Genomic DNA, 72,089 nt, shown 5'->3' with positions numbered 1-72,089 from the left:
CCAAAAGGAGTGCTGGTAGCATCTACGCTTGTGGACCTTTCTAAGGATGTAATTCCTGTGAGAGTCGCCAACGTGAGTGAAAGGCCAAGGAATATCCGGAAAGGCGAAGTGTTAGCAACTTGTACTCCCGTAAACTGCATCATTAGAAGAATCAATTCCCCCGAGACTGTGTCTTCTGAGTCCTTGACATCGAAGTTAATTGGGAGTGCACCCTTATCGAAGGATCAAAGAACTGCTGCGGAACAATTGGTGGACGACTTCAAGCATCTGTTTTCATCTACATCGGAGGATGTTGGCCGTACGAATTTAACGCAGCATAGGATTTACACTGGAGAACACCCCCCTATTAAACAGCATCCAAGACGACTACCATTCGCTAAGAAGGAAGAGGTTGAAACACTTTTGAAAGAGATGAAGGAGAATGATGTAATCGAACCGTCATCCAGTCCTTGGGCCTCTCCCATCGTCTTGGTCCAAAAGAAAGATGACTCCACCAGATTTTGTGTCGATTACCGACGACTGAATGAAATCACCAAGAAAGACAGTTACCCTCTTCCACGGATAGACGACACCTTGGACACTCTTTCCGGACACAAGTGGTTTTCGACCCTGGACTTGAAGAGCGGCTACTGGCAGGTTGAGATACACCCTGATGACCGAGAGAAGACAGCGTTTACAACTGGACAAGGCTTATGGCAGTTCAAAGTGATGCCCTTCGGCCTCTGCAATGCACCAGCTACGTTCGAGCGTCTTATGGAGACAGTGTTAAGAGGACTCTCTTGCGAATCCTGTCTGGTCTACTTAGACGATATCATCATCGTGGGACGCAGCTTCGAAGAACATCTGGCAAATCTTAGGAAGGTGCTGCAAAAGCTTAAGGAAGCCAATCTGAAGTTAGGTCCGACCAAATGTAATTTGTTCCGCCGGGAAGTGAACTATCTTGGTCACATCATCTCTTCTGAGGGTGTGCAAACCGATCCAGAGAAGGTATCTGTGGTCAAGAGTTGGAGTCGTCCCGAAAACATCCATCAGCTGCGAAGTTTCCTGGGGCTCTGCACGTACTATAGGAAGTTTGTGAAGGGTTTTTCCAACATTGCACGACCTTTGCATAAGCTGACGGAGAGCAAGCAAAAGTTTGAATGGGCCAAAGAATGCGAAGATGCATTTCTACGACTGAAGGAGGCTTTAACATCAACGCCTATCCTCGCCTATCCTCAGCCTGAAAAACCCTTTATCCTAGACACTGATGCGAGCAATGAGGGCATCGGAGCTGTTTTATCCCAAGAAATTGACGGCAATGAACATGTCATTGCTTATTGGAGCAAATGCTTATCAAAGTCGGAGCGAAATTACTGCGTCACCAGAAAGGAGTTACTGGCCATAGTGAAAGCTGTAGAACACTTCCATCATTACCTCTACGGCCGAAAATTTCTGCTTCGGACAGATCATGCCTCATTAATTTGGCTTTTGAACTTCAAAAATCCGGAAGGCCAGATAGCCAGATGGATACAGCGGCTCCAGGAATATGACATGGAGATCAAGCATCGAAAAGGGTTATCTCACGGTAATGCTGACGCTTTATCAAGGAGACCCTGTCCTGAGAACTGCCACTATTGTTCCCGAATCGAGAAACAGTATGGAACGACTAGCCCTACCGCCTATCAGGTGACAGTGACTCCAACATCATCAGAACCTGATCCATGGAGTGATGACCAAGTTCGAAAAGATCAACTTGAAGACCCCGACATAAAACCAAATTTGGAATTCATGGAAAGGGACAGTCGGCGACCTAGCTGGCAGCACGTTTCCATCTTCAGTCCTGCAACAAAAAGATACTGGGCTTTATGGAACTCGCTCCATTTACGGAACGGCGTGCTACACCGAAAATGGGAATCTGACGACGGCAAAACATCTAGGTGGCAGTTACTACTTCCCCGATCAAGGATTTCAGATGTTCTGAAAGAAATACATAGTAGTGCGACTGGAGGACATTTTGGTGTCTTGAAAACCCTCAATAAAGTTCGGGAACGCTTCTTCTGGAGCAAGGCGAAGGATGACGTGGAGAAGTGGTGCCATTCTTGTGACGCCTGTGCTGCTCGTAAAGGACCGAAGAAAAGAAGCAGAGGGAAGCTACATCTGTACAACGTTGGAGCTCCTTTCGAACGAATTGGGATCGACATCCTGGGTCCTCTACCAAGAACTGCTGATGGGAACAAATACATTCTTGTTTCCATCGACTACTTCACCAAATGGCCGGAAGCATATCCCATTCCAAATCAAGAGGCTACCACCGTAGCAGAGACTCTAGTCCAACATTGGATCTCGAGATACGGAACACCTTTGCAGATTCACTCCGATCAAGGGAGGAATTTCATCTCTGCTGTGTTTAAGGGCCTATGTCAAATTTTCGGAATTGAGAAAACTAGGACAACACCACTACACCCACAATCGGACGGCATGGTGGAGAGATTTAACCGCACAATCCTGAATAATCTCTCGCTTATGGTATCCAGAAATCAACAGGATTGGGACAAGAAGCTACCTTTGTTCCTGCTGGCCTACCGCAGTGCTGTCCACGAGACTACCGGATACGCCCCATCTCAGATGCTCTTCGGACGAGAGCTTCGGCTACCTTGTGATCTCGTCTTCGGTCGTCCTCCGGATGCGCCTTCATCGCCTGAGGAGTACATCCAGGATCTCCAGGCCCGGTTGGAAGACGTTCATAACTTCGCACGAGAGCGAATCAACATCGCGGCGGAGAAGATGAAGACCCGATACGACACAAGGTCTACTGGACATGAATTCAACGAAGGCGACAAGGTTTGGTTATGGAATCCCATCCGACGGAAAGGTCTGTCACCCAAATTGCAGTCGCATTGGGATGGACCCTACAAAGTCCTTAACCGACTAAATGACGTCGTAGTGAGGATCCAAAAATCACCTAATGTAAAACCTAGGGTTGTACATTATGATCGGTTAGCCCCATACTATGGCCATAGTTCATGAGTATTACGTAAACAACCATGGTTGATAACATAAAAGTTGTAGATAATTTTTTTGCTCTTAATGTTTAGTAATATTTCTTGTTATTATTGTGTTTCCTATGTATCTGTTAGTTATTAATTAATGTGAATATTTGTAAACTTTTGATAGAAGTTCGACACCCTTTCTGGGGATTGTACTGCCCGGGACGTGCAGTCCTTAGGAAGGGGGCAATGTTACAAATTCTGTAAATAGTAATTATTGTAGGAACGTAACCTGTAAATAGTTTCCCGTAATGAATATACAACCCCTTTTTCATATGGCTAAAGTATACGACCCCTATTTCCTTTTTGTTCATTGATAAAATTTGATAACGGTCTACTACTTTACAGAAGCGTGTGGAATATTTGAGAAATTTCTTTTCGGTGTATTTAAGCCGTTAGCGATGGATAAACAGTTCAGTTTCGATTGATATTTCGAACTGAGAGCATTTTGCTCTGTTTATAGCGAGGCATTTCGCTGTGTTGTTTTCGTATTTGGAAGTAAATACGTGTGTAAACGTTGAGTTTACGGTGTTGTGTGATAATTGCTTAATTGCTGATGAATAATTTAGCAGTTGTTGAAGATCTTTCCTGTACATAGTGTAAATAAATTTCCTGTGTTTTTATCAAGAACTGTGTTTTCATTTCAAGAAAGTGGGAGTCGCACCGAATCCGTTACAATATTTAATAACATTTCAGCCCATACAAATACAATTCTCAAAAAAGGATGAAATTCAGCTAATTATTATATATATTTGTTCTTTCTTAACTAAGTACTATTTATTCACAATAAGCTTCAAAACATTCAACTCAAAATATACTTGACTTAGTAGAAAACAGATTATTCTTTCTGCCTGCTAGACCGAAGCCTGACTAATGCTCAAAAACTGAGGATATTTGCTAGGGAGCAGCATCAATATGTTATGACTGTTGGATCTCCAGTTATAATTCGTTTTGAAAAAAGGGCACTGCGTAAACGTGCTCTATACGTAAACGTGCCCCATGCGTAAACGCGCGCCGGTTTATGAGCCCTGGTAGGTGCTGTTATACAGCAGGATTTAGAAAGAAATTTAATGAAAGCCTACCTTGGATCTGAATTTCAAACGTGTTTTACTCAAACGTAAGTGGTACTTTAAAGTGTCCACTTACATCCCTTTGCTTCTTACTGCCTCATTTATTAATATTGGAAATGAATTCAATTTCACTACTATTCAAAAAGTTAAATTTTACTCCTCATTAGCAGAACCCCATTTCACAGTACCATCATTCACCGAGTTTTAGTTTTACATCATTAATAACTTTTTAAGTCCCAAGTAGCATCTTTTATCTATACAATATTTTTTAAATGGTAAATTACGAATATTACGTCTCTCACCAAAAAATTAAGCTCAAACCATATAAAATTAAGTTTAAATCATTTACAACATTTTAAACTTTCATGCAGACAACTAACCCATTTAATTTTTAAAAAATGTGAGAGACAACTGTTTAATAATTTTTTATACCCCAATCCATCACTCACATTTCTCTCAGATACTAATATATTGCAAAGAAATTCCTTTTTTTTTTAGTTAGACTTTTTATAAATGTCACGTTTGTTTCTAAATATATTTGTTCTTTTCAAATGGAAATTCACGAGAACATGTTCAGTTACTTTCGTTTCTTTCATTATTCATGATATTTCTTCCTGGGTAGCTATTTCAATACTTGGAAATGGAAAATAGTTGTTGCTAAGGGACACACAAATTGCATTGTTTTATCCAATATCACGTAAAGCATATTGTTCATTCAAAAGCTGCTAACAACTGTTACAGAGTTTTTTTTTTTTTTTTTGAAGAACTTTCTTTGTAAACTGAGTCTTTCTACTCCGAAATTGCTTTCTGTACTGAATTATAATCGCTCAATAATTGCATTGTTCAAAACTTGATTTGAGATATGGAACTTTAGAAAATAAATTTATCAAAACTCATAAAATGTTTCCTCGATTGCATTCAAAGATTTGTAAAAACTGCAGTAAATAGATACACAAATTCATCAATTTCACATTTTTAAATTTTTTTGTCATCAACGTTTTGAAAACCTAAAATTGAAAACAACAACGTTTTATTCAAGAACGTTCCTTGCAACGCTGAAACACATGTCTGCAGCACACTGCAGTGTTTTGGGCAAAGAAACCTTGTTTTTAATAAACTTTACTTTTCTGTGTAAATGAATTTATTTCTAATTATGAAAACCTGTTTTTTATGAATCGCTTGTCATACATCCGAAAAATATAGTAAAAAAAAGATGTGCTGGCGGTGAAAACATTGAAAATGGATGCACGTTGTTACACTTTCGCGCAGCACTGTGAACAAATTTAATGGTTATAAAATCTTAAAATAAGCTTTAAACAGAGTATGTCTCTGCTTCAAAGACTAAAACATCTTTTTAGACACAAAAAAGGAAAACTATTTTTAATTTTCTAAAATTTCAACGTTTTAAAAATTTTGTACAAAATATTTGTTTTAAATTGTTTAAAAATGTTATTACTCAGTACTGCTGTAATTGAAGTATAATTTCTGAATAACTTTCTTTTTGCACACAAAAAACTTTTGAAACACAAATTCAGTTATTTTTTAAAATATTCTGAAAAAAAAAAACAAATTAGAACTCAGAAAAACGCATCAAAGTTTCAGTATCAAAATGTAAAATAAAACATTGCGTCACATGCATATCTTTTTTGAAGAAATTGAAAATTTTGGAATGTAAGAATACCCTTTGAAGAAATAAAACCAATTTTTTAAATTTAATTTAATAAACATTTAATGTACTTCAAAGACTTTGACAGTAAACGAATAACAACGTCTTCTAAAATATCTTTAAAACTCTTTCAGGCAAATCGGCTGAAGGGATCTTGCACCGGCAAATGATTTTCCGAATTGTTGCCAACGCTAATGCTGACAAAATTGGGCAATATTTTTTTCCACAAATAGCAGTAACCTATATCAAATTTTTAAAAATGCTGACTTCTGGAAATACGCACCGTCTTTTTTTTTTTTTTTTTATCAGAAACGGGTGAAAACAAAGTAACGTTGCATAAAAAGTAGTCGAAAACTTTGTACTGCATAGTGAATAAAATATGACAACGTATATAAAGTACAAATTCAAAATGAAAAAAGGTTAAAAAACCAGCTTAGTCTTCGTTTTTAATTGCACTGATGATGGCACTTGTATTTTAGAGTGCCGAAACATCTGTTTGCTGGTTTTTTAACCTTTTATCATTTTGAATTTGTACTTTATATACGTTGTCATATTTTATTCACAAAGTAACGTTGTTCGTACATGTTTGCCCTATAGCTCCGAATCGGTAAGGATCGGCGAAAATAACTAGCGTGATTTGGCTTAATTGAAACAGAACATGTAATTATTTAAACGTAAAATATCGTGCAATTCAATGAAGTTAAAAATTCAAAACATTTGAATTGGCAAAAAAAAAATACGATAAGATTAAGGAATCTTAATACACTACAAATGAAGTAAGGAATAAAATACATCACTGGTCAACTCGGGTCATAACTTTGCTATGATTGCCTAGATGACTTTAATTCTTATTTAAAGGAAATACTTTTCTCGTTCGAGTCTGACTTCCTTACCAAATTCGAGTTTCGAGTATGGTAAGGAACTTCTAAACTAGACTTCATAATGTGACACAGACGAAAAAACTTACAGATATTTCACCCGTCTGTAGTGTAGAACGTTTTTCTTTAAAAATGCTAGAGTAAATGTCTTCCATAACATTTTTAACCTACCCTACTTGTAAAACAAGTAAAATAAAAAACAATAACGTCAAATAGCTCAAATTTCAGATTACTGCAGACACGTGTTTCGACGTTACAAGGAACGCCTTTTTCAATGCAGAAGAAATGAGCTTATGGATGAAAAGACATCTGACAAAAGTTGCTTTTGTCTTTTGTCCATCAGATAAATACAAAGGTCGGTGAATCACGGGACGCGGGAAAGTCCCGCCCCGCCAAGGAAACCAAACGTCAGCAGCCGCAGAAGCAAATCCACCGCCAAAGACGAAAGAAAGTAAAAGCGACCAAGAACAAGATTACACGACAGAACAAGTTGGAGTTTTTTTGGGTTTTTCACCCCTCTGTATCTCAGTCCCATGAAGACCCCCGGAGTTGATTTTTGGTACACTCAATCTCTAGTGGCCCCTTACGCCGTAAACCGAAATACAATCCCCTGGACCATCAGGGGGAGGAGGTATTAAAGTCATAAAATCGCTGTTCAAAAAAGTTTTCGCTTTCTTTGAAAGGACTACAGTCCAGACGAAAAAAGAAATCAAGCTGAAATTTCGCACACACATTCCTTGTGCCCTACTGATGTGCCTTTTGTGCCATTTGACCCCCCTCCCCTTCCCGCCTCGTTTTTACCCCCCCCCCCCAAATTGTACCTTCCCGGGGTTCTATCACAGCCCCCCGGAAGGCTACGGTAATGATTTTTTGTATACACATTCTTGGTGGGCCATTGAGTACATATACAAAAATTCAACCCCCAGGGACATCATGGGCCGGAGTAATTGAAGTTTGAAAATCACTAATTTTTCCTAAATTCTTATGTACTTACTCTCAGCTCATATGGTTTGTTTATCTCGAACTGCAATAACAAGGTTAGAACAGATCTAACAGTTATACCAAAGTTGTCTTAGGAAATGAAATTCAATCAAGATTAAAACATATCCAACAGTTGCAACTAGACGTTAAATCGCGGATATCACAAATTTGCCACAGCGACTGCGCATGCGCGCAGACTTCGCTCATTGGGCTTTCTGTTTTCAGATTCTGTTGCTTGTTTATACTTAAGCAGAGAAACAAATTAATGAATGAGATAAGCATTCTGTCCCCCCCCCCCAAAGTTTTGCCGATACGAAGTTTCCTTCCCCATGTTTTTCAGTTTTGATATATTTATAGAGGGAAGAAATTTTAAATGTCGGCGCGAAAATGGGGTTAAACCATTACAATATTTTACGTGAAAAATTATATGAGACTGTACGCATATGAATACGACACATATAACTTTTTAATTGAAAGCGAAAAATAGCACTTTTTTATTGGTTTGCTTATTTTCTAAATTAATGGATTTTTCACTAACAACACATAATGAATGAAAATATATGAAATACGTGTGTGGATATCCATGCTTTGTAGTAATTTGTTAACTGAAAAAAATTTTTGCAATTAATTTAAGCAAGACATTTAATGAGCTTAGTCCGCGCGTAGCATTCGCATTCGCTATGGAAAATTTGGGATATCCGCGATTTGACATCGGGTAAAGTTGTAAAGATCTTCTGACTCATTCAAATTTAAAATATTTAATGGCTTAGGTTTTTTTTTTTTTTTTTTTTTTTTTTTTGCTTGGTGATAACATGCGTTATTTGTTTTTTAAATGAACTTTTAAACAAAACTAGGTATTAAACAAGACAAAGACTTCTAGATAAGATAAATCACCAAACAATTAAAATTATCCCATAAAGCGTAAAATAATCCACGATTTAAGAAAAAATGTAATTAAACAAAAAGTGAAAAGCTAGATTAAAATAACCCTCAAGCTATAAAACATTTAAAGAAACCTTCATGAAAATGTTGAATAATCTGTCAAATAAAGAAACATTAATAAAATTTATTGCGAAGTTGTAAAATACTCGAAAACAATATAATTTAAAATATAGTATTTTATTACCCAAGAAGTTTTTTTTTGCAACAGAGAGGATACAGGGATTGCAATAAAATTTAAACCGCCCAATTCTCGCAAAATGAACATAGAATCTTAATAGTCAGAAATTAACTTGACGTAAAATTAGGCTAGCCATTATTGTTCCTTTGAAAATTTTCTGACTTGAAGTTCTCAATTCTAAAAATACAGACAAAGTAATAATATCAATGCAACAAGATGTGATATCTCATCAAAAACAACCCTGTTGTAAAAATTTCCCCTCCAAGAAAACCTTTAATTTTTCCGCACAAAAAAGAAAACCTGCATCCTAAACCCAAAAACCCTCAGTCATAAAAAGTTACGATATCTAGTTTGCCCGCCAAGTATCTGCCAAACTATCATCCTCCCTCTTCTCCTTTTTCATCACAGCTACTTCCATTAGAACCTCCTCCCACCTTCAACTCCTCAGAAATATGGATAGATCTTTTAAATTGTTTATCTTGTTTGGCGGGAAGCTTTTTGCTCACCAAGCAACCACTTCACTTTGAAAAGGTGTTCCATATCTCGAGATCCAATGTTGGACTAGAGTCTCTGCTACGGTGGTAGCTTCTTGATCTGGAATGGGATAAGCTTCGGGCCATTTGGTGAAATAGTCAATGGAAACAAGAATGTATTTGTTCCCATCAGCAGTTCTTGGTAGAGGACCCAGGATGTCGATCCCAATTCGTTCGAAAGGAGCTCCAAGGTTGTACAGATGTAGCTTCCCTCTGCTTCTTTTCTTCGGTCTTTTACGAGCAGCACAGGCGTCACAAGAATGGCACCATTTCTCCACGTCATCCTTCGCCTTGCTCCAGAAGAAGCGCTCCCGAACTTTATTGAGGGTTTTCAACACACCAAAATGTCCTCCTGTCGCACTACTATGTATTTCTATCAGAACATCTGAAATCCTTGATCGGGGAAGTAGTAACTGCCACCTAGACGTTTTGCCGTCATCAGATTCCCATTTTCGGTGTAGCACGCCGTTCCGTAAATGGAGCGAGTTCCATAAAGCCCAGTATCTTTTTGTTGCAGGACTAAAGATGGAAACGTCCTGCCAGCTAGGTCGCCGACTGTCACTCTCCATGAACTCCAAAATTGGTTTTATGTCGGGGTCTTCAAGTTGATCTTTTCGAACTTGGTCGTCACTCCATGGATCAGGTTCTGAAGATGTTGGAGTCACTGTCTCCTGATAGGCAGTAGGGCTAGTCGTTCCATACTGTTTCTCGATTCGGGAACAATAATTGCAGTTCTCAGGACAGGGTCTCCTTGATAAAGCGTCTGCATTACCGTGAGACAACCCTTTTCGGTGCTTGATCTCCATGTCATATTCCTGGAGCCGCTGTATCCACCTGGTTATCTGGCCTTCTGGATTCCTGAAGTTCAAAAGCCAAGTTAACGAGGCATGATCTGTCCGAAGCAGAAACTTTCGGCCGTAGAGGTAATGATGGAAGTGTTCTACAGCTTTCACTATGGCCAGTAACTCCTTTCTGGTGACGCAGTAATTTCGCTCCGACTTTGATAAGCATTTGCTCCAGTAAGCGATGACATGTTCATTGCCGTCAATTTCTTGGGATAAAACAGCTCCGATGCCCTCGTGGCTCGCATCAGTGTCCAGGATGAAGGATTTTTCAGGCTGAGGATAGGCGAGGATAGGCGTTGATGTTAAAGCCTCCTTCAGTCGTAGAAATGCATCTTCGCATTCTTTGGACCATTCAAACTTTTGCTTGCTCTCCGTCAGCTTATGCAAAGGTCGTGCAATGTTGGAAAAACCCTTTACAAACTTCCTGTAGTACGTGCAGAGCCCCAGGAAACTTCGCAGCTGATGGATGTTTTCGGGACGACTCCAACTCTTGACCGCGGATACCTTTTCTGGATCGGTTTGTACTCCCTCAAAAGAGATGATGTGACCAAGGTAGTTCACTTCCCGGCGGAACAAATTACATTTGGACGGGCTTAACTTCAGATTGGCTTCCTTAAGCTTTTGCAGCACCTTCCTAAGATTTGCCAGATGTTCTTCGAAATTGCGTCCCACGATGATGATATCGTCTAAGTAGACCAGACAGGATTCGTAGGAAAGTCCTTTTAAAACTGTCTCCATAAGACGCTCGAACGTAGCTGGTGCATTGCAGAGGCCGAAGGGCATCACTTTAAACTGCTATAAGCCTTGTCCAGTTGTAAACGCTGTCTTCTCTCGGTCATCAGGGTGTATCTCAACCTGCCAGTAGCCGCTCTTCAAGTCCAAAGTCGAAAACCACTTGTGTCCGGAGAGTGTCCAAGGTGTCGTCTATCCGTGGAAGAGGGTAACTGTCTTTCTTGGTGATTTCATTCAGCCGTCGGTAATCGACACAAAATCTGGTGGAGCCATCTTTCTTTCGGACCAAGACGATGGGAGAGGCCCAAGGACTGGATGAAGGTTCGATTACAACATTCTCCTTCATCTCTTTCAGGAGGGTTTCAACCTCTTCCTTCTTAGCGAACGGTAGCCGTCTTGGATGCTGTTTAATAGGGGGGGTGTTCTCCAGTGTAAATCCTATGTTGCGTTAAATTCGTACGGCCAACATCCTCCGATGTAGAGGAAAACAGATGCTTGAAGTCGTCCACCAATTGTTCCGCAGCAGTTCTTTGATCTTTCGATAATGACGCACTCCCAATTAACTTCGATGTCAAGGACTCAGAAGACACAGTCTCGGGGGAATTGATTCTTCTAATGATGCAGTTTACTGGAGTACAAGTTGCCAACACTTCACCTTTCCGGATATTCCTTGGCCTTTCACTCACGTTGGCGACTCTCACAGGAATTACATCCTTAGAAAGGTCCACAAGCGCAGATGCCACCAGCACTCCCTTTAGGCTATTGCTTAGGTTAGGGTATTCAATGAGTCCAAATCGAAAACTATTGCTTTCTTCAATGGAGCCAGGTATTAATGATTCTGACCTTGAGGGAATTCATAAATCTGTTTGGGCTATTATTTGATGAGCGGATTTTACATCATTTTCAACGTTGAAGATGGCTATGTCTTCTCTCATCGAGTGAAGTTCATTAGTCTTGAAGTCAAGGGTGAAGTCGTATTTCTTTAAAAAGTCCAATCCGAGAATGAAGGGGTCCGTGATATCCGCAACGAATGCCGTATGATGGTAGGTGGCATTCCCAAACACTATTTCCAAGTCCACTTTACCCTCAATCTCAATTTTGTCGCCTGTCACAGTCTGGAGACTTACGCGGGGCGATGTCCACAACAGTTTCAATCCAAATTCACGAGCCACGTCTGTCCTAACGATTGTCACGTTGGCTCCAGTGTCGACAATCAGTTTGCAAGGATTCCCATTTACATGGGCGTAAATGAAAAGTCCATCACTGTCACTACTAGTAGAGGAAATCTGCAGAGCTCTGGTGGAGGTGATTTCTTTCCCTCGCGTAGCTTGGCGAGCAGGACAACTCCTTCGCAAGTGCCCTTCACTACCGCATTTCCAGAGTTTCTGCTCTTGTTTCTTTTGGGCTGTTATGCTGTTCAGATGTCTTGCCAAGTCACCGAGTTGTCTCTCAAGTTCAGCGAGATGGGACGACCTGGAATCAGACTCATCAGTTTCCAGAGTTCGGATGGGATGGCGATTCACACGGGTTGCTTGCTGGGCGGCCTCCAACTTCATCGCATACACAACAGCAGAATTCAGGTCTTTGACATCCGCCATCCGTAGAGCTTTCTAGATTTCCGGATCTCGAACCCCGTCGATGTAGTAGTTGAGTGCCAGGTTGTCTCGAACATCCGCAGGACAGTCGCAAAAAGCAAGATGAGACAGTCTCTCGACGTCCGCCGCTAGCTCTTGCAGGGTTTCCCCGGTTTTCTGGAAACGGGACTTCAACTGGAGTCGGCTGAAATCTTTCTGGCACTTCTCACCGAAGCGAAGCTCCAACTCAGATGTGAGGGCGGCGAAATCCAGGCGCTGGCTGTCCGGAAGGGTCTGAAGAATGTCCGCTGCGTCACCTCTCGGGGATGCTGCAAGATGGCAGGCCTTGGTAGCAGAGTCCCATCCGTTCGCTTCCGCCACTATCACGAATTGGGTCTTGTACACCTGCCACGAACTTTTCCCATCAAATGTGGCCAGTTTAATGGACGGTCGAGCAACAGATGTGGGAGCGCAAAACTGTGCAGAGCTGCTTTCTGCGGTCGCCAATCTCCTTTCCATGTCTTTAATTATTTCTTCCTTAAATGAAGTAAATTTCTTGTCTTCTTCTTCCAACTTATTTTCCACATTGGCGATACGCTCTTCCACAGTATCAAATTTTTCTTCCAGAGCATCAACTTTATCTCCCATGGCGGTTAGTTGATTCTCCATCATGGTTTTCATCGACGTTAGGTCACTTTTTATTTCATCTTGACTTGTAGTAATTTTAGCAGTTAAATCACTATTTAACTGTTCTTGGTTAGTCGCCAATTCATTTTTCAATTGTTCTTGGTTAGTCGCCAATTCATTTTTTAATTGTTCTTGGTTAGTCGCTGATTTATTTTTCAATTGTTCTTGGTTAGTCGCTGATTTATTTTTCAATTGTTCTTGATTAGCCGCCAATTCGTTTTTCAATTGTACTTGATTTGCAGTCAATTCATTTTTTAATTGTTCTTGATTAGCCGCCATATCACCCTTCACAGAGTTGATTGCGTCAAGAAGTTGTTTTAATTGTTCATCCATTGCGCGAGTAATCACCATAAAAATAAAGTCCAAATTCAAAAAGTCTTAATGAAAAAATGTCCAAAGTCACACTTACTCCAAGAAAGTCCAGAAGTAGCCCCTCGTTGGGCGCCAATTGTAACGGATTCGGTGCGACTTCCACTTTCTTGAAATGAAGACACAGTTCTTGATAAAAACACAGGAAATTTATTTACACTATGTACAGGAAAGATCGTCAACAACTGCTAAATTATTCATCAGCAATTAAGCAATTATAACACAACACCGTTAACTCAACGTTTACACACGTATTTACCTAAAAATACGAAAACAACACAGCGAAATGCCTCGCTATAAACAGAGCAAAAACGCTCTCAGTTCAAAATCTCAATCGAAACTCCACTTTTTATCACGCAGGACGCTTTTATAAACATCGAAGAAGTTTCCACAACATTCTTACTGCTTCTCGAAATGCGTAGACCGTTATCAAATTTTATCAATGAAAAGAAAAGAAAATAGGGGTTCGTATACTTTAGCCGAATGAAAAGGGGTTGTATATTCATTACGGGAAACTATTTACAGGTTACGTTACTACAATAATTACTATTTACAGGATTTGTAACAGTATAAAACACCTATTTATGAGTACCTATGTATGAGTGAGTGAAAAAAAAATCTTCAAAAAATAATAATAATAATAACAATGAAATGAAATCCAAAACATTCCACATCACACTTTTTTCGTGAATTTTAGATCCAATTTTAAACAGGAAGCAAGCAAAATCGCGTAAAAATTCCGAGAGGTTTGGAAAAATTGAAGCTACGAAATATATGCTCAAGATTTTTTACATGTATCTGACAAGGTTACACATTGATATTTTGTGGTAAAAGTATCAAGGGCACACATATGCTTAATTTTAAGGGGGGGCTCAGATATTTTCCCCATAGAAACCGATTTCAAAACAGATTAGAGTTGTTAAAATTTGACATTTTTAATAACTTATTCATTAATTGCTGGAAAAGAAATGTTTTTATTTTTGCAAAGAAAAAAGCACTAAAAGCAAGGAAGTTCTAATTTCAAAGGGGGGGGGGGGCTTAAGCTCCCACTTGCCCCCCTCCCCATATGAGCGCCCTTGAAAAGTATTATGTATAAAGTGATTATAGAAAGTAACAACTTTCTTCACGTCAAACACCTTGTTCTTCTTCTTCTTCTCGGGTTTAATACCCATAACATATAATGATGAGCGCTGCGTACGTAGCGCTTTGCCTCCATTCCATACATTCGTAAAATTTTATGAAAAACATTAAGATTAGGAAACATTTAGTTTCATTTATGTGTATATTTTTTTTTTTCTTTGACGTTATATAAGAATCCATATAAGTTCACTTTGATTAAAGTAATGTAAAAACTTAAAAATGGAGAAAGGAAAATATGTAAAGTAGCAGACTCTCTTCTGTCGTGCATAAAAGGAACTCCCAATCAAGATAACATCAGAACAAGGCTAGGATGTCTCTCCCAAGGTTTGGGATTTTGAGGACATCTTGGCAAAAAATGTCATAAAAATTAAAGCAGTTAGTAGATAATAGATTTAGAATAACTGTTTTTTGGTCCTTGTTTTTATCGCAATTCCAAATGATATGATTTGAATTTTCGATTTTTTGGCAAGTATCACAAAGGGGGAGTTTGATTTCCTTAATTTGAAAAGCTTCTCTTTAGTTAGATATGAATCTGTTAAATTTCTATTTAATTTTGTTTCTTCTTTTCGGTTTTTAATCCATTTGCAATTTTGATTTAATGACTTTTCAACATCTTTGAATTTTCTGTAATATTTTGAGCTCTCTCAAATTCTTTACATTTCTTTGTTCCTCTCTTTTTTCTATAGTTATGTACATCTTTCCAGTATTGATAGGATTCATATGTGTTTCGGGTCATGATTCAGCTTGTCTTGCTAAATTATCGGCTTTTTCGTTGTCCGGGATCCCCTTGTGTCCGGGTACCCGGATGATTTTAACCTCTGTCTTCTTTGATATTTCCGATAACTGGTATATTGTATGTAAAATTAATAATTCTTCGTTTCTATTTTTTTTTCTTTTAATGCTGTTATTTCACTTAGAGAGTCAGATAAAATTATCACTGGGCACTCATGCTTGATAGGGAATTTAGCTGCATACCAAATTGCAGCAAGTTTCGCGGTTTATACTGAGCAATAAGACGGTATTTTTAATTTTCTTTCAATCTCTTCACTTTTGTTAAGTACAAAAAAGACTGTGTTATTTAATTTTGAGCCATCAGTGGCCGAGATTTGATAATTTGGGTACTGTCTTTTAAAATCTTCAAAGGATTGTTTTATGATGAAGTCTAGTGCAGAGGTTTGGAATTCTTCTTCGTTCAGTACGAAATCAATACTACTAGTATCGATACATGTTTTTATAGTTTCCTTGCATGCCCAATTTTCAAGGATTTTAGTTTCTTTTTGAATTTGTTCTAGGTCTGATTATTTCTGTCATGTATGGTTGATTTTTTTGGATTCTTTTGGCTGAGGAGGAGTAATTTTTGTTCTTTTTGAAGTTTTGCTTGCAGATGAATTTAATGTAGTTCCATTTAGTTCTATTTTTGATATTTTCCGTTTTAGCAATATGCCTTATTAATTTGTTTGGTGCAAAGGTGTTCACTCCTAGATCTTTGCGAATAACTTTATTTTCGATTACTTCTATCTGTTACTGATTTAATTTTGTATCTTTTACTCTTATTATGCTTCCGTAATCAGCCTTGGCTATCATGGTTTGTTTTAAAACTCTGAGTGTGTTAATATAGTTAGTGCCAGACTCTGAAAACTTCCTAGCCAATTTATTACGTTTAACATTTTCCTCATTTTACCATTTAGGTATCTTGTATGTTCGTTGCATTTTAGATTATTTTGAAACATAATGCTCAAGATTTTATGATTTGTGGACCATTTGATGTTCGATTCCTGTAAGTGAAAGTTATTAGTTTGGTTTTTTTCTTTTCCCCTAGGAGATAAGTCTATCAACACTCGGTTTTCTCGCTTGATAGTATCACTTTATTTTCTTTGCTCCACTGTTCAAGGGAAACCAGATTTTCATTCAGTTTCTCCTCAGCTTCTTCTTTATTTTTTCCTGAAATGATGATTGTTACATCGTCCGCATTACAGAAGGTTCTTCCATTTTTGATGTAATCACCAATGTCTGACATGAAGCAGTTAAATAGGAAAGGTGAAAGGATAGCTCCTTGTGCTATTCCGTGATTAATGGTCATGCTTTCGAAGGTTTTTTTGTTCCAATGTACGATAATTGTTCGGTTTAACAAAAAGTTTTGGATCCACATGGTGATTTTGTGTTCAATTTTAGCATGAATTAGTTTTTAGATTAGTTTTGGAGTCCAGACGTTGTCGTAGGCTCCTTTGATATCTGTTGCAATGGCGTCAACAAATCTTTTTTTTCATTCTGAGAAAATTAATCAAATTGTATAGGTCGAAGAGATAGTCTTCTGTACCTCTTTCTTTAACGAAACCATAGATGCAGTTGGGGAATAAATAGGCTGTAGTTCTTTTACTGATTCTGTTAAAGATGATTTTTTCTATTAGTTTGCTCAGATTCTGTATCAGAGCTATTGGTCTGTAAAAGGAAATCTGGTTTGGATTTTCCCCTGGTTTCTTGATAGGAATTATCTTTGTTGATTTCCAGTCTTCTGGAATCTTACCGCTTTGTTTGCTTTGGTTGAAAATGTCTGTTATCTGTTCTGAACCCCTATCTGGAAGGTGTTTTAGCATTTTATTGGTTATTTGATCTGAACCTGGGGCTTTATCTTTTGTCGTATTTAACGCATATTTTATTTCCTCAACCGTTATCTCAATAGAGATAATGCATTCTCCTTCTTGTGGGATGATATTAATTTTGTTAATGACATCATTATTATTTTCTCTATTTGAGAAATGCTTAACAAATAGGTTAGCTAGTTCGTCTGCTTCTGCGATTTTCTTTCGATTACTTTTCATTGTTAAATTGTTTGTTTGTTATTGATTCTTGTTCGAGATTCTTTCTAATTCTGTTGACATTTCTATAGAGTTCTTGTGGGTTGTTAATATTATAATTTTGTTTTGCCCAAAACTCTCTTTTTGTCTTTTTACTTTCTTCTATATCTAATATATAGAATAAAGTATTGGATTCGTGCAAATTTTCCAATTTCGAATTTTGACGGATTCGAACGTTTTGAGGCGTGCTGAGTTCATTTCGACTATTTTGGGAAAATGTCTGTCTGTCTGTGTGTATGTGTGTGTGTTTGTGTGTCCGTGTGTGTGTCACGTCTGTGCGTGACCAGTTTTTTGTGGCCGCACTACAGTAAAAACTACCGCATGAAATCGAACGAAATTTGGTACACATGTGTGCCCCTAAGTGAACTTGTGCCCATTGGTTTTTGGCGCGAATTCCTCCAAGGGGGGTGGAGCAATGGGACGTTTTTTGAGTTACGAGTGCTTGCTATTCCTCAGAAAGTAACCGGTGGAATCAAACAAAATTTGGTCCTTATGTTGCCATTAACAGGAACAGGTGTTGATTCAATTTTGGTGTCAATAACTCAAGCAGGGGTTGAACTATAGAACGTTTTTTGTCGTCAATTGTGACTGCTGTATCTCAAGAAATAATGAACGGAATTAAAGAAAAATTTATTGTGAGTGTCGTATCTCAAGAAGTAATGCTACGTTCTATAAGAAATTTGGAATAAATATGAATCCATATGTAAACAGGCGTTAGTTCAATTTTGGCGGCAATCGCTCCATGGGGGACTGATTTTTACTTTCTTCTATATCTAATACATAGAAGAAAGTATTGGATTCGTGCAAATTTTCGAATTTCGAATTTTGACGGATTCGAACGTTTTGAGGTGTGCTGAGTCCATTTCGACTATTTTTGGAAAATGTCTGTCTGTCTGTGTGTGTGTATGTATGTGTGTGTGTATGTGTGTGTGTATGTATGTGTGTATGTGTGTGTGTCACGTCTGTGTGTGACCAGTTTTTTGTGGCCGCTCTACAACAAAAACTACTGCATGAAATCGAACGAAATTTGGTACACATATGTGCCCCTATGTGAACTTGCGCCCATTGGTTTTTGGCGCGAATTCCTCCAAGGGGGGTGGAGCAATGGGACGTTTTTTGAGTTACGCGTGCTTGCTATTCCTCAGGAAGTAACTGGCGGAATCAGACAAAATTTGGTCCATATGTTGCCATTAACAGGAACAGGTGCTGATTCAATTTTGGTGTCAATATCTCAAACAGGGGTTGAGCTATAGAACGTTTTTTTGTCGTCAATTGTGACTGCTGTATCTCAAGAAATAATGAACAGAATGAAAGAAAAATTTATCGGCAAGTAGTCCTTAGTGGGTATAAGAGCTGATTTTATTTTGGTGTCAACAGCTAAAAAGGGGGTAGCGCAATCGCCCGTTCTTTTTTTCCATTGTGAGTGCCCTATCTCAAGAAGTAATGCTACGTTCTGGTTGAAATTTGGAATATATGTGAATCCATATGTAAACAGGCTTTGGTTCAATTTTGACGCCAATCGCTCCAAGAGGTGTTGATTTTTTTTTTTTTTTTTGGATAAAAATAGCTTTATTAATGCAACAATAAGAAAGATAAATCGTAATAGATTGTCGTCTGCGTATTTCTCGTGATTTTAATTGAATGGAAATGATCGGAAATATTATCTCAATGATTTAAAATTTTTAACTGTTGCCATCTTATGTTTGTTAACAAATAAAATATTTGTAATTAATTCAAGCAAGGCTTTTAAAATAACTTTCAATTTTCGCTCTTTGCTTTGCTTTTGCAATTCGGAACTCCAGCGCTCGAATACGCTACCTTGCGGTGATTTATAAAACTGCGTCTGCACCTAAAACATTGCCACGTTGCGCATCACGTGTGTCTGTTGACGTAAACACAGGCAGTTTGTTCTGAGTATTTATTAACGCAATCGATGTGTCTTAGTTTGCTTTCAGCTACAAAAATTAATTCGTCCCTTAGTAGTATTCTCGAGCTTCTCAAAATAATGTTAGTTTTTCTTATTTCTTTCAAAAAAGTATTAAATGGTGGAAGCGTAAACAAGAAAAGTCTGGATTAACAAAATTGGATAACGTAATACCAGGTAAAATTTTTTATTGTTTTGTATGAATTTGTAAGAATATGAGTTTTTTTAATCTTAAATTAATTTAACTAATCATATTTTACAGCAGCATTTAGTTGGAATGGACAGTATGCAAAATATTTTCTTGAATTTATTATCGTAGAACAAAATGAAAAATGTTTAACCGAGAAAGAATTTACTTTATTCCTTTTATTCTCAGCTGAAAGGTTTCGCCAAATTTGTTTAGGGTTATAGTAGTTTTAGTATTGTGCAAGCAAAGTAGCCTTGGCGAGTTTTCGCATTTTTAGTTAAACCATTTTTAATTTTTATCATGAGTGGAATAAAATGATAGTAAGATTACAGAATTCGATAAGCAAAAAGAAATAATGGTCAATCAACTGAAAAGAAAACTACCACCATATATAAACTGTGAGTACACATTTTATTTATTTTGTTCTGAGTGAATTTGAATCAGTTTTTCAATTCGATGGAAAAAAAAACGAACTTAACAACATTGACTGGACACTTTTCCTTAACCTAATTCCACATAAATGATTTAAATAACCTTTGTTACTACAGTATCCTACTGAAATAGAAAGTATGCAAATAAATTTTCTTGAAAATATTTATCGCAGAACAGATTGAAAAATCCAGAAGAACGTTAAGAATTTGAACAATAAAAAATAAAAGCTCGCCAAAAATCTGTTTATAGGCTTATGGTTTTAAAATTATGTGAAAGAATAATGTATCTTGACAAGATTTCGCATATCAGGTAAATCATTTCCATGACGAATGAATTAAATGCATGATTTCTTTGGATATCCAATCATATAGTCATAGAAATAAATTATCTAGTGTTAAACGTTACTCTTGACAGTCTGCCACGTATGTGCACTATGTGACAAAAATGTCAACAAATGCTGGAAATGTCACGAAACTGAACTTAATATGTACTAATGTATAGAAAAAACGGTACAAAATGAAAATGCCGTTCGAAGCGAACCAAAAATTTATGAATTCCGAATTCAACATCGTGAAAATGGCTGCTTCAGAACAACTTACTGTGTGTTCTGCATTAATTGTTTACTTTCGTAATACTTTTTGGTTTCTAATCTCTTTCTACATGGGTCAGAATAACCAAAAGACTTTGAAAAATCTTTTCAAATGAATAAAGCGAAAAAATCATACATACGAACAAAAATCACAACACTTTTAGCATTTTCTTCGTTACCACATGCGTTTGTTTTAGTTTTCAATTCCGCCATTAGACAGTGACTGCAGTGCCCCCTATAGTTCGTTGGAGTTGCGAATAATTCAGACATTGGGATGGTAGTCAAGTTTTTGCATGTGTAATTTTGTTTTTGTTGGGAATATTGCTTCCTCGTCAAGCATGGGGAGGGATCAGAAAAAAAAAGAAAAATATAGAAGAAAGTTTCGTGATGGCCACAACATACTAGTTTTTTTTAATTTTATTTGTGTGAATGAAAATAGCTTTATAATTGCAACAATGAGAAAGATAAATCGTAATAGACTCTCGTCTGCGTTTATCTCGTGATTTCTTCGTGTGGAAATATTATCTCAATGATTTAAAATTGTTAACTGTTGCCATCTTTTGTGTTTAATAACAAATAAATGTTTGTAATTATTTCAAGCAAGGATTTTAAAATAATTTTAAATTTCCATTCTTTGCTTTGCTTTTGAGATAAATCAGAAATTGCAATGGTCGTCAAGTTTTGGCATATATAATTTTGTGTTTGTTGGGAATATTGCTTCCTCGTTAAGCATGGGGAGGGATCAGAATTATGAGAAAGATATAGAATAAAGTTTCGTTATGGCCACAACATACTATACTAGTTTATGTTATTTTTGAGGATGGCATTTGCTTTTTTGTAATTGATCCAGTCTTCTATGAACATAGTTCTTGTTGCTTTGATTCGTTTTTTGTCTCTGTCTTTTTTTTTTCAGTTTGGCGCATCGCAGGTTCTACCATATGTTATTGTAGTTTTTCTTGAAGCGGACGTTCACTGAATGTAGCTTGCTAATTTCTCTAATGTTATTGGTGATAAATCCATAATTATAGTCTATTGAGTTGGAGGGGGTAACATAATTGAATTTGTCTTCTATTGATTTTGAGACTTTTTCCCAGTTTGAGTTTGATTTGGTAGTATAAGAATCATCTGTTCTTCCTATATTTGATTTTTACCAAGAAAGGGAAGTGATTGCTACTGCCGTGCTCGTCTAACCTTATTCAAGAGAAATTATTGACCATACTGTTTTCTATGGTTGCTAGATCTAATATCCCGTCTTCCATCCCTTTGTTTAGTCTCGTTGGCGCACCATCATTTAATACAAGTAGGTTATTATTAAGAATCCGGTCTTCTAGTTTTCTTCCACTATTGGATGTAAACCGGTCCCCTAAACTTTGAATTCTTCCATTGAAATCTCCAACAAAGAAAGATGAGTCGTTTACTAAACTGTTTAATCCCTCTATTGTGTCCTCTCTAGTGACTCCAGGGGTCTGTAACAATTAATTATACTATACTTTCTTTTTTGTGTAGAACTCAAGGGCGCCCATATAGGGGGGCAAAGGGGGCTCAAGTCCCCCCCCCCCTTTGAAATGAGAAATTCCTTGCTTTTAGTGCTTTTTTTCTCTGCGAAAATGTATAAAAAATTCTTTTTCAGCCATTAATGAATAAGTTATTAAAAATGTCAAATTTTAATATAACTAGTCTGTATTGAAATCGGTTTCCACGGGGAAAATATTTTGTTGAACCGTGGGGAAAATTTTTGAGCCCCCCCCCCCCTCCTTAAAATTTTGCATATGGGCGTTCTTGGTAGAACTATATCTACATTAAGTGCTTCTATGCCATTTATTACACTAGGGTTACAGTACTAAGGTAGGACATTTTTGACGTATGTGCATAATCCACCTCCTCTATGAGGAGAGGAAAATCTTTTTCTTTACAGTACACCACATAACCTCTAAGGCCGGGAATTTTATCATCAGGTAATCAGTTTTCTTGTAGGCAAATAAAGGATGGGTTAGTCCAAGTTATTAGGAATTTAATATAATCAAAGTTGGTGAAAAGTCCACGGATGTTCCAGCATAGGATGAAGTTAAACCAAAACATGATAAGGAACACAAAATAACTAAGGAAGAAATAAAACCTAAGAAATATCAATGTCGTTTTCGTGGGAGGCGCCCTGCTCAAAGGGACTTGATAAACGTAAATTCGGTAGTGGTGGTTCACCCTCAACGGTATGCTTAAGTTTGAATTATTCGATTTTTAGTTGTTCTATTTTAGAGTTTTTCACTGTGCAGTTTTCGCATTGGTGGTGTTTAATTTGACTGTTTAGTGAAACTAAAATTTTTAGTTTGCCAATTTCAATTCTTAATTCCTTAATCTTTTTTTGTCTAGCTTTGTGCTAAGATCCGCAAAAGTTATTGGTGAATTATTTTTCTTATTTTCAGGTTTATTGTTTTCGTTTGTTGGTTCTCTCGGTGTTACTATATTAGCCTAAGTTTTGGTTGTACTGACCGGTTTAGGGGCTGATTGGGTAATTTTTTTTTTCTTTGAAAATTGGCAATTCTTATCTGTCGATAGATGTTTTCCATCACATCTTATGCATTTTGGTTCGTTATTACATTTTTCGTGATCGCCTCCACATGTGAGGCATTTCGTTTTCCCTTTTCAGTCCTTTTTTTGATAACCTAAGTTAAGGCAGTTGTAGCACACCTTTGGCTGTTCTATGTATTTTTGTGTTTTGTATAAGATTCTGCCTATTTTGACTTCTTTTCGTTCTGTTTTTCCAAATTCTTTAATTAATATTACCGGATATGGTTTCTTTGACACTTTCTTATTAAATCTTATTATTTGGGTGACTTGCACGCTATCTTTTGTTAAATATTCAGCAATTTCTTCCAATTTGATTTCTGTATCTACATTTTTAACTATGTATTTTGAAGTAAGGGTTTCGTCTATAATTCTAGAGTTAATTTCAGTTTCACAGTTTTCTTTAGTTTTCAAGATATTTTTTACCGTTGCAATATTTTTTATTGTTATGATGACTAGATTTTGCTTGCCTGTAAGTTTAATTGTGTCTCCTGTGAACATAACTTTATCCAGTTGTTCATTGAAGATTTTTGTATTATTTGTGGGAATCTTATCCATTACTCCCCGAGATTATTCCCGAGACTCACAACCATTATTGAATGTAGTTTTTGCTTTTCTATTATGTTTATTGCAGGTTCGTATACGTTTTTATCTTTTTTTATTTCTTTTTCTCTTCCATTTGCAGCTTTCTCTACTTTTCTCTTCGAAGTATTTTTCATTTTCCCAATATCATGTCAAAAATAAAACAGGACTTACCGTCTTGATTCTAAAATAATAAAAGAAAAAGTATCCAGACCGAAATACTCCACACGTACTAAACATATGTCTCACAATTTCCGGATGCTAGTGTTTCCATGTTGCAACGTATAGCTACTCAAAAATCTTGTTCATCCTTTGTCAAACCTTCATCACAGCAAGCAGCGTTTGATTGATTGATTAATTAATTGAGTGGGTTTAGAGGTCTGTGCCTATTCCACGAGAGGAGGCTTGCACCCCTCAAGCAAGTAGCGTCGTCCATGTTGTTTTCGTTTGCAAGAAATTACAGGCTGTGAGTCGGTCGCTGCGCATTTCTTGAAAACGATAGTGCAAGGTTCCTCCAACAGTTTCAGTTAAAAAGAATGATACTGCACACTCCAGAATTTGTGTAACGTTACACCATTTATCCATGGTAACCTTACACAACTTTTTTAGTGTAGCCCTCGCCGTTGTGACACACAACTTGTAAGCCCCCATTCTATACCGCCTGTACCGGGGGTTCCCAAACTGGGTGCCAAAACATCTTGGGGTGTCGTAGAAGAAGTCGAGGAGTGGCATAAAGTATCCATAGCATCAATATATATACATATAACAGAGATAGAATATCGTGTCGGGAGACAATTTTAATTCTTCAAAGGGTACCGCGAATCGAAAAAGTTTGGGAAACTCTGGCCCATTTCATTCGGTGCCGAAAAGCACCTCGGAGATCAAATTGCTGATTTCATTTCGAAAGAACTTGCAATGACATTACGTTACAAAGAAGGTAGAAATTGAATGAAAATAATAAAACAATTAAAAAAAAGGGTTAGAAGTTACATTTCAGTTTCAGTTTAGTTCCATTCATTCAATATTTTGAATCCTTCAAATCACTGAAATTTTGAACACTTATATAATCTGAATACTTGTGTCGTTAGCAAATAACGAACAGCCAAATTATCCGCTACAGCATCCAGAGACTGCAGCTTTGCTCTTGCATGGACTCGTTAATAGCCATAACAGAACTAAAGGCAAAAACTTTCACAAAACAGCTGGCTATATCTTTACACTGGTAGCTAAAAATATTTCAGCCCACCCGTGGGTTAGAAAATATAATACGGCTCCACACAGGCCCGTAATTTCAAAATTTTCCGGGAAGGGGAGGGGGAGCAAAGAGTTGTGCTCAATGCATTTTACAATCAACAAAATACATACAAAAATGCCTAGGTTCATTTTGTTTCTATAATCCAGGAAAGGATCATATTATGCAGTCTCTGGTTGCTGTTACGAACTGTTAGGCATTTGCCTGCAATTCGGAAATGGGACCAGGAACATGATTCCTTGCAATTGAAATATCTTCAAAAACGGTGATTTTATTACAAACTTGATTTCTAGTGGACCATTGTAATTAAGCTTCGAAAGAGCTCAATAAAATTTAAAAAAAACTCAAGCGTAAAAAGAAAAAAAAACAATTTGTAAAAAAACGACAAATCCTTTTTCACATGTCTAAAATTTTTATTCGGTGGTTCTTTTTTTACAATGACTGTTTATGAACATATTTCGACCTTATTTAAAGCATCTGCCGGAAATAATGCAAAACAAAATTAATAATCACTGTTGGTATATTCAGTAAATTACCGCCCAATAGCCAAGGCTAAAGCAGAAATACATGAAATACACCGCCAGCTCAGTCATTTCCAGCCGAGGACTGCAGTTTGTCAAACAAAATAACGAAATTACACATTACGGACTTTGTCTCAAAGCTACGACTGCAAAATAGTGAGATAGGATTACACCTTGCTTCTTCAAAACTCCAAATTTAAATATTATGCCACTATATCATTTTCAAAAGCAAAAAAAAAAAAAAAAAATTCTAACTTGACTAAGTTTCCAACGAGATAAAAAAAAGAGAATACTAACATATTTTAATCGTAAATCAAGTGAATTTTAGTCCAGTGAGTTAAGAGGTTATGATGCAACGTCTGTGAATCATCGTAATCTTCCAAAAAGAATGATTTACAGTGAATTTATTCTTTCATCAAGACGATCCGGTCGAATTCTGAAGTGTAATAGTTGATTCTGTTGCCAGTTCCAGATAGAATGAAGCCAATTAAAGATGCTTTATTTCTCACTGCGTATTTCTGAAGAAGCTATATTATTTCAACACATCTCAACTCTTTTTCATCTGAAAGATTATTATAGTTGCATGTTTCTTTGCTGAACTGTAGTGGTTGGTGGTTGTCGAGTTGTAAGCCGTTGAGATGATTGCTATGTTAACAAAATGTTTACTTTTTGCCAGCTTGCTTTGTTTGACAAGATGTATCGACTGGGGTGAGTGTTCATTTATATTCTAACTATCCTAGTGCACGTAAAACTTAATCATTGTCATTTTGGAATTAAAGACATATGTGCAAGTGCGCAACTTCAATTTTAAACACCTTCAGATATCGCAAAAAAAAAAAAAAAAAAATCCCATTCGAATTTTTTTTTCACTATGAATGAGGTAACCATATGTCTAGTTTTGAACGAGACAGTTCCATATTCAGGTGTCTTGTCACGTTGTCTCCGCACTTACTGAAATGTTCCTTTTTCTGAAGAGACCGAACAGAACGCTGAATGATGTTTCAACTAAAAATCACTGGGGGAGCTGTTAAGTTTTGTCCACCATAAACAACAAAAGAATTCCACCTTGTTTTTATATAAATACATGGGTGGATATACACTATAGGAATGTCAGCGGCGAATGGACATTTTTTCGGTAAAACAAATTATATCAATGTTGTCATATTCCTCATTTATAAAGAATATTGTCTTTTATTTGACCAAATTCCGGTAACTTTCATTTTAGCATAAATAGCTGAAAATAGCTTGAAATGTAGACTCCCCTGGCCTGAATTTTTTCTACTTTCTATACAAGCACGTTCAGCGTTATTTTTTAAATTACCTGGCATAATGTATTTCGCCATAGTCATACAATAGACATTAAAACATGTTTTATCAAAAAACATTGTAAAAATATTTATTACCATTTAAAAAACTAGTCATTTTCAAGTAACATAAAAGTTGTCACTCTCACCTGGCGAAATTAAGACTAATTTGACATTAAATTTCCGAAATAAATGTCCTTGACCGCAAATAACCAGCATAATACAAACCACGATTGCCAGACATCCCGGATTTCAAGGAACAGTCCCGTATTTTGAAAAATTGTCCCGCGTCCCGGGGAAGTTTCATACGGGACGGTTAAAGTCCCGTATTCTAGCTAATAACAATATTGTACAAAACGAGACATTATTTTAAGGGGAAAAAATATAAAAAAAAACAAAAAAATGTGTTAAATGAAGAGCAATTAGAAAATCAAAGAGCAAAAAGTTCCGAGACGGCTGACTCTTTAGTAAACTACTTGACTCTTACTAAAGCACTGATTGAGTCAGACTTGGATTTACAATTATTTATCATTTTCAACCGACAATACCAACGTTAATTTTGAAACAAAGCGGTCAGTATATACCCAACTTAGAGAGCAAAACAAAAATGTACGTCAGAGTGTTCAGCTCATATAGTTAACACTGCATTTCGCCATGCTGTTGATGTTTTAGAAATCGATGTCAAAACTATTGTTTTAAAAATTTATTCACATTTTTCTCGATCTGCAACTAAACGGAATGACTAGGAGTTTTTTTGAGTTTGCTAACCTAGAGTTTAAAGAGCAACTAAAACATATCCCCACACGATGTCTAAGTTTAGCTCCTGCTGTAGATCGACTCATTAAATTTTAGCCTTCTCTCATGAATTATTTTATAAGCGAGAGAGAATCCATCCCTAAGCCTGTCTGAAAATTATTGCTTTTAAGTTAAGAAAGTATAGCTGAAACACGTGAAACCAATAAGGTTACATTAGTTTTCCATTTTCTTAGTAATGTGTCGCCCATTTTTGAAATTGCCAGTAAAAAACTTCAAAGTGAATCAACAACTGCAGCTGATAACTTTCTGATATTATGGCACATTTGGTAAAACAGCTAGAGAGCATATTTGAAGATACGTTTTATGAATTGTTCGACACTAAAACCTTAAAACATCTAGACGGTAGAAAAATACGTCTGACTGAGGGATACCGGAATTTTTTTGAAACATCTCTGAAATCCATGAGAAAGTAATTTGATTTCATACGTAAAAATCCCCTTTTTGTTTTGAGACGAATGACTTTAAGGGATCAAGTAAAGTAGTTTTCTGACTTGTCAGTTATTATAGAACAGTTACATATTGAAAATAAAGTATCAGTAGATGTATCATACGATGAGTTTTCAACAATAAAGGAAATTCTTAATAGCTTAGTTGCACAAAAAAAAATGTAAGCGATAAGTGGCGAATGGTACTTTAAAATTATTTTATCTATTCAGATTTCTCCATTGGCAGGTATGGCATTAAAAAACAAGTTTTGCTGTACGATTGCTTGCATTACTATTTCAGATAAAGTAGTCACATTTAACAAGAAAATTTTTTTATTGCACCGTTTAACTTATAGCGAACGCAAGTTAAAAACTAATTAGCACCTGTTTCTATCAACGTCGATATGTTTACTGAACTTCGTTCTATTGCTTGCTTTATTGTTTGAGTTCCTTCAAAAATGTGCTCACCCATAAACATACTGAGAGAAATCTTCCGAAAGCTATTAAAACATGGTTGTTTATCACCCATTAAAAATACATAACCAGTGATTGCCCTCAATCTCAAAAATATCCCCCCCCCCTTTCACTCCTCGAAGCCTTTCCCGTATTTACTGTTCTTAAATCTGGCAACCCTGATACACACTGAAGTTGGAAGCAAGCTAATGGGGTCGAAATACAAATTGCATAAATTCTCTTTGCACTGATACAAAGCGTGCTTGTGCCAGTCGTTTCAGTATTTCCCCTGGTAAGTATAGATTTTTTTAATTTCGTCGTTACCTTAATGTAGGTTTGTACAATGCAATGTTTATTGTGAAGACTTCACGGATTACGTTTAACTTCTACACTTCTAGTAAAAAGAACGCGTGATGTATTTTTTATAGATTATGTGAATTTGTCACTTCTCTGGTAGTTTGAAAGCCAATGGTGTAGTCTCCCCGGAAGTTATATTTTCTCCTAATGCCAATAAAACTCAAAGTTGAAACATCATCAGGCTTTATCTTTGCAAATACAAAAATAACGGCAATTAGTGAAATAATGCACGTTCAACTAAACAAATTTTTTCTTTCGGAACGGGAAAAATTAATTTACTTAGGCCTGCTAGATTTCTAAAATGTTCAACCGGGACATCGAATGCTCCCCCCCCCCCCCTCCCAACGTTGCAAGTATACAAAAAGGTGCACGCCACTGTCTGATTTTTGGAGTGCTTTATAGGGTAGTTCATTTTTAAGAACTCTGAATTAAGAGCTACTAATTATATCTTCCCAAGTCGAATTAATTGTTGATGACGATGAAATACGATAGCTCACAATATTGAGCGTTGTCGTTGGAAAATTTCTCACTAATATTCACACCAAGAAAAATCAGTATGCAGTGGTCAAAATGTTGTGTGTATTCATGTTTATTGTAGTATGTATATTCCATTTTTTCCTCCGTGAATATGAGTGAGGGAAAACTCATTAAACTTATGGTTGTGAAAATCCAATTTTCAGCCTTCCTCCCCATTTTTTTAGCCTGTCCCGTAACCTGTCCCATTCTTAAATTTGGGAATCCTAAGTAACACCGACTACACTGCTTCGACGGAGTAGCGAGCGAAAATGTGATTTTAACTAGCACTAATAAAAGTCAAACTCTGAAAAAAAAAGTTTTAAATATTTTTCTACTTGATTTTTAAATTCAGTAGACCCTCGTTTTGCGCGGGTTTATTTTACTCGGATTTGATTGTACGCCAAGATGTGATACCTTGATTTTGTTCTACGCAGATGAATTTCGATTTTACGCGGAAGCGGCATTGCAAACAGAACACTTCTGCCTCTTTCAAAATCCAAATTCCTGAGATTGCAGATAACCCGCAATAAACTGCTTTTTGGAGCTAGCTTCGGCCACTGGAGCCTTTTTTTTTGCAATTGGCTTCATAGCTCTTTCCACAATTTAAAGCCTACTGGGAGAAGAGCTTTCAGAAGTGATGAGGGGATGAGTGAAAGGATATATGAAAACAAAACCAACGAGGATACTGACGTCGATGACACACCACAAAAACTTTCACTCTGAAAATTTTGAGCCAATACTTTAAGATGGCAAATGATCCTTTTGATTTTTTAATCAAGGAAGATCTTTTCAATCTTTCCATGGAAATTAAGCGAGTGATTCCGGAAGCGTTAATGCAGCACAAAGAATTACAGAAAAAAAGACTGTCAACAGAATGTGATAACCAATTCATTTTTTATAAATATATTGGTATTTTATTTCTGCGTGTTGTGCACATGTAACGGAATAAGTACACTATTTGCTACTATTAAATCTTAATAAACGCGGTTTTGATTTACGCGGCATTTCCATGGAACGTAACTACCTCGCAAAACGAGTGTTTATTGTACAGATTTAAGCAAGAATGTCTGGAAGACTGAGTATTCATCACAAGCTGTGCGATAAAGAAAATTCAATAGTTTACCTCGGTGGTACACACCCTTTTTTTTAAAAAAAATCACGAATTGTTGATCGTTCTCACTTGACCGTTTTTGGCATCTTTTGTGATTTTATCTCCCTCCCCCCGCCTTCCTCTACAGCACCACCGTCGACCAGCCTCTCCCGATGCTGCTTCTCCAGCGAGCTGCTGGGCGGTGGCGTTCATGTCCTACACACATGCCCACATATGCACGCCTACACACACACAAGTCTACACACACACATACAGGACGTGATTGCGAAAAGCAGAATTTGAATTTAAGATGTCAAAAATTTAAATTTAAAAATTTATATATTGTAACGGATCCGGTGCGATTTCCACTTTCTTGAAAGGACGACACAGTTCGTGAGAAAAATACAGGAAATTTATTTACACTATGTACAGGAAAGATCATCAACAACTGCTAAATTAATCATCAGCAATTAAGCAAATATATCTCAACACCGTAAACTCAACGGTTACACACGTATTTACTTCCAAATACGCAAAAATACAGCTCAAAAGGCTTCACAAAACAGAGCAATAAATGCTCTCCAGCGTTCCGCTGCAACGATTCACAAGCAAAAACTAACTCGAAACATGCATAACGGCTTTTTATACACACCGAAAGAGACCTCTCAACTATTCCAGAAAATGCTACACCGTTCTACACTTTCTTATTTCATTCACAAATTTTATCAATGAAAAAAAGAATAGGGGGATCGTATACTTCAGCATAGGGGCTGTATATTCATTACGGGAAACTATTTACAGGTTACGTTACTACAATAATTACTATTTACAGAATTTGTAACAATATATTTACCCGAGGGTTGCTGCACTTCATTAAAATGATTCTCGTTGGCCAGAGCTCATACAAAATTTCAAAATATTTAATTTGTCCAAATAACAGAAAATATGGAAAAGGAAATAAAATTACTAAGAATTGTTATCCTCAATTACTTGATTCGCATTTTATTAAATGCATGGGTTCCAAAAAACAGTTTTTGAATATTTTGCTCCAAAATTATGACATTGTGACTAATAGTGGTTTTCAACACATTGAACCAACATTGATCGAAACAACGGTCCTCACCAAGGGCGTCCATATGCAAAATATTAGGGGGGGGGGCAGATATTTTCCTCTTTTTTTGCAGGATATTTTCCCCGCAGAAACAGATTTCAGTTCCCATTAGAGTTATTAAAGTTTTGACATTTGTAATAACTTATTCATTACTTACATGAAATACACAGCCAGCTCAGTCAATTCCAGTCGAAGACTGCAGTTTCATGCTTATTAGCACTCATCAGCCCTGCATAGGAGTGACTGAGCTGGAGGTGGGAAACCTCTTAAGGAAGCCTAGAGTGCCAAGCAAACTGGTAGCTAATTTAGAATTAGCAATGTCCAGACGAGTGACCGAAACAATGGTTCGGTTCAACTCGAATATTGCAGGCAAGGTATATTCAGTAAGTTACCGCCCTAAAGCCAGGGCTAAGGCAGAAATACATGAAATACACCGCCAGTTCAGTTAATTCCAGCCGAGGACTTATTCATTACTTGCTGGAGAAATGTTTTTACATTTTTGCGAAGAAAAAAAGTGCTAAAAGCAAGGAAGTTCTAATTTCAAAGAGGGGCTTGAGCTCCCACTCACCCCCCCCCCTCGTATGGGCACCCCTGGTCCTCACGGATCAGCTTCCCGGGCCGCAGCTTGGGCAGCACTGGAAATACATTTGGAGTGAATTTTAATGACATCCGAAATCAAATTTCAGATCTCTATGTGAACGTATCTTGGACAGTGTATGTTTAGCTCGCGGTTCTAAATTTCCTTTTAAACCATACTTTTGAAGATTGAAATAATCCACAAAATGTAAATTTTTCACAATTGCAACGGGGAAATGATAGTTTGTTTCCTCTATTGGCCACCTTTATATCCGTTCTAAAACTAAAATAAGTGTGAGATAATGTAATAGAGTAGAACCTCCTTTTACGCGGGGGTTACGTTCCACGGAAATGTCACTTAAATTAAGACTTAATGAAAGTGTTGAAATAAGAGTTAGGTTCCATAGATAAAAAATACTTCATTCTAGTGATGACTAGTTATATAATAAGTTTATTGTGTACTTATATCGATACATATGCAAAACATGCACAAAGAACGCATAAATTTAGTGTTCATAAAAAGGATCTGGTTATGGTAGTCTTCAGGCAGTCATTGAGAATTTCCCTCTGTAGTTCTTTGCTGAGCATTAACGCATTCATGTTCACTCGCGTCTCTTCTTATGGCGAGATAATCTTTCACTAACAAACCAGAAATATCATTTACTATTGTCAAGGAATGGCTCCAAATTTTCAATGTGAACGGTTTTATGTCACTGATGTCGGTATCCTCGTTGGTTGCGTCCACCTTTGTCACTCCTAAAAACTCTTCTTCCAGTTCCGCATTGTATGAGTTTTATTAAAAAAAAAAAATTCTAGAAAGAGCTCTGGAGTCAGTCGCATAAAATGTTTCCAGTGGCCCAAGCTTGAATATTAGCTCTCCAAAATGTAGTTTATCAAGTGTAATCTGCAATATCAGCAGTTTGGATTTTCAAAGAGGTGAAAATTTAATCTGTTTGCACTGCCGCATCCGCGTAAAATAAAGGTGTCAAATCTAAACTCGCGTATAATCAAAACCGCTTAAAACGAGGGTCTACTGTATTCCATCTTGAAGTATTCTATCATACTTCAGTATTCTGTATCGTAAGAATGACTCATTGTTTCCAAATCGAAAATGTTTATATGGTAACACAATATGACTCTTTGCCAAGTGTAATTTGCAGTGTCAAATATTGGTCCCAAGTTTTAATTTGGATATGTAGTGTCGGTTGCAATAAAAGAAAACATGGGGTAGTTCGAAACTTACTCTATTACCACGCTAGTGGTAATTTTTGAAACTATAATATTGGTGAATGAAGACAATAAGACGCAGTAAGTCAGTATTAGTGATAAAATATAACTATGAAGCAAGTTCTCAAGATTTTGACTCGACGAATTTCCAAATTCTTGCTAGGTTTGAAAAAAGTCGAATTTCAAATAATTAGAATTAAAAATAACTAACTTTCAAAAAATTAGACTAATCAGGGCCGTGACCCGACTTTTGTTTCGGGGAGGGTTTTAACAACACGTTTCTCATGAAATCTATATAAGATTAATAAAGTTTGATTTTATTTTTATAGTCTGATTTTTGTTGCAATGGGTTACTTAAATGAGGCGAGGTTACTTTAAAGGCATTAACATGAGCAAATGTAAAAAGGGACGTGTCTATTAAATGAAGAAAAAAATATGTGTACACAACATGAAGTTCACCCCTATTAAATATTCGATGTCTTTTCAGTAATTCCAAATTTGAAAAATGGATGCGTACACTCATATACGCGCATTCGAAATCATTCTTTCTTAATTTATATTTTTCGACACTTACAAACTGCGTTAAATATAGTTAGGCACCTACAGATTTAAAGAATTTTGATTTTTTTTGTTAGCTTCAGATATTTAAAATCTGTACGAAAACGCTCTATTGTTTAGTAAGAAATAATTTCCCAACAACTATAATAAAAGTTAATACGGGAGTTACATCACTGATCTTGCAATTCGTCAAAACTTAAGTTTTAAATGAAATGGAAGAAAAATAGTAAATAAATCACAGTAAAAGTAAGTTTTTCAGCAAAAACAGTGTTATGAAGAGCACATTTTGGAATAATTTTTAAACTACTCCAAAATTGGAGTTTCATATTTCAACAAACGTTATTGTTTAAGATAATTGTTAAATTCTTTAAAAAAACTATGAAAGCTCTTAATCTATCAAATGAACTTTTATTCTTTTCGTTTCAGACATCGGTTCATATTTCAAGAACAAAAAAGTAAATGAAGCTTATGAACCTCGACACTTCACTAATTCTTCTACCGAACAATGCTCAAATGGACCCGAAGGGGGCATCGAATGGCTTATTTCAGTAAGAGAACCCCAGCAGGGATGGGGTGAGGACACTGCACGAGCCGTTATAACATTAGCCGTAACAAACTGGACCGTGAGTGCGCAACAAGAAGCTGATGATATAAAACTTCAACTAACCTCGGAGATTACCAAAGCTTTACTGTGGTACGTATGTAGGTTTCAAAATCTTCGGACTTTTTAGCCCAGTAAGATTTGAAAATATGGATTAAAAGAATGTTTGAGACACTTGCTTTAAAATCCTTTTCATAATGTCTGTAGAAGAGATTATTGCTCATTTAATTCAAATTTCTATTAATACCTTTTTCATCTGCACGCTTAAAACTTTAGCTTCGACTTCCTTATTCTTCTGCGTGGAAAACAGATTAATAACCTATGTCATAGGTTTTTGTATACTTTCACAAAACGAGCTGATGTGTGCATCACATGACTTCCTTTTACTCCAATTTAATGTCATTTCCCCATTATTGGCAATTTTAATATGATTCAATTGTTTACTCTCTAAATGTCACCAACAGTCGCCAAATTAAAGCCAAATAAAATATTTAAAAAATCGCCGAGTTGACGACAAAACTTAGCGATATATCGCCAGTCTTTTGGTCGCCAAGTGTCTGACAAATTATAACGCCACTTGAGTTTACATCGAAATTAACAATGATTTCCCCCAAAAAAGGGGTAAAAGACCCTCTTAGGAACATCCGAATGCAACCAAAAGGGAAGGTGCACAACTAGATCCCACTAGGAGTCTGTGTACCAAATTTCAACTTTCTAGGACATACCGTTTTTGAGTTATGCGAGATACATACGCACATACATACATATGGACGTCACGAGAAAATTCGTTGTAATTAACTCGGGGGTCGTCAAAATGGATATTTTGGGTGTCTGTACGCTCCTAGGCATATATACACGTGTGATCGGGTCGGAAAAAAAAACTCCACATTTATTCGGGGATGAGAAAAATGGAAATTAAGGCCGATTTTTGCATGAAAATTTCTTTGCGAATACATTACTTCCTTTCTTGTAGAAAAAAAAAGTAAAAATGAAAAGGAGCTGAAACCGAAATGTTAAAATCGACCAATATTTTAGAATGAAATTTTGAAAACAGGATGACAAGATAAATGTATTGGTCTGTCTGTTCTTAAGTATTTTGTTTGAACGAATTTGAATTTTGCATAGTTCAAATAAAACTAATTTTTGCTGGTACAGCTGACGCACCTTCTTATAAGTTTCCCGTAGTTTCCAGAAAACCATGGTTATCTTTCTTCTAATGAGTATTTTTTCTAAGATTAATGAAAGAAATAAATACATTAGTGTTTTCATAAAAATGATCGTTATTTTTGGAACACCTGTCTTGATGCTTGTCAAACTGAGTTATGCTATTTTTAAATTCAAAAAAATTTTTTTAGGAACAACACTAAACCCATCCAATCTATAGACTTGGCCTTATTCATCCAGGCTTTAGTGGCCATCGGGAAAAATCCTCGTGATTTCCACGGATTTGATCTCGTAGCTGACCTTCTCCACAGGGTCAACGCACCAGACCCACATCCCATGTTGGTGTTGGCTCTATGTGATGCGAACTCTGTAGACCTCAGCCACCTTGCGGCCATTCGGAAGCATTTGGAAAGGAGGATCTTTGAAAGGACCGATGCAGGTGAGTATAGCTAATGAATGGAGCACACATACTATAGATTATTCTCTAAATACGCACTATAATATAGGGTTGGTTATGGCAAGTAGGTGCCCTCCTCCTTCTAATCTGAAATATATATATATATGGCTTTTGTAATCTTTTACATTGATCATGTCACATTTACTCGATCGGTTTTGCACATACTTGAGCTTCATGCATCGTTTTTCCGGGTCAACGAACTTTGTCAAATTTTCTGAAAAAAATACTTTAGGGACTTCAAGTAACAACATTTTTCAAAGTTCTTCCAGGTTAGATTTTACTATACCAAAAGCGGATCCATCTTTTGGTTTTGGAAGTGGTCGTTACCAAAAGGCGAGGGTCATAAGTGTGTTTGTTGGGCATAAAATGAAGTTAAGGGCAAATTTTTCGAAGTGTATGTCCCAAAAACACAGTCTTTGGCTATATTGACCACTAGAAAGAATGAAAATTGCTGTATGCCAAGAAAGACTGAAGAGACCAGTGTGCCCCATCCGAATTTTCAAGTAAAGTCTTAGTAAATTTCTTTCTGTATGCCCCAAACATCTCCTATAATGACTAAAAAAGTACTTAATGCATGTTAGTTTATTTTATGTAGTCAATACACATCACTGTCATTTGTCTAGTAAGGCAGTGAGCAATATTCGCATTTGAAATTTCATCCAACTCCAAAAACAGGAAGATAAAGGAGAAACTATAGTTAATAGCATTTTTTCATACTACAGTAATTAAGAGTGATTAGAATTTTCTCATTGTATTACAAAATATCTCAGGGGCCACTGGTCACTTCCATCTTTTTAGGTATAAGGTTCAATGTACGAGGAAGGATCCAAAAGAAACTAGACTAATGGCTCGTCACGGCATTTCCTAGATGTAGGGGAGTGTTCTCCAGCTAGAAGGCTCAAGTAGAGACCATCACAAAACTGCAAGTGCGTCAGTTGGTTTTCTCAAGTGTTATTGCTCTCCTCCTGCGAACTCATTGTGGTAGATTTAACAAAACAAGAATAATTTTTCTTCCTACTTTAAAATTCGGCAAAGGAAGCTTACCAAATGCTTTTACAAGCCTTCAATGAGCCGAATAGAATTTTCGGAGTGGTTTGGGCGCTTCAAACATGGTGAGATGAGTGTTGGAAGATGTTTGTCTGGGCGCCTTTCAACGTCTCGAAAAAATGATAATGTTGAAAAAATTCGCTAAAAAATAAACGAGAATCGTCATTTTACAATTAATGAAATTTCAGAAGAAACAGGAGTGAGTTGGATCTCGTGTGGGCGATCGGGTGAATGGTTCCTTCAGCATGATAACGCTTCCGCACTCTAAACGCTATTTGGCCTCTTAGGGTTGGTCAGTCGTTCCCTTAGAGGAGGAATTAAAATGGAGGAAGCAAGTCCGATCATTTTCTAAGCAAAAGCTGACCCAAAGACCCCAAGTCGCGTGACTCAACAACGACGAATGGTTGGCACGTTTTGCGTGAAACAAGCGAAAGGGGCCCGATTTCGTCTTATGCTTTTCTTTAAAAAATGTCACGTGACTTGGGGTCTTGGCTTCACGAATGAGTCTTCACTCCCTCCATTTTACCTTTTCTCAAATGGTCGTTCCTCACCCCCGTATTTGCCAAACCTAGCCCCCTGTGATTTTTTTTTCTATTCCCAAGGATGAAAAAAACAAATTTGAAAAGGAAGCATTTTGATGTAAGGGCTGACAAAGCTGCACTGGACGCAATCAAAGTTGAAGAGATCCAGGGGAGTTTGGAACCGTGAAAAAAAAATTGACAAGTGCACTGCATCTAATGGCGAATCCTTTGAAGGAGACTAAAGAAATTTTATAAATAAACTGATAAATAACTATTTTAGAACAAAAATCGGGGTTTTTTCCCCGAGGCCTTCCCTTGTTTACACTTATGAGGCAAATGGATAAATTATCAAATCAGCAATCAAATAGGGTCACGTTATGAAAAGTGAAATTTGAATTGCGTCCAGTTAATTGTTTGAGATTTTGAACAATAAACTATACGAATGCACACACAAGACCCTTTCGTTTTTCTAGTGTTAAAGGCGGGTAGGGGATCTGCGTTTGTCTGTTACTAGATATCAAAACTTCCATTTTTCTCAGAGCTGCATAGGAAAAATCGACGAAATTGGTTCCATCAATCGCATTAACCGTTAGCAATTTGAGCCATGTGCGATCAAAATAATGGAATGATTTGCTTTTGACAATACGAGTTTCTCCTTTCCGTAACCTCTGTTGCTTACGTTTGAACTTTGGTGTATTTTAATGGAAGCAAATAAGTGTCTGCTACAAGCATATCGTCGCCTCAGAGCAACAGTAAGATATCCTACTGTTGCTCTGAGGCGACGATATGCCGACAGGGTTGTGACACCTAAGGACTGCAGTTATGTCCGTGTTATGGACTCATCGGTCCGGTATTGTCAATAACCGAGCTGGAGACAGGTGTCCTCTCATTGAATCTTATGGGCAGTAAGTTACGATTTAAGTGTTTGTGCTTATACTGTTATGAAATAACCCGATTCGCGTCTGTGATGGTTTATCACAAATGTCGCATAGTTTCTATCTAAAGGGTAATAACAATGAGACAACGGAATAAAATCACCTAATACCTCAAGTTTAGGATATGAAATCTGCATGTAAGTGGAGAATGATCCGTGTACGTTTTGTTGAAATTTCAGAATTCCTGTATACACGAAACGGAAAAGTTATCAACTGAAAACAAATTCCTAATTAACTAAGCAAAAAAACTTCTTTTAGTAGGTTGATATTAAACTTAATGTTCACTCTAATCTTCTGGGTGCTCTGAATTTAAGGCTCATAATTTTTTATGTGAAAAGTGTGTTCTCTAATGCTTTAGTCCCCCCCCCCAAAAAAAAAAATTAAGTATGCACTCCCGAATTCGTAGTTCGTCATAGCTCTCTGTAATGAACTATACAATGTAAACATTTTACTGTATGCTATCTCTTCTGTACCCAGACCTGAAGGCCATGGCATTGAAGGCTTTTGCTTGTGCGGCGAGTCTGATGGATCCCTACCTCGTCAAGTTCAAAGTCGATATGGTGAATGCCGCCAATTCCCTTATTCTTAAACAGAGAGAAGATAAGAGTTTTGGTAATCTTTACAGCACAGCTCTGATTGTTCAAGTAAGTACAATTAACTAAACTTTCAAATTTTATTTAATTGCGAACAATCACTCATTCCTCCATATTAAGGGAAAAAGGATTACCTACGGTATCAATCTTCGTTATAAATGTGTAAGATCTTAGCAGCCTTAGTTTTGAGTACCAATGATAATTCAGTAAATTACCGCCCATTAGCCAGGGCTAAAGCAAAAATAGTGAAATACACCGCCTGTTGAGTGCTAATAAGCACGAAACTGCAGTCCTCGGCTGGAAATGACTGAGCTGGCGGTGTATTTCACCAATGATAATGTTTGAAAAGAGGGTAACGATGAAAATGTTTCAACATTCTTTAAGAGGATAGAGGGTTGGTAGGTTATACTGCACCAAAAGTGGAAAGTTCTCGCGTCGCGACTTCTGGTTTAATCCCAGCATGGGTATTATGCATCGGAATATCATAGTTGAAAGGTTATTTATTTTTTAAGTTGAGTGAAACACTTCTTCGAATTTACAGCTCATTCTGTTTTCTTTTGGTGTTTTCACAAAATGCATTTGGTTAAAAGGGGTGAAAGCAATTGTTTATCCAAATATTTTATTTTGCTATGGTGAAATAAAATGTATTTGCTTCAGGACGGGCTCTACTTAGCCTTTATTTGTGCTCTTGGGCAGAAAAAGTCCTATTTCAGAACGACAGCGCGTTTTATTGATGATTTTATATTTAAGATATAAGGGTAGAAAATATTTTAGAGCAGAGGTTCCCAACCGGTGGTTCGCGAAAATTTCGGTGCAATGGCGGATTTTTCCTAGTTTGGTAAAAAATTATAAAATATTCAATTTGCACACATAGTTACTAATTTTTTTTTTTTTTTTTTTTTTTTTTTAATTTGAAAACGCGCCAGACTCTTGTATTAAGCTCAAAAAGAAAAAAGAAAAAAAATCTTTCAGCGGTTTTATAATCTTGGTTAAAAAGAAATTTTCTCATTTTTTTTTCGATAGACAACAAAAAGAGATCCTTCCTTCTTTATTGCGAGGCGCCATGCAGAAACGTTGTATTAAGCTGTGGCGGGGATCACGATGACCTTAAAAAGGCGCCATCGCGTGGAGTCAATCAAACAATATACATAATATACAAATGTCGAAAAAAATAAAGAATTCTCAAACAATGCATCATAGGGGTATTATTTCTAATCTGGTTGAAATATAACTCGGGAATTTCCGTCGAATTCAGTCAGCGAATAGCAGACATGACAGCAAAAGGCTCCAAACTTAAAATTTATTACTGGATTTTACCCATCTGTTCGTTTTCAAAAATATATAACATCAGCATGCTCATAGTTCTGGGGAAATAGTTGTTAACAGACGTATTTAGAGATACTTTAGAGATGCTTGAAAACAAGTGATTTTGTTTGCAATTGGTTTTGCTACGTGAACTTGCTACTCTGTTTGTGAAGTTATAATCGTGTTGGTAATTTTTATGATTTAATAACTTTCTGCTGTTATGGATCGATGGTTGAAAACCGGTAGTTTGGTTGAGCGACAAATGGACAAGCAGTCAATCGATCAACCCTCAACATCAGCAGTAACTTTCGAATCAACACAGCATATTGAAATAGCTGTAATGAACTGCCGCCTCCCCCGACTAAACAGAAAAGTGAACTAGGGGAGAAAAAAGGAAAAAAGCGAAAATATGACAGTGACTATTTACAAATGGGCTTTTATTTTACTGGAGAAGAGTCTGAACCTAGACCGCTTTGTCTTCTCTGCAACGAAGTTCTAGCGAACAGCAGTTTGAAACCGTCACTTCTGAGAAGACACCTCGAAACAAAGCATCCGACACACAAGGACAAAACTATCGAATATTTTAAAAGAAAATTGGAATATAATAAAAAGTGTAGCGTCTCTACGTTCCTGTTAGAATCCAACGAAGATAGTAAAATGGCCCTTGAAGCTTCATATCGAGTCAGTTATAGAATTGCAAGATCTGGACAGCCACATACAATTGCAGAAAATTTAATTGGACCGTGTGCTAAAGATATTGCTAAGTGTATGCTGGAAGAAAAGTCAGCAAAAAAAATTGACCTGGTTCCGCTATCAAACAACACAGTATCACGCAGAATTACTGATTTGGCAAGTAATGTGGAGAAAGAACTTGTGAATAGAATAAAAGAGAGTAATTTTGCGATCCAGCTTGATGAGTCGACTGATGTAGCAAACGCTGCAATATTACTTGTCTATGTTAGGTATATTTTTAACGATACAATTAAAGAAGATGTACTATTTGCAAAACCTTTGAAAACCAACACAACTGGAGAAGCAATTTTCAAACTGGTTAACAGTTACTTTGAAGAAAATGGAATAGATTGGTCTTTGTGTGGGTGTGTGCACGGATGGTGCAAAATCAGTGACAGGAAAATTTGTTGGCTCTGTGGTGCGAGTAAAGAAGATCAACGAGAAAATTGAATGGACTCATTGCTGCATTCATAGACAAGCATTAGCATGTAAGCGTATTCCCGCAGAATTATCCGCTACTTTGAATGATGCGGTAAAAATTGTAAATTTCATAAAATCACGTGCCACAAACTGCCGTCTATTTCACGCGCTTTGTGAGGAATTGGGAAGCCTTCATGTTACTTTACTTCTTCACACAGAAGTTAGATGGCTTTCCCGTGGCAAAATTTTGATACGCTTATTTGAATTGAAGTCAGAAGTCGAAGCATTTTTTGTTGATCATCCATTTCACTTGTCCACTTGCATATTCGATCCTCTTTGGATGCAAAGGCTTGCATATTTAGCTGACATCTTTTCAAAATTAAATGAATTAAATCTATCCTTGCAAGGTGCAGTTGTTAATATTTTCGTTGTATATGATAAAATTGAAGCTATGGTAAAAAAATTGAATTTCTGGATTCAATGCCTGGAAATGGGTGAGTTTTCTTGTTTCACTTCTCTTAGTAGTTTTTTATCAGAAAACTCAATGAAACTTGATGGAAGCGTTAAAAGAAATGTATGTGAACATCTGCAACATCTTGAACTAACTTTTGACGAGTATTTTCCTAATAGGCGTAACGTCCCTCTCTCAAACAACTGGATACGCAATCCTTTTGAAGGAAATCCATGCTTAGAGAACACACTGACATTACCTGAAAAGGAAAAATGCTCATCGAGTTATCCTGTGATAATTCATTGAAAACTACCTTTAAAGAGCTCTCGTTAATTGACTTCTGGCTCAGTGTAAGAAATGACTATACCGTTTTGTCCAAAAAAGCAATTCGAATTTTATTACTATTTTGTACAACATATCTGTGCGAGAAAGGATTTTCCTCCTATACTTATCTCAAAGATAAATACCGAAGCAGATTGAGTCTTAAATCAGGCTCTGCATTCAAACTGTCAGACATTGAACCAAACTTTCAGTTTCTTTGTTCCGTCAAACAGCCACAAATATCGCATTAAGGATTTTTCCCCCAATTTAAAGTATGCTTAAAAAAATAGTTGGTTTATAAAACTTCTTGTTTATAATTTTTCTTGTAGATGTAGTTTTAACTTTTTATTAATGTTTGCACTTAATGATATTTTACAATTATATTTTTGTTTATTGCAATCAAATGCTGCAAAAAATGGAAAGCAAACATGCTGTTTTTTTATTGTTTCTTACATGTTACTAATTTCAACATCAGGGGGTTCGCGAACTTTTTTGCCTGTTCCAAGGGGTTCGCAAAGAGAAAAAGGTTGGGAACCGCTGCTTTAGAGTTAACACAGTAAGGAACAATAGATTGATTTTCACAAAGTATTGGATGGACCGCAGAAATTTCCTCCGTTGGAATACAAATATAAAAAAACAAAGATGTTTCAAGAAAATCACAAAGAATCAAAATGAAGACAAGAATAACAGTGAACTGTAGAGGACTTCTACGGTAAAAAAAAAAACTTTTTTATACAAAAATCCAAACGGGAAGATGATCTATTTTTTGCATAGGGTATCGGAGGATTATCGTTCAAATACTCTTTTAGGCCTTCAAATTTGGATTTTTTTTTAATCGGCAAAGCTCGTTTGAAATTAATCACTGAATCTGGAAGTCATTTGCAAAGACGGTGATTTTTTGACGAAATCTTAAGTCAACTAGAAGGAATTAATTTTGCTGTCGGGAAAGAAATTAGCTTATTTGTGATCTCAGAAACTGTTCATATAGCAACAGGAAAAGTTTCTTCCTTCACAGTTACCTGCAGTTAGAAGTCGCAGTAAAGGGTTAATTGAAAAGGAAAACTTAGATGCGTAAATTTTAATTCAGAGAACATTATGCATGAAGAAAGAAAATTGATTGATGAGGACATTACCTTAATTCCATAAATGACAAATATAGATTCGATAAGAGAACAGTGAAAGGGAATATTTTTGAATTTTTCCAAAATATATTTAAGGACTATCTCTGCTTGGGGATTATTTCTTGTGATTTCTTGAAAGTCGTTAGAAAACAAACTGTATACGAAATTATCATTGTGTTTATTTAGTAAATAAAAGTTGTGAAATGCCTTTGAAACCACTGGAACAGCGATATTTTTTCACATTTTGCGACTTGAGGGATAAAAAATTTCCAATAATTTTATAAGTGTAATTTAAATTTTTGAATTTCATGATAAAACACCGTCGTTCAAGCTATTTAAAACTAGTGATGTGCCGGATCATTAAAAAAAAAGTAGATCCGCGGATACGGATCATTAGCCTCAAGATCCACGGATACGGACCTCAATTTTTTTTAAAAACGCAATTCAACTATTCAAGCGTAAAATTTGTTACGGAAGGTATTCCTGTCAGAATAATGGCACAGTTTCTTCAAAAAACGTCATCTACGGCGAAAATATAAGACTATGATTTACTCTTTGAAGAAATCCCCGTTAAAATTCAGGGAGAGTTGGAAGGAATGGGCCAGCGCTGCATTAATGCTTAAATAGAATGAAAAATTATACCTAGCTTGCTCAGTAGATGTAGGATACAGGAGGAAAAGTGTAAAGCTGCTACTGAAGAGGATAGAAATCATTTTTCACGTTTTATTTCCGCACAAGCGCAGCGCTGACCCATTACACCCAAAATTACTCCGATCGACGAAATAACAAAGCGGGGAACACCTTCACTATGTGCCGATCGGCGCTTTTTCCCCTTCGATTCTTGAAGACAAAATGTATGAAAACCGCTAGAGGGCAGTGCGGTCGAGGTGTACGTTCAATTTCGCGGTGTTTACATTAGTAGACGCGGGATTTTGTTACAATTTAGTTCCGCGTTTCTCTTTTTTACCTTTATTTCGTGAATATTTCATGAAACAGCATTTAAGGCTTTTAATGGAGGCGTCAAAGTTTAATATTAGAAGAAGTAAAGCTCCATCTTGTTTCGTACCAGGGTGCAAAAGTGGATACAAAACATGCAAAGAAAAAGTTTCGCTTTTTAAAGCTCCAGCAGATGAAGAAAAACTAAAGAAGTGGAACTCGTTAATTCCCAGGTTAGATCAAGTTTTTGATAAATATTGCTCAATTTGTGCTCTGCATTTCGAAAAACATTTTATTGAAACGCATAATGAACATATTATAAATGGTGAGGAAGTTTTGATTCCCCGGGGAAAACTTTTTTTAAAAGACGAGGAAATTACGACAATTTTCCCAAATCTGCCAACATACTTAACTAAAAAAAATACCAAAGCAAAGGTCCATCAGGAATTATGCAGTTAAGAAAAATGTTCCCTGTTTGAAAAAAATAAAACTTGATCTTTCCGCAGATGAAACTGAAATAACCACGTATAAATCTATTATAGATGAAATTGTTCATATTAATTTGCCTAACGAATATTGGGTTTGTATGAAATTTAAAAAATCTCCAAATATTGTAATTTTTGTATATAATGAAAATTATGTGAAAAATAATATTGACGATAAAAAGATCATTATTGAAGTAGAAGAAAATTTACAAATCAATGCTACTATTTTGGTCAAAGGTGTAAAAGTAGATTATCCTGTTCTTCGACTCAGACTGAGAAGCCCTGATAATTTTAATTAGCTTCAAGAATTTAGAAGCAGTTTTATTTTGTAACTAGCGGTACCCACACGACTTTGTCCGAAGGAGAAAATTAAAAGGTCAATTGATTAGCCTGTATATTTACAAATAATGGATGGTGAATTTCTCGCCAATTGGCTATGTTCATTCGCTCTTCCCATGTTACGATTCCACGTCAGGATAATTTCGTAATTTACTCGTCCATCTTATGATAATTCTGCTTCGGAAACTGTTTTTAAAATTTAAAAATAAAAAAAGAACAAAATCGAATTTTCGAAAATTCGCTTCGAGGTGCACACCCCCATGCTACAAACTAACTTTGTACTAAATTTCATGAAAATCGGCCGAACGGTATAGGCGCTGTGCGCGTCACAGGGATCCAGACAGAATTCCGGACAGAAATCCAGACAGAGAGACTCGGCTTTATAGAGAAATTAGAGACGCGCTGTTATTGAATACTTAGGGGCCATTCATTAATTACGTAAGGATGATTTTTGACCCTCCCTCCCCCATGTAAGGGTACGTAAGAATTTTCACCCCCCCCCCACCCCCCATTCTTATGAAGGATTCCATTTCGTTTTTCAAAATGATAAAATAACAAATCTTGAATCGTTACATCACTGGAATCGTTATTAAATTCACATTATTAAATTAAACCTTTTGCGTAAAGAAATAGTTACTGAAAAGAATCTAAACTGAATGTTTTTTCGACTTTTTTTTTTTTTTTTGATGTAATATTAATTACAAATAAAACATGCCGTACGCAATGCGACTCCTTTATTATATTTTACACTATAAATTCTTTGTAAAACAAATAAAAAAACATCTTATCCTAACACGTTTCTTACCTTCCAGACGCAAATGGAACATAATCTCTGCCAAATCACTTGACCGCGCAATGTCTAATGTGAAATATCGACTTGGAAAATATTATGTAAGAATGAGTTTGACCCTCCCCCCCTAAGGTACGTAGAGGCTTTTCCAACCCCCCTCCCCCTTGGAACCCTAACGTATTTAATGGGCCCTTATAGTCTACTATTTTCATTGAAGTAAGGTAGTTTTATAATAAGGTAATTTTATATGCTTCAAAAAATAAACTAACACCCATGTAACAATTAGCACTTATTACAGAATTTCTCTTTTGCGCAGAAATAAGTTTAATCCGAAAAACGGGGTTTTTAAACTGCGAAATCAGCATGCAATCGCTGATTTAAAACGAGTCTGATTGAGGAGCATAACGTACTACTCGAGTGCAGCGCCATCTGGATTTTCCTCAGATCTGACCTCACTTTTTCCCCGCCGATCGGCACACTACTCTTTCTAGGCACAATACCTTCACAAACAATAGAGAATTCGGTCTCCTTTTTTTTTTTTTTAAACCTAACAGCAGATAGAAATTGAAAATTATTGAACTTTTTCTCCTTATCTTCCGACTATGAAATTGCTACCAATCACGCGTATAAAGGCTCAGAATTGAATTTAAAATTCACTTAACAAGATTATAGCTCCTACTCTGTAATATATCTTGGAAGTTCCAAACTAATGTCAAACGCAGAAAACTTCGTTCTTTCAATTTGGGCCAATATTTTTAACGTACGAGTAAGATTTTTCTACCATAATTGTGAAAAACGTGAAGTCGGTTTTAATTAATGTCTATGGTAATTAAAGTTCTACAAAAACTAGGCCACGCTAAAAACATTTTCGATCAAGTCACCTTTTGAACGAAAAAAGAACGATCAAAATCGGTTCATCTGTTTAGGAGCTACGATGTCACAAATAGACACACAGATACATACTTTTAAAACTTTTTACCCCTTCTTTTTCGCGACGGGGGTAAAAATTGGCTTCTGAAATAACTTTATAATAAATGATACCTTATAATTTAAATCTTTGGCAACATCCAAATTCGTTTTCCCCGCTCCAATACCTTTCAGAAAAACTAACTCCCGGAATTGCATTACAAAAGTTGAATGGAAAACCATTTGCCCTCCAGCACAGTTATAATCGTCCCCCTTGCCCCTGCACCATTTTCGAGGTTGGCAACATCCAAATTCTTTTTCTCGTGCAAACACCTTTCAGAAAAACTAACTCCCATAATTGTATCACAAAAATCGCACGGAAGCTAAAATTTGGCCATTTGCTTCTCCACTAATCTGTTTATTAGCGTTATTAATTTTTAGAATGGCAAAAACCTTTCTCGGAAACCCACACACACACACACACTATATATATATATATATATATATATATATATATATATATATATATATATATATATATATATATATATATATATATATATATAAAATATGTGTAAAAATCTCCTGTCATGGTGTTAGTGTTTGAACTCCTCTTCCCTCCCTTCCTATCTTCTTTACTAATAATAAAGCTGAAAGTCTCTGTCCGGATGTCTGGATGTCTGTGACGCGCATAGCGCCTAGACCCTTCGGCCGATTTTCATGAAATTTGGCACAAAGTTAGTTTGTAGCATGGGGGTGTGTGCACCTCGAAGCGATTTTTCGAAAATTCGATGTGGTTCTTTTTTTATTCCAATTTTAAGAAAAAAACTATCATAAATTACGAAATTATCATAACGTGGAACCGTAACATGGGCACAAGCCAATTGGCGAGATACGAAATTATCATAACGTGGAACTGTAACGTCGGTACAAGCCAATTGACGAGAAAATTCACCATACATTATTTGTAAATATACAGGCAAACCAAGACCTTTAATTTTTCTATTACGGGCGAAGCCGTGCGGATGCCACTAGTAGGTAATAGAGCCTAATTTAAACGGAATTTAAGAGTCTTTTATTCAAATATTTAAGATTTTTAAAATAGAAAAGATCCGTTTAAGATCCGTCAAAAAAGTAACGGATACAGATTTTTATTTTCCCTCGGATATCCGCGGATACGGATATCCGGAACATCACTATTTAAATCCCGAAATTCCAGCCTTTCTCACCTAGAAAAATTGTCTTGCAGTCACTAACGAATATACCCATGTTTCCACCTACGTTTCGAGTTTACAGTATTTGCTGCGACAGACGCCTTTAGTATAAACCAAAAGCCGAAAAGCAATTCAGCTTTTGAAGATTTAGCTCAGCGTTAATTCAATTTTCATTGTTAATTATTACATTTGTTTCAACAGAATGTTTTAAGTTTCAATTTAACCTGACTGTACGCTTTTTGCAACCATTCGACTCTTGCTTACAATCATTTGATTGCAATGGGGCCGTTCCCGAAATTTTAAAAGTATTTTTTCTGAAAGAGCATGCTTAAAAACGTAGGATTTTACCGTTTTTAAAATAATTTGACAAAGTTTACTATTTTTAAAAAATCATTTAAATCGGTGCGCAGACTCAATTTTATTTTTTATTCTTCTGGGCATGAGACTACAAATGAACTGCCATTCACTGTTGCCGTTAGCGCCGGGCGCAAAATTTAATTCACTTTTTTACTCATATGTAGTGGCAACGATATGGTTGATAGCAAACGCAGGGTTGTCAACCTTGGAGGAACACTTTGAGGAGCATCTGTGGTGATTTTGAGGAGCAATTTTTCAGAGCGGTTCAGTGTTTTGTATAAAAATCATTGAAAAAAACTAAAACCGTTAATCTAAAATTGTTTTTGAGCTTTAATAATCGTTTTAAGCACGAGTAAAAAAATATTTTTAAACTAATAAAACAGCCTTAAACAATATTTCAGTCGTTGAGTATGAGCGTCTTTAAAATCTCCTATTTACATGTTTGTCATGATAAAATAGCAAAATACATCTTAAACTATTGGGTGGGAAATGCGGAGCAAAATAATTTCTTTGTGGAGTCGCAGAGTTTCGCCATTTTTGAGGAGCAACTCCGCAAAATGCGGAGCAGTTGGCAACCCTGCAAGCGTAGAGAGCAATATTTAATTCGCTTCTGAATTATTATAACAGGAAATGCGGTAGACAGCAAGCGTAAACATCCAGCGCACCAGTGGAATGCGCCAAAGTAAATCATTTGTGAAGTCATGAAAACCACGCCTTGTTTGGAAAATCTGACATGTTTAAAAATTCAAAAATAACTGTTGGGGGGGGGGAAGTATTTTCTGGGTCCATGTTTTTTTGAGCAATCACGATTGCTTATTGTTCTCATTTGACTGTTTTGATGTCCTATCTTTTTATTTTCCCACCGCCTCCCTCCGCACCCTGTCACCGTCGACCGGCTCCTCACGATGCTGCTCCTCTAGCGAAAGCCGTCTCCAGGTTGCATCCATGTCCTACACACAAGCGCATACATACGCAGCTACACACACACACGCATTCATGCCTGCACACTGACACAAACACATATGCCTACACATACACATACCCCCCACACACACACACATACACACATTCATATACACAACTACCCACACACTTATGCCAGCACACAGACGAACACACATGCCTACACACACATACCCCTACACACATACACATACCCCTACACACATACACATACCCCTACACACATACACATACCCCTACACACATACACATACCCCTACACACATACACATACCCCTACACACATACACATACCCCTACACACATACACATACCCCTACACACATACACATACCCCTACACACATACACATACCCCTACACACATACACATACCCCTACACACATACACATACCCCTACACACATACACATACCCCTACACACATACACATACCCCTACACACATACACATACCCCTACACACATACACATACCCCTACACACATACACATACCCCTACACACATACACATACCCCTACACACATACACATACCCCCACACACATACACATACCCCCACACACATACCCCCACACACATACCCCCACACACATACCCCCACACACATACCCCCACACACATACCCCCACACACAAACACACACGCCTACATACACACACTTGTGATTGCGAAAAACATAATTTGAATTCAAGATGTCAAAATTCAATTTTTTTTTTTTTTTTTTTTTCTCATTCCATCAACTTTAGTGACTAAAGGTAGTACTTTTAACTGAAAGAAACAACCCCATTGCTTTGTAGTCATGAACCTTTTGACAATTTCTGATAGTAATTTTTCTTGACACTTTCAGGCCCTCATTGCTTCTAACTTTACCTACAACTGGGATTTGGACGGAGCTTTAGAATACATATACAGTCGTTCTCTTTCGGAGCAAAGTGTTATGGGTGTTTACTACTGTGAGCTAGCACTTGAAGCTTTTAAATACCCATTTGTGAAAGATATTTATCCAGGAAGATCTAAAGGTAAAAAAAAAAGAAAATTTTAAATTTTCTTATTCGATGTTTTTATTCTTATAGCGCATTTATGCTTGCTGCTAGAACGATAGTCGTAGTTTGTCATTTACTTTCTGAGCATGTCATTAGTAATTTATAGGTTTATAATAAGTCCACCTCTTGAAAATTACTTACTGACCATTTTCTTCTATTGTTTAAAATTACTTTTGCCTAGCGGATCGTAATTTGTTGGTTGCGCCATGACGGCATTTATAGCTTTCACCTATAGATCGTCATACCTGTAAAAACGCTCTGTGGAAAGAAAAACTCAGCCTCGCTGTCGCAATGTATGAGAGTTCTCCGTGTATTTCCGTACAAACTGGTAGTATTTCCCTTTTGTTTTCTGTAGGATTCTCTAAACTAACTAGTTTCAAAACTACTTGAATCACTGATATTTAGTATTATAGTTTGTAGACACAGTAAGTTATGTAAAAGGGCCTCAAAACTTTTGACTGAACTTCGCTGCCTAAGTAGAATGTTTGTTTTAATAGGTTTTCGCTTGGAGTATAATCAGATCTATTGTGATTTGTTTTCATTAAATAGTGAATGGAATCCAGTCTCGAGATCTTTCGTTGGTAATAGCATAATGTATTATTTACACTGGTGTTTATTCTCTCTTAAAAACGAACCTTTCTAAATGTTCAGTAAGAACGATCTTTAAATCTTTTTAACAAAGTAAATCTTATTAGCATAACAAAGCTTTTGTCCCGTACTAAATGGTTAGCTTGTAGCATTTTTGTCAGGGTTTTGGCAATAATAAACATTTTTTTCTTCTAACTCGACGCTGGTTTCTTAAGGGCAAGCCCCTCCCACCCATCCAGAAGCATTTTTCGCTCTTAACAGTTTGAGCTGATATTCCTAGACTGTGTAAAAGCAAAAATATCTGATGTACAATACCTTGGACGCCAAAAGCAGAATAAGTGTGCTCAGCTTTTTTATTATAAGTGTTTAGTAAAATGTTAATCCTTTCCAAATTAAAGCTTTTACTTCATCTTAATTTCAGTGTCATTAAACTACCGTTTTTAACGACTTGAAATTTCCTCAATGTTGAAATTTTAGATGCCATTCAGCAAGACAATAGGCAACAGAACAAGGTTTTCCTCTGATCTAATTTGTTTACAGGTTCGTCTCTGGAAAAGAACAATTTCAAAATTTATTTTAGTTAGCACTAGCCATTAAATAGTAATAAAAATGGGGTGTCATCCATGCTCCTTGCAAGGTACATAACGAGGGTTTGCAGAATTTTCAATCCACATGTAAAGATTACTTAGTATACATTTACAGTTTTAGCAATTGATAACGTTTTTGTTTAAGAGGCTAGGACTCGGTTTGCAAGATGCAGCGGCGCTGAGTTTTTCCTTTTTTGTTGAACCCATGCCCTATTTATTTGTACAATCAGCTTTGCCAACAATTTGCTAGCACTGATCTGTAACGCAAAATTGAATATCTTAACTGAAAATACTTTCTTCTTTAATTAGAATATACAGCTCAACCTAAATTTGGGTATGGATCTCGACTGCATTACACAGTACGAAACAACCTACATCCACACGCGCATTTTACAATTGCCATCCATGTACCAAAAGATTCTGACTTTTTCAACGTGATGAAGCTCAGTGCGATCGAAGATTCCAATTTTATGTAAGTGATGTCTTTAATATTTTTTTAAATTGTTCATTTTATGATAAAATCTTGCAGAAATAACTTGTGGCTTATAATGCAAAAACTTTTTCTGGAAAATGTTTTACTTTGATTTTCCGATTCTTACTGTGTTTTCACGATGCATGTCTGGCAGGTTTTCTCACTACTTGGATTCAAACGGTCATCCAGTCATCTATGCAGTAAATGGAGTTCCTAACAATGCCGAAGAGAATTATTATTGGCGGTTGTGTCTTCAGCAAAGAGTGCATGAAGAACCTGGTGGATACATTATGCACACCGTTCACCATTGTAAGTGAAAGGGCAAAAATTTAATTTTTTTGAACCAGTGATCTCCTTTTTTCGCCTTTTTAAATTAAGGGCCACATTGAAAATTTTTGGAGCCGATGAGGGCCAACAATCCAGCAATATTTCAGTTCAGATGGTCTAGTTATTGCTAATCCCCTCTCCCATCCACCCACAGTTTGTTTTTTAATTTAGCTCTCAGTGGTGGCTTTTGGGCTTTTCTGGACTTCTCCTTAAAAATACTTGATGAGAAAAAAATCATCATAGTTTTTTTGCAAGCTTCTAGTGGGCCGTAGGTTGGAGATCCCTGTTTTAAGCCATTGGCTCCCAACTAATTTTTAAGCTCAAAAAGGAAAAGGGGGTGTCATCCATGCTCCTTGCAAGGTACATAACGAGGGTTTGCAGAATTTTCAATCCACATGTAAAGATTACTTAGTATACATTTACAGTTTTAGCAATTTGAAAATTTAAGTTGTCTTTAAGAGAATTATTGAGAAACTAGTTGCAGCTTTGCTTGATGACCACGGTGATCGCGCAAATCGCCGTTGAAGGTGGTTGAGACGAAGTAGTTCCATTGGCACAATGCTGTATTCAGGGAGGGGATCTGGGGTGGGGATATGTCCGTCCCTTCCGAAGTGCAGAAACTTTCCTTTTTTTTTTCACCATAGAAAACGACCAAAACTAGCCAACTGCCCCCCGCCCCTTTCAATTCAACCATGTCCCCCTTTTTCCACGCCACAGTATTTGCAGGCAACTTGTTTTTCTTGTAGTTATCATTTCAGTCTGGTGTGTTGCACTAGGCTGTTTTACAATTATATTTTCGTTTCTTATTAACTCCTATATGTATAAAATATTAAAAGTATTCTGACAAATTTTACTTTCTCGCCTGTTTTTTTACTGCAGAAAGAGTTTGAAAATTCCTTTCGGATGTTGGAAGTGATCTGCAATATGTTGGGAATCACGACTACAAACCATGCATCTCATTATTTAAACTTCTTCCCCACCCCCAAAAAAATTTAGTTTTACATCTAAATTTCTATGTTCCGTAACTGCCATCAATCCATGCCTAAGATAATAAGTAAATTTTTATATCTAATAAAGCAGATTTTTGGAAATAAATATAAAGAAGCAATGCCAAAAAAAGTTAAAATAAATATAATATACTGGGCAAATAACGAAGTAGCTTATGAGTAGGGATACGGAGTTTAAGTTGGGGTTGCCGAGTCGAAGTCGGATTGATTTTGGGATAAAGGACCTGGAGGTCGACGAATTTTTTTAATTACAACAGTCAGAATCAGTCACTTCCCCCCGAGTCCAACTCTGCCAGGGCTGTCAAGTCGGACTTGCAATCGTAGAGTAGAAGTCGCTGATTTTAGTGTAAAGCGGTTAATGGTTTAAGAGCCATTTTTTTTAAGCTAGATAAAGTAAATGGGGGCCTGATAGTTGACACCTTCAATTTTCCTGAAACTTTAAAGATGTTTTACTAGTGTGGGGGGTGATAAGAAAAAGTGAAGCTTTTTTCTCTATTTGACTTGTTGGTCCTCGAGTGGAGGTCAGAGTTTAAGGTCGTGAGAAAAAAGAGCTAAATATGATTGCTTTGCTTCAAAAGCAATGAGTGAACCAAGCCAATTCTATTAAATAACTACTTGATACTAGGTATATGCTAACATAAATAATTTGGTGGCTCACTCATGTCTTTGAGGGCAAAAGTCAATTGAAACTGCTACTTTTTTTACCTTGTTTAGTCCCGGATATCTGCTAAAGAAGTGAGTAACCCTCGGAAATAAGTATATGATTAACTACTCAACACAGTATAGGAGGTACTAAGAAAAACATAAAATAGTTTTCGTTTCTCTTAGCTTTAGTAGTTAAACAGTGTCTAAGTCGGTGATTTTTTAAAAATGCCCAAGTTAAGTAGGTCAATAACTTTGCTCGCGACGGGTCAACAACTTTGGGACACAGCAGTAGTTATGGTCCGAGTGTTGTAGTTTAAGGTCCAGGTTAGAAACCCATGGCAACTAATCAACTTTTTTAATTACGATACCTCAAAAGCTGATAATTCGAAAAAAAAAGAATCCCAGTTTTAAATCAATTACTCTTGTGGCGTACGTCACAGCACATAACCTAACTTTGCCCCCGAACCTTGAGGTCCTTTTGTCTTAGTGGTTAAAGCAATGGGTTAGCATCACAAAGGTCCGTGGTTCAAACCCCTACCCGGACAATCATCGTCCACGTCATGGTGATCCGTACGCCACACTAAAACGTCCGAGTGAATGACTTTGAGCAAGAGCTGTAATTATGCTCTACGTGGTGTAGTTTTAAACTCATGTCAGAAAACCACGATCTAATCATCTTACTTAATTAAACGCTCTCGAAAATGATTTCAGTATAAAAGAGCGTTTTTTCACGAGTTTATATACGTGCTACTCAAAATCTTATGAGCTCAAACTCACATAAATACTAGAACCAATCAACAGCCAAATGTACTTTAAGAACCCAAAAATTTCATGCTTCCAGTGTTATAAAATTTTCTGTAACCTTGACCGCAACATGTCAATTCTTCTCACAAAGCTGTTCCGCCATTTTGGAGCACTATATTTTGGAGATCCTAGATACTCAGGATTCGGATTTCGAAAGCTGAAAATTTGCATAGGTTAGTTTCAAAGACATCTCTACATCTCTATAAAATTTCATCCCATTCGGGGATGATCGGGCAGGGATAATTAGAACTTTAGGTCAGTTGACGTGGAATAACCTTGATATAACATTGTGACAATTCACATGCATCTTTTGTTAGTTTTGACTTTATAATCATAAATCAATACTATATTTTAGGAAGAGGATTGCAATTGGATAAGAGAATGAGTTCTTAATTGCAGTAGAATTTGCATATACACTACTTAGTTATAAACTTTTTTAATAAATAAATTTAATAAATAAGGTTCAAAAGTAAAAATATAAATATAACGTCAAAAAGAAAGACAGGTTTGTTTTACAATAACAAAAGATGCAGGCGAAATGTGCATAATGATTATATCCGAGTTATATCATTCCACGTCAACTGACATAATTTTTCAAATTGTCCCCGCTTGATCATCCCCAAATGGAATGAAAATTTATAGAGGCGTAGAGATGTCTTTGAAACTAACATGATGTTAATTTTTAGCTTCCGAGAGCCAAATCCTGAGGTTCTGGGATCTCCAAAATATAGTGCTCCAAAATAGCGGATAAGATTTGTGAGAAGAATTGCATGTTGTGGTCAAGGTTACAGAAAATTTTGTTACACTGGAAGCATGAAATTTTGGGAGCTTAATGTACATTAGGCTGTTGATTCGATATATTTATGCGAGTTTCAGCTCATAAGATTTTGAGTAGCACGTATAAAAACTCGTGAAAAACGCTCTTTTATACTGAAATCGTCATTTTGGAGTCGTTTAATTTAGATCTCATGGTTTTCTGACATGAGTCTAAAACTAAACCACGTAGAGCATAATTACAGCTGTTTCTCAAAGTTATTGACTCAGGCGTTTTAAAGTAATTGACCTAAAACTGTGATTCTTTGTTTCAAATTATCAACTTTGAGACCGCGTAATTAAAACAGTTGATTAGTTGTCATGAGTTTCTAACCTGAACCTTATAAACTACACCACTCGAACTATGACTACACTGTGTTCCAAAGTTGTTAACCCGTCGCGATTAAAGTTATTGACCTTTAAACCTGGGCATTTTTTAAAAAATCATAGACTTTGAAACCGTTTAACTACTAAAGTGAAGAGAAATGAAAGCTAATTTATATTTTTCTTAGTACTATACTGTGGTGAGTAGTTAATTATATACTTATTTCCGTGATTTACTCACGGCTTTAGCAGATATCCGGGCCTAAGCAAGGCAAAAAAAGTTAAAGTATCCGTTTCATTTGGCCTTTGCCCTCAAAGCCATGAGTGAGCCACAAAAATATTTAGGCTAGCATGCATCTAGTATCAAGTAGTATCCACATTTTTAAGAGTTGGCTTGGTTCACTCATTGTTTTTGAAGCAAAGCAATCATATATTTGGCTCCGTTTTTTTCACGACCCTAAACTTCGACCCCTACTCATGGATAATCGAATCAGATTTTTAGAAAAAAAAAATTCACTTTTTCCTATCATAGTATCACTAACACATCCTGAAATTTTTACGAAAATTGACGACATCAACTATCAAAAGTGTCCAGCTTTAAAAAAAAAATGCCTCTTACACCCAGGGGGAGTAGGTCCTTTTTCCTCAGACTTCTCAATCCTGCTTTTGAGTTTCACTTGCTACTTTTAACCTAAAGTTATAGTTACAAACATTTCTTTTTCAGCTCCTATTCTTGAGAGTGCTAACGAATCTCATCATTTCATCATGTGGTATAGAGACACTATTTGCGAGAAGGATCGTTGAAGTGCAACATTTGAGAACAAATTTCATGGCCAGTCTTTCTCATTTTCATTTGTTAAACTAACTCTCGAGTTTCACCTAGTGTAAACTTTTATCCAACAATATCAGTTGTTTGTTTTCGTTGTTGCGTATTCTATTCGTTATAAACAGTGTCTTTCTTGTAGAAGAAAGATACATGTTGAACATATTTTTGTTAAACTTTGAAGCGAGTTATGAGATTTCCTGGAAAAGGGAATTGTAAACAGTTTCTTCTGCTGAATGTTAATTTTAACCAATCTGAGGTTGTAGAAATGTACTCTTTTTGTGTGTAACCATATAAGCATTGACTCACATCATTTCATGCTTTATCCGTAATCCTTTTAGAGAATGAATTTTTAAACGCATAAATGAGTGGAATTTAGTTTGAAGATGGCAAATTTTCCAAGAAAAAAGAAAGAAAAAGATTAAAAACTCAATTTTTTTTAATGGAAAACAATAATTCTAAGAGTAAGCGTTATTTAGTATCAAATATCGGTATGAAATATTAGTATTTCTATTGTGGATTGTTAGATTATTTTACTGTAAAACTTCTATGAATTAGCAATGCTCAGTTTTAAATGTGTTGTTTTTAAATCGTTGTGTTGAAATGATTGTTTTAATGTTGAGAATAAGTAAAAATTGCTGTTCAAAAGTACAAAATTTGCTGCGCATCTTGTATCTTGCTTCTGAAATAAAGTAAATTAAACCTATTTTCTTGTGTTTTCTTTGTGTCAAAATGTTGAGAACTAAATTCTTTTCCCGTTGTTGATTATTGTTGGTAGAGAAAAATGTAACAAAATAGTTTTTCAGTCGTTACTTCTAACGTAAACTTAAATATATTTCCATAATACTATCTGCATTCGTTTAACCCATTGTGTATCACATTTTTTTGCGCCAAAATATGGAAGCTTATGGTATTTAAAAAAAAAAATTGTTTAATGCAAACTGTAAAACATTTTGTTTGTGCATGTTTCTTCATAGTTCTTTCCTTTTGTTCTTTCAAGTCGGGGTCGGATCAAGGATTTCAAGGCCCATATGCTTTAGAAGTATTGGGCCCACTCACATGTATTTTATACATAATCTCGTATATTATTTCTCTAGTCTTTTTTTTTTCTGTCACCACGCAAAATCTTCCTAATTCCTATATCAAATTTCATAATTTAACAATCATTTCAAAGGTTATAGTTTTAGGTTCCGACTGCAATTTTATGTATTACAAATGTTTATTAACAATTAATACAGTAACTCAAATGTGTTTCAATTTACTTTTCATTGTATAGCTAGAAAAAAAGATTTATACATCATTACTCAGTAAAATATTTCTGAAGCATTTATACCATTACTATTAACTGTAGCGGATTTGAGGGGGAAATCCCCGAAGAGATGAAAATAACTATTTTAAGTTACTTCTTCAGAACAAACTTACTTCTTCAAAGTATAAAAATTAAAAAACGAAACACACAACATATTTCAATAAAATTCCTTTGATTTTGTTATGAGAGGAATATTGCAGTCAAAGTCGGAGCAAAAAAAATAAAGCTCACAAATTTCGAACTCAAAGGTACAAAGTGTTACGACTTGTTCATTAATACTTCTTTAGAAAAAGTGATTTTTCTGTTTTAATACCCTCTTGTTTTAATCATTAACAATCATTCAAAGTAATACAGAACATTTTTGCACCACTTTGGTGAAATTGTATAAGATTAGTTGTTAAGGGGCTTAAAATGCTAAAAAAGATATTGTACCACCGGCATTCGAAGTAAATTAGAACATAAGATTAATCTACTTTAAAGAAGATTAATCAGCTTTAAGGCATCTTTTAAAACACTTTACAGGAACCTCACAAAACATTATAGGGGGGAAGGGACACTTTTGACTTTTTCATGACGCTCCCAAAAACTATTTTTGTACCCACCTCCTGATAGTTGAATAAACATCGGTAAAAAAAATATCTTGTTAGAAATAATGCCTGCAGCAGAAATGAATGATGCATAAACCGAATCGAATTCTTGCTTGTTTTTTTTTTATCGTTAATTGTTTTCTTACCTTTCTCATTGGAAATTTCTTGCTTCTTGCAAATTGGTGCTTTGGTGCTTCATTTTTAAAGCAAAAAATAAACACTTCAACACTAGTGTAAAATATCAACGCGGAAACCAGCTTAATACAAGAACTCCACTTTAAAATTAGGTTACCATACAGCAGGGACGGACTGGGACCCCTAATAGGGCGGTGGACAAGCAACCCGTAAGAAGTAAGATAGAAGCAAGCAATACAAAAGAATTTCCAAAATATTGCACTGCATTTGGGATTAAATAAACAGCAAGGTGTGAAAAATGTGAATCATAAAAAATTATCTCAAGTAATATTACAGAAACGCAAGAACCACGATTTTTACATTTTTGATGTAGGATGAGGCAAGGAACTAAATTTAACATATTTCAGCATTTATCCCTCTACCCCCTTCCATTTGTTATAAATGCTTAAATTTATGGTTTGTATCCATGCTTTTCCAAATTTTTAAAGATTTTAAGCACTTTAAAACGAAATTTATTTTCTCAAGTTCTTTCCTTTTTCTTTTTTCTTTTTTTTTTTTTTGTTGAGAAACAAATCATGAAATTTTCGGGAGTTAGGGGCCTTCAACAAAGCGGGTGGTGCCCTAGGCTATAGTTTGTTTAGTTTATAGGTAAATCCGTTTTTTTTTTTTTTTAAATTTTTGTTTCAGTTTCTAATTTGTTGAAATAATCGTTGATTATTTTAAGTATTGCAGCTGAATACATAGCTCGTTCAGTGGATATTTTTATTTATATACTTGCCCTAATAGCTTTCAGTTCAAAGTTGTCGTTTTCAACATATTTCTGCATCCCAGTTACTACTTGTAATACAATGTACGGTGCACTCCCCCCCCCCCTAGAAATGGACAGTCGCTATTCTCTTCATTTTATCTTCTGAACTATTCTAAAAAGAAAAAAATCATGTTTTTTTTTCTTTAAGGTTTTGGAAGGTGTTTTTTGCTTGCCCCCCCCCCCCCCCATAAATCCGCCCATGTAATATACAGGGTGTTCCGTTTTAACCTGCAAGACCTCTATTATCACAACCGTTAGTCCTAGTGGCATACTTCCAATTGCAAAAATGTTCAAAATCAGATGCAGAGTTAATATATTGAAAGTTTGAAACAAAAATTAAAAATGAGTTACAAAATTTAACTTTTTACACGAGCCCTTGGTCCCCTAACTTACATTTAGGGAAATAATCTCGATTGAAAGATATTACTAACGCAAAAAAAATTGACTATTGTGCGACCAAACCTTAAGGAGATATTCGAATTCAAAGTTTTAAGGGACCATGTAGAAGATGAGATTGGAACTTATCGCTTTTTCTGAAGAATGACAGGTTGTCGAAGCAAAAAAAAGTACGAGTATTTATATTTTGCATTGCTACTCAAAAATAAATTCAAATTTTATGCCATGATACGCAAAAACACACCACAAAACCTCAATTTGAAAAACCATTCTATGCACACGTGTAATATTAAACCCTTGTTAACAGCTATATTTTCCCCCAAAAGCTGTTATTGATGGCGAGTGTAAAATGGCGAGTCACAAAACGCTGCGTTTCATATCTCTGTGAATACTGGTCGAACTAATGTCAAACTTTGTGTTGGAATTATTTTTCAATGGAGATTATTTCCCTAAATATAAGTTAGGGGACCTGTGGTCCGTATAAAAAGATTAAATTGCGTATTTCTTGACTCATTTTTATTTTCACTTGAAACTTTCAATATGTTCACCCTGCACTTGATTTTGAACATTTTTGCAATGGGAAGTATGCATCTAGGAGTAACGGTTGCGAAAATAGAGGTTTTTGCAGGTTAAAACGGAACAACTTGTATACATTTTTAAAAATTAAGCTTTATTTAAAAAAGGAAAAAAGCTTTTTTCATCTGCATTTTTGGGATGGTTTCCGCCTGGAGCAAAAAGGTGTTAATACCCCATATGTGTCTCTGGGGTCCCTTTCTGCCGCAGATATTAGTGGCAAAATTAAAAATTTGGAGGTAACCAGTTACACATGATAGGTGAACCTCTCCTTTGTCTTGGGGGCAAGATATGGTACTAGTAGCCCTGGTAGTTACTGCTATACAGCATGATTTAGAAAAAAATTTCAACGAAAAGCCTACCTAGGATGTTATCTTTAAACGCGTTTTACTCAAAACTTGAAAATCTTTACTTGCATCCCTTTGCTTCTCCCTGCCTCATATAGGAAATAGAAAGAAGCAGAAAAAAAGGATATTAAGTAACTTTTTCGAGCTAAAAAGGAATTTTAAGCATTTGTTAATGAAATAAAAACTCAACAATCGTATCAACTGCTTGTAAAGTCAGAGAGCATTTGAAAAAAAAATGCGTCTTGTTCATTCATCAAAAAAAGAAAAAAAAAAAAGGAGCAATTCCCTAGCCTGGCGAATTTTTTTAACGTTTGTTAACCCTTTCTCCACAGGGCCGATCCTAGCAGGCGTGCAGCGTGTGTGCACCGTACAAGGGCGGCCAAAGCAAGGGGCGGCCGCAGGCAGCATCATATAGTTCTTTTAATCAAGCAAAATTCCTCAAGAATTTCCCACAAGATAACTTATAATAAGTCAAATAAATATGCTGAATTTTACATGTTCAATTATCAAAGTAAGTGCCGATTTCCCGACAGCAATAGCATAGTTTAAGAAAAATAGATTGTTAGGGAACATTGTGTTGGTTTATTGTCCATTACTATCTACTCTTTACACACATGCTTTATTTGGTTGCAAAAATTTGTGATAGAACCGGTAATCAGGCATAGATACAGGGGGAGGGAAGATGAGGGAAATGGCCCCCTCCTGAAGCATGAAAGGGTGCCTTCTAAAAGGAGAACTCAGGGCTCAGGGCAGCCACTAATGTTGACCCCCCAAGCTTTTATAGACCTAAACAATAAAGACATACTTTATATATTATATTTAAAAAAATCTATACTGATTAGATACTCTCGCAAGCATTTCAAACAACAAATTCTTTTTCCAACAATCGCGGTTGCGTGGAGAGACAGTGGAAAATTGTGACTCCCCTGAGAGTCAAACATATATGACTGACGAACTAAAATTTTGTAATTTTCCCCCCTTTACAGCATTTTTTTTTCGAATTAAAATCACGAATGAACTGCTCGGGTTCAGATAAGGGCTCTTGCCTCGGGTATAGTAAATTTAAACGTAGCTCCAAAACGAAGATCTAAAAGGATGCCATGACCTCAGACTAAAGAAAGCTTAAAATTGCGTTTTTAGGGCTTTAATTTCGGAAAATTTTGCTGTTTGAACCACCGATCTAAGGGACCCAATTAAATCTCTGATTCACCTCTTTCACCTTAACTTAATCAAACATAGCCTGAATAATATTGACTTTAAAATCCAAAATGTGTTTTCAGAGGACAGCCCTTCTTAATGTCATCGAAATTTGCTTAATGACATTTTTCGTATTTCTTTTTCGAAAGTTTTGCGATGGAGGGGCCCCGAAATCCATTCCCAAACATTACTGCCAAAGATAGTCTCAATTAGCGTCTTTAGAAAGGCCCCTAATCCCCCCCCCCTCAGTTTGAAATTAACTTCAGTTTCAAAAAACAGTTCGTGAGGGCGCACTGAACCTCCGCCCGCTCTTTGTCCCATCGTTATCAAACGATGTGTACAATACGATTTTCCAAAAACTCTGGAGGTGTCTAAAAAACTGCCTGGCTTATATAACTTTTTACGGCGCTAGGGCCATCTCGTCGAAGTGAGAAGGACATAAGTCTATAGTTGTGTTTTTTCAGATATTAATATCTAAAAATATCCGAAAGATCCGCCGAAGTTTCTCAATTTTGTTAACATCACCAAAGATAGCATAAAATTGCGCTTTTAGAAATATCCACGTGGGAGCTCCGAAACCCTTCCTTCCCAAAAATAGCCTAAAATGGATTTTAGTTCCGAAAAATATTTCGGTTCGGAATATTTTCACGTTTTCCCTATCGTTTTCAAATATAGCCAAAAATGGGATTTTTAAACAGTAGTGCCAAGAAATTACCGGAGGAAAGCCGCCAGATCCCCTACCGTCACCACAGACAGCCTAAATTTGCGTTTTAAACTTCAATTTCGAAAACTTTCGATAGGAGATGATTGAATCTCCTTCCCTCTAGCAACGTCAACAAAGATAATCCAAAACTGCTTTTTTAAAACTTCAGTTTCGGAAAATTTTTGAGAAGAGCGCCGATCTTTCCTAATCTATGGTCACAAAAAAATAGCTTCGAATTGATTTCAATTTTGAAAGAATTTTAAGAGACTCCAACATTACTTTTCCCTTGAAGTCTCGAAAAAGTTCCTAAAATTGCGATATTTGACGTCAATTTCGAAAATTTCTCCATGCACTTTGAATATACCCTACTCTTTTCTCCTTGCAACCAAACACAATCAAGGATTACTAAAACTATTTTTCGTACGCGAATTTCGATAATTTTAAAGGAGCAATCCCCCTCCCCTGATTCCCCCTCTTCCGTCATTTCTCTGATGTCACCGAAGACAGACTATAAAATGCGTTTTTATGACTGGTAAATTTTGGTATCTATTACTTTCTTCAAAGATATAAATTGTACCTAAGGAGTTTCTTATTATAAAACTTTTCTCCCTTTTTATAAGTTCATCATTCTTGGCTTTTTTTTTAATTAGAACTTGGTATAGAAATTTGAAGAAACATTTATATGGACGTCAAAGATTAGTCAAAATATGCGAATTACTCTTGAGGGGCGGCACATTAGATCTTTGCACAAGGGCGGCCGACACCCTAGGATCGGAGCTGTTTCTCCACTTGCTATCCCTGGTTGGAGCTGCTAGAATTGGGGGGCGAAGGCGACGATTAAAAGCAGTTTCGTCGTCGTCTTCGCCTATTCGTCAATTCATGGGTCCTAAGTACGGCCACAGCTTCCTACCCTATCTGATAGTGGCACAACCAGGTTTTCTTTTCTTTTCTTTTCGAGCTTGAAATTTCCCCTACCTGCAAGGGGGGTCCAGACATGTTATGCCACAAAAAAAAAAATGTTCAAAAATTATTTTTTTTTTCTTATGGTTCCGTTCAGGTTTTTTTTTTTTCAAACAGTCATTTTCACTACTCAAATGCAATGAGCCCTTATACGATTACAAAGAAATTTCGCAGATTCCGGGGGGAGGGGAGGTTACGAACTACATGACCCCCCTCCTTGTATCCACCTCTTCAACAAGTAATGCCCAAAAAATACTGAATTAAAAAAAAAATTGTTTCTCATATGGTTTTAATCAAGTTTTTTTTATTTTTCAAGCAAACATTCAAAAACGTTCGTGGTATTTTTTTTGGGGGGGGGGGGTAGGAATTATGACCCCGTGACGCCCCTCCCCCCTTGCATCCGCTACTGCTACTTTGCCTATTTATTAGTAATCCGGCCCTGCTTAAAAGTGATAAAACTGAAAAGGAGAAATGAACACGCGTTAACGAGGCTATGCACCGCACGCACTTGATAGTTTTCTCCGTTATCCAAGAGATGGCGCCACGAAACTTCATATCCCTCCGCCAAAAATTGAATACATAAATTAAAATTTTGAAGTGAAAATAAAAACAAGTTATACTTATAATAAAAAATATTTCACAGTAAAACCGTGGCTGTGAAGTCATAGTCAATCTCATTTTTGGACAAAGGAGTCAAATTCAGGAGCCGAATGTTTTTAATTCAAAGACTCGAAGTTGCAATCGACACATAAGTCCGCAGTTCTACAATGTTTGTGGAGTCCAGAGCCGGATCTATGGGGGGGGGGGGGGGGCAAGCCGGGGTTCTTGCCCCGGGCGGCAATTTCAGGGGGTGCAAATTCGAGTGGTGTTCCGGCAAGGAAAAAAGGGCTTATTCTTAAGAAAGTCTGCAAAATACTCTAAGAAATAAATATTAAAAATGTAAACGGGGGGGGGGGGGGAGAGAGAAAGTAATGCAAAAATAAACTAAGAAAATTTAACTTAACAGATATGATAAAAAATGTGTACGTGGGATTTCATGCGTTCTCATTCATTTTGCGGACAGTTGAAATTAACTTGTAGAGTTCTTTATTTTCAACTGCATATTTTACAAAAGAGTCGGTAAAACGGGGAGGCGAACAGCAAGCCACTCCTTGCACTGGCGTTTTTAGGTGTTAAATGTATAAGTAAGCGCTTTTGGTAGGACCAGGGGTGCCCGCAGGGGGGTGGGATTATAGTTGCGACATCAAATTTTTTGATGGGGATTTTTTTCCAGAGGTTTTTTTTTTCTTTAGAACATAAAATTTTCGATTTTTGGAAAGAAAAAAAATTACTTATTCAACAAGAAATAGATGCATAAATACTTTTTTCACCTACTCTTTCTACAATTTAATGACCGTGTCTCTTTTTCAATAAAGGGAACATCGGAGACGGGGTGGAGTTGGTGTTTGTTTCAAAGCTGGATCAGGCGTATTGCTTTCTTTTGGATTTATTGTAAATTTTCTTGAAGTAGCACAATTCTGCATGATGAATACGTGCAACAGTGATGAGAGGGAGAGAGATAAAAAATGACTAAAATAAAAAGTTTTCCCTTCCTATTTGTTTATTGTTTGAAATAATTCTGACTACTATGCTCTAGTCTTTCATTGACTCATTTGTACCTTGACAATCGTTAAGAACAAGTTTTGAAATTTGCGATTAACATATTTTTAATCCCTCCAGTCGACAATTACTATATTTTCTTCATAAACTAGGTTAAGTTTATGCAGTTTTTCATTTCACTATACTATCATTTTCTCTACCATTTTTAAACTGATTGTTTCAATTTATCATTAGATGATTTTTATTAAAACTTTCAGTAATGTTGGTTTTTGCTGATGAAAGCAGAAGAAACAACTTAAGGTGTTTTTATTATTTTTCGTAAATTATTTTTAGTTCCTTCTATATCTAATATGCATAAAAGGATATTTGATTCGTTAAAATTCTCGAGTTCAGATTTTCGATGTGTGCTGAATTGCTGAATTCATTTTTGAGGATTTCCGAAAAATATCTGTAACTTAGTATCTGTGTGTAATCCATCTTTTTTGGCTGTGCGACTTCAATTTTGGAAAACTTCCAGGAGAGCGCACCTACTGTAATGCCGGAATAACACCCTCTTTATCATCAAGAGTCATCTAAAACTGCGTTTCTAGAACTGCAATTTTGAAAAATTTATAGGAGAGAGCCCCTGATTCCCGTCTCTCTCCTTAACCCAATCAAAGACAATCCTAGAATTGCGTTTTTGTAGATTCAATTTCGAAAAATTGCCGGGGGATTGGCACCGAAATTCACCTTCCAATATTATTATCAAGATCTATCAAAACTGCGTTTTTAAAGCTATAAGTTCGAAAATTTAAGTGGAGCACCCCTCTCCCTTCCCCCACTCTCGACAACATTATTAAAGATCGTTTTAAATTTGATTTTCAGGGCTTTAATTTCGAGAAAATTCCGGGAGAGCTTCCAAAAACTCTATTACTTAACGTTACAAAGCTCGGCTACAATTGCAATTTTATTGTAATTTAAGAGGATCCATTTCGAAAACTGCCTGTTCCGTAACCATAGGTAGCTTAAAATAGTGTTTTTAAGACTTTAATTGCGAAAATTTTCCGCGGCGAGGCCCTGAATCTCTTTTTCCCCTAACATGATCACAAATGGTCTAAAACCGCGTTTTTAGAGCTACAATTTTGAAAACTTATCGAAGAAGAGCCCCGAACCCGTCCCCCCTCCCTAACACAACGGTAGTCTATCTATATCTACATATGGGCAATTCCATAGTATCGGACGTAAAAAATGAAGAAAAATTTCTCAGTTTTAATTCCATTTACCAAATATAAACTGTTCCAAAATGATCAAATTTATTTACAAGATACTTACTACATCCCACTGAATAAAAAATCATGTTAGTTTTTCAAAATAGATCTCAAAAGTATAAATTAAAAAAATTTAAAGAGTTGGTGTCGGACGTAAACACACAAATAGTAAAATTGATGGTTCACTTAAAAATTATTAAAAGTTTGTGAATTGGCTTACATTTTAATTTTAAAAACAGCATAATTCTAAAGTGCACTTACGATTGAAGCATATATTACAGTTTTCAAATGATAGTATAAGGAATAAAATTATTTTAAAAAATATTTTTAGCTTGGTGTCGGACGCAAATTTTCGGTGTCGGACGTAAATTGTTCATATGGGATGTAAATAATTGCTCTTAAATGTAAATACATAAAAATGATTACAGTTATAAATATGTAAATTATAGGTTACATATACTGAAACAAAATTTACCAAGTAAATTCAAAAATAGGTTTGATTGGGGGAAGTGGGACACTGGGATAAGTGGGTCACCCCCCAAAAACTGAAATATCCATATGGTTTTTATACTTTTTTACATTGATCATGTCATGGTTCATCATAGTGATTAGTTTTGCATACATTTGGGTTAAGTGGTATTTTTTTCTAGGTCAGAGAACTTAGTCAAAAAAAAAAAAAATCTGAACAATATTTTTTGGCGAGATTAAGCAGCATTTTTCAAAGAAGTGTTTCCCGGTTAGCATTTATTTTTTTATGATCATTAAACATTAATGTACAGTTTAACTTAAAGTTCATACTGCAGTCAGAATTTTTGAGTAAAATATTATTAAAAACTGTTTCAGAGAAGGGGACCCACTTACCCCGTAAAATTTTGCTATAAGACGTCCCCACACTATGGGGTAAGTAGTTCCCCCCCCCCTAATAGTGAGGATTTGAAAATCAAAAGCAACTTTGATGAAATATTTGTATTACTGAAATACAAGACAACTATGATGACTTAGTAGGAATTGATAGTTCAGCTACAAAAGCTGGTGATTAGTTATTTGTGAAACTTACATGAAAGAAAACCATCAAGATTTATATGGGTTGAATGTTGATAATGGTTCTTCCTTAGCCAACTTTACATAGACGCAGTCATTTAGTGTTTCTAATTTCTTTTTACACTTATAGTTTTGGCAAATTTGTCAAAATTGATCTTAATCAACTGTATTACGTTCATTCAACACACCTTTTCTCAAAAGGGGTCCTACTTACCCCTATCAACCCTAAATGTATATACAATAAATTCACTAAGTTGTTTTTTATGCATGTTTCACTTTAACTTTGAAATTAAAGGCAAAAAAAGGAGAAACATAGTTGAAAAACATATGTTATTTAAAGGAATGTAACAGTGTCGGACGTAAATGGTGTCGGACGTAAAAAATTTTTTACGTCCGACACCAAGATTTTAGTAAAAAATATTCACTTGTTACAAAATGAAAATAGGTTACATCAAAGAGATTGAAATTCTTACTTTGTACCCAAAAATACATGTATGCAGGGGCGGCAAATAGGGGGGTCAAGAGGGGGCGGTTTGCACCCCCAAATTTTTCAAGAGGAATGTTAAAAAACGAGCAAATTCAATTTACGTAAATTGCAAACCAATGTTCATGAAAAAAGAATCTTGCTGGTTCTCTGTAATGGTTGAAGAAACTCGACATTTTTTCAGATATGAGCAAGTGTTTTCCGTTTTTTTTTTTTTTTCTTTTTTTTTTTTCATAATTAGAAATTCATCAAGCCTTTACCGGCCTTTTCGGAACAGAAAAAACTGATGACGAATCATGGTTAATTTTACCTAAAGACGTAAACTTCATATAGGCTAAATATTCCATTCTTGTGTGCTCTGTGTAACGACGGTTATGAGAGGTCCGTGCAGTGGTGTGACTGCATGATTTTCACTAAATGCCTTGGTGTTTTACCTTCATTGTTACGCTCATATTTTAAGTGTGTCTATTTAATAAGTGTTCATCACTTTTTTCTGCTAGAAACACATTTCAACTGCTCAATACATAGTATACTTTCATAGATACGGCTTAAAAATACATACATCTATTTTTGAAAAAAAAAAAAATCTCACATCAACAAATATTTTTTTCTGTCTGCTCTATAACAATGCAATATCAGCGTGATACAAGAGGGTCTTCAAGAGACAACACAAGATGGTCTTTTAAACCATTAAAACCCTTCTCGATAATTTCAAAGCAGTGATTTTAGAAAACAACTTTTTCAATAATGAAGAAGCTAATATCCTTTAACATTTCTTCACATGAATTTTTATTCGTTTTGTTTGTATTGCAGAGAGTTTTTGAACATACTTTACTCTATTAAAGCATCTTCAATCAGCTAACCTTAATTTTTGGACTATTCAAGCTTCAGTTTAAGCTACAAGTGAAACTATTAATGAATTTCACTTGGATGTATATTTCAGGCAAGCGTGGATTTTTTTTCAAAAAAATTCGTACTCCAAGAGAATTTTAAAAAGGTGCAAAGAATATTCAAATGAATTTAGAAGAGGTGACCAAAATGCTCATGATGATGTAAAGTCAAACCTTGATTTAACATATTGTATAAAATAATAGATTCAGTTTCTAATGAAATTAACACAAGACTTGATGATAAATGTTTTCCAGTATTGTTGGCTCTATATTATCTGGATTGGATGTAGAAAACACAAAAAATAAAGTGTTTCAATTATGAGTAAAAATTTTTAGCATGAGGCAAGAAGAATTGTTTAGAGACTAGCCTAGAATAGACTCTTCAACGATGAAAAATGAAGATCATCACAATTTTTAAAGTTACCTGGGTGATTTTGAACAGCAAGATGTGAAAGTTTGTGTTTTCATACGTGACTTAGTTACTTCAATGTTTTTTTCAACCATACTAATTAGTTGAGTTAGTAGAGAAAAATCATTTTCGTTTTTCAGGAGGTTAGAGAATTATTGTTGACTTAGCTGAAAAAAGAGCATGACACTGGGCATTGCTGGATATGTAACAAGATTTCCTGTTCTTCCACATTTTAAAAATAAAGTGTCAAAACTTTATTAAAAGGTGAAAACTGTAGTACCAAATATTTGGTATGATAACATATTATAAAACGAACTACAAATTTTGTCATAAAAATTTAAATTGCTTTTTACCACTTTTTTTTTTATTAATTCTAAACCCATATCATGATTACTTGCTGTTAGCCAATATGTGTTTTGGTTCCATACCGAGGTAATTCATATTTAAGAAACTCGACCCCCCAAATGAAATGCTGAAATGCCGCCCCTGCATGTATGTAGCTTTAAAATTATTGGCTCAGCATAATTAACTGCCCATTTTGGTGTCGGACGTAAAACACTTAATGTACCCCAGAGGAATTCTTTTACAAATCAAAATGAATAACATTTTGACGCATTTTTGCAACATTATCAGCAACACTCTGTATCTTTAAATGGTTATTCATCTCAATTCATAATATTAGCATGTATTTTTTTGGAAAAAACAGAATTTCTTCGAGAGTCTCCAAATATGGTTTGAAAATATTCAAGATGTTGACCTTGGTTTAACCTGCTGTAACTTATTTATAACTGAAGTGATCAAATTTTAGACAGGCATTTCAAAATATACAACTCTTTACCTTTAAAATGACAATTCATTTGTTTACATATTTTAATTTTGAAAATTTGATCATCTGGTTGACCTTATCATGGAATTGCCCATATGCGTTTTTGAAGTTTCAGTATTGAAAAATTACTGGGAGGGACCACCGAACCTTTTATCCCCCTAACATCACCAGAAATCGTCTAAAACTGGTTTTAAAGCTATAATTTCGAAAATTTTCTGGGAGAGAAATCCCCGAACCCCTAGCTAAGTGAATATTACATTTCCGTTTCAAAGTTCATATTGTATACAGTAATAACTCCATCCCAAACCAGAAAGTTGAATCCACTCTCCCTATAAGTATTCATACGTTAAAAAAAAAAATAATAATAAGATGTAGCAAAACTCAGTGGTCTCAAAACTTATTTACTCAAGGTCCACGACGTTGTAAATTTTGGGAAAGCTAGGCGGGTCAACAATCCAACAATATTTAAATTTAAATGGTACTTGTTTGCGCTACCTCCCCCCCCCCCCCCCCAGGGATTTTGACCGGAAATTAAACATTCTAAAAACTGTTATGTTTAACCCGGTTCCAAAGTGAGAAAATTTGAGGATTGGGGGGGGGGGGGATTTGCGCCATTGAGCTTGGGGGTTGGACACCCCTGCGCTTGTAAATGGAGTACATTAACAGTCTCAGCCCCCTCCCCCTCCTTCCTGCTTCTAAGCAAAGGATGCTTCAAAAAATTTGTGAAGGGGGAAACTATTGTATGGTTTTGAGCATATATTTTACTTTACCTTGACGTCGTAAAATGTGCCGCCCCCTAAAATATGCCGCCATGGGTGTGGTAGCACGGTGCGTACACCAGAAGCCAGTTGATCAACGAGGAAGCAATCAATATTTAGTAGATTTTTATTTAATTTTACAAAGGTCGAATCTATTTAAGTGGCTAGTACACATGTTCCAGTTCAGTAATACTCAGGGGTGCCCATCCCCCCTAAGTTCAGTGGCGCAAATCCCCCACCCCTCCAAAAAAAAAACCTTTTTTCAAAATTGTTTATTTTTTATCTTCTAGCTCTCTTTTGTATTTATTTTTTAATGCATTTCATTTATTTTTTAAAAATCCTTTTTATTTATTTATTTATTATTTTTAATGATTGTTATAATTATTGTTATTTTATTAGAAAAGTTCTGTGTTACGCCAGTGACACACACACACAAACTAAATAAATAAATGAAACAAAATATAAACGGAATAAAATTAATTAATTAAATAAAAAATAAATTTAAATAAATAAATAATAAATTAAAAAATCCCCCCCCCCCAAATAATGGCGCAACTTGCGCCATAATACCCCCTGTGGGCACCCCTGACTTCACATAGTAAGAAGACTCAGGGTCGACCGAAGGAGACTAAAAATAGCTGTCTGTAGGTACACATGGTTTGTGTGTCCTTGGGTACATAGGTATGTCATTTTGGTTTTACAAGGCAGTCGCATCGACAGGACCACAGTTTTACAACATTAAAAATCAAAAACAAAACCTTCAAAATATA

The 72,089-nt window shown here is 36.0% G+C and overlaps 1 protein-coding gene across 1 annotated transcript; it reads left to right on the top strand.

Moving 5' to 3' along the window:
• The first annotated feature begins 26,121 nt into the window (after positions 1-26,121).
• Positions 26,122-57,282, top strand: LOC129221392 (uncharacterized protein CG3556-like). The gene is made up of 8 exons (XM_054855867.1): positions 26,122-26,233; positions 34,385-34,652; positions 35,915-36,162; positions 39,161-39,327; positions 50,465-50,636; positions 52,145-52,307; positions 52,462-52,616; positions 56,952-57,282. Exons 1-8 carry the CDS (start codon positions 26,164-26,166, stop codon positions 57,029-57,031), a joined length of 1,323 nt encoding a protein of 440 aa, XP_054711842.1. The 5' UTR covers positions 26,122-26,163; the 3' UTR covers positions 57,032-57,282.
• The last annotated feature ends 14,807 nt before the right edge of the window (positions 57,283-72,089 follow it).

This window comes from Uloborus diversus, chromosome 1 (genome assembly GCF_026930045.1).
Source record: "Uloborus diversus isolate 005 chromosome 1, Udiv.v.3.1, whole genome shotgun sequence".
NCBI lineage: Eukaryota > Metazoa > Arthropoda > Arachnida > Araneae > Uloboridae > Uloborus > Uloborus diversus.
The sequence above is the reverse complement of the archived record's forward strand: the minus strand, read 5'-3'. Positions and strand labels throughout refer to the sequence as shown.

Excerpts from the sequence above, each read along its gene's own strand:
- LOC129221392 (XM_054855867.1), top strand. The coding sequence starts at position 26,164 with ATGATTGCTATGTTAACAAAATGTTTACTTTTTGCCAGCTTGCTTTGT. Across the intron at positions 26,234-34,384 it reads GACAAGATGTATCGACTGGG|ACATCGGTTCATATTTCAAG; the intron begins GTGAGTGTTCAT and ends TTTTCGTTTCAG. Across the intron at positions 34,653-35,914 it reads ATTACCAAAGCTTTACTGTG|GAACAACACTAAACCCATCC; the intron begins GTACGTATGTAG and ends AAATTTTTTTAG.